This window comes from Mustela lutreola, chromosome 7 (assembly GCF_030435805.1).
Source record: "Mustela lutreola isolate mMusLut2 chromosome 7, mMusLut2.pri, whole genome shotgun sequence".
In the NCBI taxonomy this organism is placed as follows: domain Eukaryota; kingdom Metazoa; phylum Chordata; class Mammalia; order Carnivora; family Mustelidae; genus Mustela; species Mustela lutreola.
The window spans coordinates 64,471,412-64,543,500 of record NC_081296.1 but is presented as its reverse complement, the minus strand read 5'-3'; the positions used below and the strand labels follow the sequence as shown (position 1 = coordinate 64,543,500).

Sequence of the window (72,089 nt, the reverse complement as noted above, 5' to 3'; positions counted from 1 at the left end):
AAATCTCTAGAAAAACTGATTAAGAAATAAAGAGAGAAGAAACTAATTACCAGTAACAAGGATGAAACAGGATATCACTATAGACGCTGCACATATTGAAAGGATAATAAAGGGAAACTATGAACAACTGTACATATAGATTTGGCAGCTTATATGAGATTAACAAATTCCTCAAAAAACACAAACTGTCATCCAATATTAAAGAGTTATAATGGCCTATAACTATTCAAGAAATGGAATTTGTAATGGGAAATTAAAATGAAAATCAAAAACTCTTCAAACAGAAATTTTCAGACCAAAATGGTTTCAGTGGAGAGTATTACCAAACGTTTAAATATGAATTAACATCATTTCTGTATCATCTTTTCCAGAAAGTAGGAGAGGAGAAAGTATTTCCTAATTCATTTTATGAAGCTAGAATTACTCTGGTTCTAAAACTGGACAAAGGTAGTACCAAGAAAGAAAACTACAGACCAATGTCCCTTATGAATATTGATGCAAAAATCCTCAACAATATATTGGCAGATAGAATTCAGCAGTATACACAAATAATTATACACCATTTCCTATTTCAGGAATGCAAAGCTGGTTCAATATTAAAACATCAATCAATGTAATCTGCCATATTAACAAGATAAAGAAGAAAAATCATACAGTCCTATCAATTGATGTAGAAGAAACATCTGACAAAATTCAACATTAATTCAGGATAAAAATTCTCTGAAAAATAGTAGTAGAGGGTAACTTTCTCCACTTCTTAAAGAACATCTACAAAAAACCTGTAGCTAACATTATACTTAGTGGCGAAAGACTGGATATTTTCTGTCAAAGATCAGAAAGGGGGGTGCCTGGGTGGCTCAGTGAGTTAAGCCTCTGCTTTCAGCTCAGGTCATGATCCTAGGGTCCTGGGATCGAGCCCCACAACGGGCTTTCTGTTAAGCAGGGAGCCTGCTTCCTCCTCTCTCTCTGCCTGCCTCTCTGCCTATTTGTGATCTCTGTCTGTCAAATAAATAAATAAATAAATCTTAAAAAAAAAAAAAAGAAAAATAAGACAAGGATAACTGCTTTCAATACTCTTACTCGACGTAGTGATAGAAGTTCTAACCAGTGCAATAAGGCAAGAAAAAATGGCATGCAGATCAGAAAAGAAGAAATGAAGCTGTCCTTACTTACAGGTGACATGATTTTCTATGAAGAAAAGGAATGTATAAAAAAAAACCCCACAAAAAATGGCAGAATTTATGGGTTCAGCAGGGTAGCAGATATAAGATCAACATACAAAAACCCATTGTATTTCCATATACTAGCAATAAACATATCAACACTAAAACTAAAAATATTGTACTATTTTAAATCATCTAAAAAATAAAATGCTTAAGGTGCAAATGTAACAAAACGTAAAAGGACTTGTGTGCTAAATAAAACTACAAAATGCTGATGAGTCAAAGATTAATGGCATGAATCAACATACTTTCTTTATGGATCAGAAGTTTTGACAAAGTAAAGATGTCAGTTCTTCCTAAATTGATGTGCAGGTTTAAAGTACTCGCTATAAAAATCCCACCAAGATGTTTTTGTAGATATAGACAAAACTATTTCAAAATTTATATAGAAAGGCAAAAGAACTGGGGAGATAAGACAGTTTTGATGATGACAAAAAGCTGGAGGATTTAGTCTATGTGATTTCAAGACTTATTAATAGTAATCAATATTGTGTAGTATTAATGGAGGACTAGACACATAAATCAATGGAACAGAATAGAGAAGCCAGAAATAGATGCACATAAATATGTTGAACTTACTTTTGGCAAAGGGGGGAAATCAATTCAGTGGAGGGAAGATAGCCTGTTTAACAAATAGTGCTGGAGTGATTGGTCATTTGTCGGCAAAAAATAAAACTTAATCTAAGCCTCCTATATGAAAATGAACTCAAAATGGATCATAGAATTAAATATAACATATAAAAACCATAAACCTTTCAGAAAAAAAAAAAAGAAAATCTTTAGGGTGTAGGGCTAGGTAAACAGTTCTTAGACTTGGCATTAAAAGCATTACCCATAAAAGGAAAATTTGATAAATTAAAATTAATGAAAATGAGAACATTTTTTTTCTCCTTAAAAGAGCTGATAGAATGAATCAGTAAACTACAGACTGAGAGAAAATATTTGGAAACCATGTATCTGACAAAAGACTAGTATCTAGAATATATAAAGAACTTCCAAAAATCAGTGGTTAAAAAAAAAATCCAATGAGGAAAAAAAGCCCATGACGATCCATTTCACGAAAAAGGACATATAAGTGGAAAATAAACCCATGAAGAAATGTTTAACATCAGTAGCCATTAGGGAAATGCAAATTATAACCACAATGAGGTATCACTTACACCCATCAAGAGTGGCTAAAATAAAATGAAATCACCAAATGCTGGTGAGGATGTGGGGAAATTGGTTCGTTTATTTACTGCTAGTGGAAATGTGAAATGTCACACTCAGTCTGAAAAATATTTTGGTGGTTTCTTAAAAACAAAGAAACAAACAATCAAAACCCCAAAACTAAGCATGCAACAATGATATGATCCAGTAATTGTACTCTTGAATATTTACCTCAAAGAAATGGAAACTTAAGTTCACATAAAAAACATACATGAATGTTTATAGCAGCTATATTCATAATAGGAAAAAGAAGTTAAATAACCCATATGATTTTAATGGCTCATGGCTGAAAAATGGGTCAATAGATGAACAGGTACATCCACTCCATGTAATACTATTTAGCATAGCATGTAAATACTATTTAGTCCAGCCATTCATACTATCAATGAACTATTGATATCTGCAACAACATGAATGATTCTCCAGAGAATTATGTTTTGTGAAAAAAAAAAAAAAAAAAAAAAACGAGTTTTTTAAAAGGTTACAAACTATATAATATCTTTTATAGAATTCTTAAAAGGACAAAATTATAAATAAGGAGAACAGATCAGTGGTTTCCAAGGATTAAGTAGGGGCCAGGGGTGGGAGAGAAGTGAGCATGACTATCGTGGGGCAATATGAGAGATCCTTGCGGTGACGGAACTCTTCTGTTTCTTGATAGTATCAGTTTTAGTGTCTTGGTTCTGATGCTATACTATAGTTTTGCATGATGTTACCATTAGTCAACACTGGGTAGAGAGGTTATCTTTACTTGGTTTTCTCTGCATTGGGTTATTTTTGGTAATCTCTGTATTATGTCTTAAACTGTATGTAAATCTACAATTACCTTAAAGTTAAAAGTTTAATTTAAGAAATTCAACTGTTTTGAGTTAGCCAAGAGAAGAGAGTAGAGAAGGGCATTCTAGAGGATGGATAAATGGAACTGCAAGTAAGTCACCAAAACTGGATGGAGTGTAGGACATGTGCTGGGGTGGAGGGTGAAATAAGGCTGGAGTGGTCAGGCCAGGCCAAATTATAAAGTTAGAAAGAATTCTTTGTCTAAAGAATTTGAAATTTTTAAAATATATGAAGAGCCTTTGAAGAATTTTAAGTAGGAAAGTGACACAATCATATTTCTGTTTTCAATGATAATTGGAAAATGATAGGAAGTCAGACAGACTAGGGGAGATGTGGGACTAAAGGCTCGGAGGTATAGATGAAGTATAAGAATAGAGACAGAGAATAAAGAGTAAGAAAAGGTGGAAAGATATAGTTTGGAAGTGGATATGAGGCTTTTGGTTTAAAAGGTGGAATAGTTTTGGAAGTAGAAAAGAATTGGATTTGGAATAGCAGTAGATGGCTGAAAGAGAGTGGAGGTAAGGAACTGTGATGTCAGGTTGTGTAGGAGGACATCAGATTCACCTAGATCTTTGAATGACAACAGCACCAGAGAAGAAAGGAAGGTATTGAGATGATCCAGGTACTTAAATCAGCAAGAAATACAAGTAGTAACTAGAAAGTCAATAATAACAATGGCAAGGGAAGGAGTGGGAGCTACAGACAGATGATATAACCCTCAATGTAGGTGTGTTTATACAAAGGTGGAGGGGTAATAGTCTGAAGGCAGCAGTGTAGAGCAAGAAAAATGTGATGGTTATCCCCATCTGAACAACCCAGGATTGGAAGTGGAAACAAACAGCTAGAGGGAGTGTTTGGGGGAAAGGTGGAAACTCAGGTGGTTGATGAAGAATGAGGATCCTGCAGAGTATCATGGGAAGGGCTGATGGATTTGCCAATAATGGGAGGATGAAAGGTGGATTTGGGGTGAATAGAGAACTGAACTGGGGAAGGAGATCAAATGAAAGGCAAATGACCAGAGGAGTTTACACTTTGGGTCCTGGCAAAGGAGACAGTTAGTGACAGGCATGACTGAATTAACTGGCCTCCAGATGCTGCCTGGATTTCTGCCATCAAGTGGCTTTTTAGACTGGCAGAGGCATTAGGCCCTGGTGGTGTCTCAGACAGGATGACATTTGGTGTTTGTGTCCCAGTCAGTGGTGTGTAGCCTTCAGAAAGCAGTTTCTGCTGTAGTAAAGCCTAGTCCAATGGTGGGAAGTGCAATTAGGCCAACATGAGACTGAAAAGAATTACCAGCCTTGGTAAAACTCTGGCTTTAGTAGGAAAGGTTGCTGTGGTTAGGCTTATCCCTAACATTTGAGGGACCTGGAACAAAAGGACAAATGGAGATCCCTGGCCTGTGGTTTATCCTGTTGTCTTCTTAGCCCTGGTTTTGCTCTGCCCCATCATCCTGGGGAATCCCCAGCCCATGCATCCAAGTTTTGTCCACTAAATCCTGACAGCTGTTTTGTGGCTGCCATTCAGGCCCAGAGGCGAGGACACCGTTGGCCTGGTTTTTGCTCAGGAGGTTTGTGCTGGGAAATCATCCAGGCTGTCTGAGTACCCAGAACTTCAGAATTCTGTAGTGAATGGATGGTATAGTCTTCCAAATGTTTGCATATGTTGTACGATAATTGCTTTTTTAAAAAACATAAATATATCATGGCTCTGTTTATCAGTTGGTAAGCATAGACATACAATGTATTTTAAATAGTAGCACAATTTTTGCTAAGTGATGGGGTTACCATTATTTATTTAACTAGTGTTAAGATTATTTCTATTTTTTTCACTATTACAGTGTTGGAATTTACTCATTCATTTCATATATGTTTATTGAACACCTACTGCTTTAAACTATAATGAACTTTGTATCCTTTTAGCAACTGAAATTTTGGCTCTTATCTGTTACAGCAGCTCATATTTCCCTAATTAATGTTTTTGGTTTTTTAGGCAGATAATCATATCATCTGGTAGAGTATTTTAGTTTTATAAGAAACTGCCAAACTGGGGTGCCTGGGTGGCTCAGCGGGTTAAAGCCTCTGCCTTCGGCTCAGGCCATGATCCCAGGGTCCTGGGATCGATCCCCGCATGAGGCTCTCTGCTCGGCAGGGAGCCTGCTTCCTCCTCTTTCTCTGCCTGCCTCTCTGCCTACTTGTGATCTCTATCTGTCAAATAAATAAATAAAATCTTAAAAAAAAAAAAAGAAACTGCCAAACTGTCTTCTAAAGTGACTGTGCCATTTTGAATTTCCACCGATTACAAATGAGAGTACCTGTTGCTCCATACCTTTACCAGCATTTGGAGTTGTCAACGTTTTTAGGATTTTGACCAGTCTAATAGGTATGTGGTGGTATCTCATTGTTTTTCAGTCCCATTTTGTCCCTCTGTATTCTAATTGAAAACTGTCTTTGTCTTGAGACTCTTTAAATACTCTAGAATTATGTATTCCACTTTCCTCCTGTCATATACTGAGATGCAGAATGAGAATAAGGAAACCTTGTAACAGAGGGAAATACAATAAGCAAGTTTAGGCTTATGGGGCATGTGTGTGTGTGTGTGTGTGTGTGTGCGCGCGCGCGCGCGCATGCTGAATGGGCATTGCATCTCTGTTCATTAATTCAGAAATCCTTCTAACTCTTGGAAGACAATTCGAATAAATAGAGGTTGAGTGAGGGTTGAGTGAATAAATGGTAGAGTGAGGGTCTGTGAGAAAACTTGTCATTAGAGTTGGTGAATTCATAAATTAATGTATCATCTCTTTTATTATTTAATGAATAGGAATTATAAGGAGGGTGAAAGTTAGTTAAATGAGTTTCTTAGGAAGAGTAAGAATAGGGGGACTGAAGAGAAACCAAGGGTGTTTGGTAACTCATTATAACATCTTGAAAACTGGGTAGGTAGATTTTGAGACCCTTTTATATGAGAAAATACACATGAAGCAAAAATCAAGTAATAGTCAACAAGAGACTTTAATTTTGTTTTTTTGTGTGTGTGTGATAGCATGATGACCTCCCAAAGATATCCATGCTTTCATCTCTAGAACCTGTGAATATATTATGTTCTACTGCAAGAGACTTCAAAGATGTGATTAAATCAAGGATCTTCAAGTGGGGAGATTATCCTGGATTGTCTTGTGGGTCTACTGTAATCACAAGAGTCCTTGTAGAAGAGAGGAAAGAGGGATGAGTCAGACAGAAAATCGGGGGCCAAGAGCAGAGGTCAAAGAGGAGAGATGATATCCTGCTAGCTTTGAAGCTAGAGGAAATCACCATGAGCCAAGGAATGCAGCTCACTTCCACAAGGTGGAAAAGGATATGGATTCTCCCATAAAGCCTCCAGAAGAAATGCAGCCAGGAAAAGCCATTGTAGACTTCTGACCTCCAGAGCTATAAGTGAATAATGCTGTTATTTTAAACCACTAAGTTTGTGGTAATTTGTTACAGCAGTAATGGGTTGTTTTACCCACAATACTTCTATCACCAAATGTGTGGGTTTTCTATACCCAAGCAATTCTCTAATTATCTGTAGACACCAATTGGGTGTCTTACAATTTAGTTCATTTCTGACACTAAATACACAGAGTACAGGCTGTACAAGTTTAGGGCTCGGACTCAAATACTGCTCCCCCTTCAGATCCCCTTCTCAAGTCCTAGGTGCATGTACTGCAGACCAACTAGTTATAAATTGGGGTTTCCATGACCTCCTCCTCAGGTTCAGTCGTTTGATAGAATGGCTCACAGAACTCCGCAGAGTTCTTTACTTACTATTATTATTTTTATAGAGGATATGATAAATGATACAAATGAACAGCCAGGTGAAGAGGTGCATTGGGCAAAGTCTAGAAGGGTCCGCAGCACAGAGGCTTCTGTCCCATGGAATAAGGGTGTACCACCCTTCCTGCATGTATTTACCAAATCAGAAACTGTCTGAACCCTATCGTTTAGGGGTTTTAAGGAGGTTCCATTACACAGGTATGATTGTTAATATCGGTGCTTCTTGGTGATTAACTCAGTCTTTAGCTGCTCACCCCTGCCTTGAGATGGAGGAATGGGGCTGGAAGCTCCAACGCTCTAATCACCTGGTTGGTTTCTCTGGCAGCCAACCTTCATCCTGAAGCTATCTAGTAGCCCACCAGCAGTCACCTCATTAGCATTCATTCAGGTATGGTTACTGGAGGGCTGATTGTGAATAACAAAAGATATTCCTTTTACCTCTATCACTCAGGAAATTCCAAGTGTTTCAGAAACTCCTGTGCCAGGAAGGGGGATGAAGATATCTATTTCTTATAATCATAGCATTATAAGCAGCATAAGGAATCAAGTAAACATCATCTTAAAGTTTGGTATCTGGCAAAATAAAATTGAAAAATCTATTAGTGTGAGCTCTTGGAATCTTGATAAGTATATTTTGTTTATTTGCTATTTTCAGTTATTGTATGTTGAAGTAGTAGAATAGCTCATTGTGACTATCAAACTCAAAATAGGGGAGGAGAGGAAAAAATGAAGCAAGATGAAACCAGAGAGAGATAGAGAGAGAGAGAGAGAGAGAAACCATAAGATTATGACTCTTAATCATAGGAAACAAACTGAGGGTTGCTGGAGGGGAGGTAGGTGGGGTGATGGGATAACTGGGTGATAGACATTAAGGGAGGCATGTGATATGATGAGCAGTGGTTATTAAGACTAAAGAATCACTGACCTCTACCTCTGAAACCAATAATATATTATATGTTAATTGATTTTAAATTTAAAAAATGGAGAAAAAAATAGATTGAATTAATGAACATAGAGAGATACCAAGGCATCATGAAGGGGATCAGGTGTCTGAAAGGTCCCTAGGTGTTAGCAAGTTAGTATTGCTGAGACTAGAGCTCAAGCTTCTAGACTCATTGATGACCCTGTGCCTGTTATTGATGTATTGCATCTCAGCTCCAAATCTGTCCTGTGTTGTTGTGCTTGATAGCCGAGATGGATCTTAGAAGCATTTCTTTCTCTACTTCCTGGCACCATGTTAAATTTTGTCAGTAATGGGCAAAAGAGGAACTGCAGGTAGGGGCTTCTCTTCCAAGGGCAGATGTATTTTTGCTCCTCCTTGTTCCTGTGGTGTTTGGCTATCCTGCAGGACTCTCCATGGAGGTGACCTCCAACAGGTGTCACTGGTATCAGCTGCAGGCAGCTGCTTTCCCCATGAGTTTTGTACCACCCTAGTGGGTGCCCTCCAGGTAAGTTCTTTGGGTGCCTCCAACAGCTTCCCAGGGAATGCCACAGCAGCCTCTGATAGTTTCAGTGGCACCCAGTCATGGTTCCCTGCCCATCAGCCTTAGCCTAGAGCAGCCCAGCAACTTCTTTGCCACCCAGTAAGCTGCAACCACCGCCCTCTAACCAGGTCTGATTTCAAACCTGGGGGAGGGGACCTCTTCCAAGTATGTTTCTTCCTTGGGTTCTCTTCACTGAGACCTCAGGTAATCTTTAAAGTTCTCTTTTGGTAGAGAAAATTAGCTACCATAGTTAATAATTACTTATAATAATTATTTATATTAAGCCATCCCTATTCAAATTTCTGTAGAGTTTCTATCTCCTTTGATATGAGGACATATTTATCATCTCTTCTCTTCAGAATCCTTATCACGATATTATGTTTCCTTTGGATATTTTTGTTGTCATTCTAACATGGATTTTGATCTGTTTACAGACATTTCCCCAGTACATACTATATACTTCCAAACTAGTCAGCGTGTCTAAAAGCAGTGCATAGTGAGCCAGAACAGACACACACACACACACACACACACACACACACACACACACACAGACGCAATCACTGCATTAGGCATTAGGCATCTAAGTGGTATGAACATTCGAATAGTATACTGTTAATGAAACAAAAGGATAGTTTTGAAAGCTAGTCACAGATTCAAGGACTGGAGAGAGACACATGTGTCAGTGAGATATAGGGAATAAATATTAAGCATGAAAGATGTTCTGGACTGGAAGCTGTTCTTGTGCCAAATTCATGGAAATCTAGAAAAATCCTCTTATTACCACCATGGCAGGTAGAAGCCATTCCTAGGCAACTACATTGCAGACAGTTTTTTCAGAGTTGGAAGAGTTACATAGAAACACATGGGAATGATGTAAAACTAAAGAAATATGGTTGATGCTTCCCTTTTATTTTAAAGTCTGTGCTGAGCATTTGTAGACTGAAAGACTGAGAATTTTAAAAATCACCAGTCCTACATTATACAACAAGCAGACCAATATGAATTAGATGAGTTTAGTGTTCAAAAGGTCAGCTGATGATGGAGAGCCAGGAGAGCTATGAAATAAAAAGATTTCAATAATTATTCTGGGCAATTAAGGGTCTTAGACATAGTGAATCACTTCTAGAACAAAGACAATCCAGCAAATGTAATGGGATGTTACTTCTGAGATTAGGTTTAAAAAGATGTTGACTTGGATCTCTCCCTCTTATCTCTCTTCTACTCACTCTGATGAAGTCAGCAGCCATGTTGTATGCCGCTCTGTGGAGAGAGACATGTGATAAGGAACAGAGGGCAGCCTCTGACCAACATGCAGTGAGAATCTGAGGTCCTCAGTCTGGGAACTTGTGAAGAATTATATCCTTACCCATGCGTGCAGATGAAACCAGAGTCCGCACCTTGATGAGAGCCTTGTGAGAGACTTTGAGGTAGTGACACAGCAAAACTGTGCCTAGATTCCCGATCCACAAAAACTGTGAGATAACAAATATTTTTTGCTTCAAGCCACCAAATTTTGTTATGTGGCAATGGAGAATAGATACAAATACGTAATAACAGTGTAGTTTCCTATGTTTCCATAATCTCCTATGGCTGCTGTAACAAATTACCAGAAATTTGGTGACTTAAAACAACAGAAATTTATTCTCTCACAATTCTGGAGGCCAGAAGTCCAAAATCTTTATCACTAGGCAGAAATCAGGGTGTTGGCAGGGCTGTACTTCCTCTGGAGTCTCTAGGGAAAAATCCTATCCTTGCCTCTTCCAGTTTCTGGTGGCTGCTCACATTCCTTGGCATGTGATCCTATTACTCCAGTCTTAAGGCCAGCACCTTCAAATCTCTCTCAGCTCCATTTCCACATTGGCTTTACTTGAGTGTGTGTGTGTGTGTGTGTGTGTGTGTGTGTGAAGGGTCTCTCTGACTCCCTCTCATAGGGATACTTGTGTTTGCATTTGGGGCCCCCTCAAATAACCCAGGTAATCTCCCCATCTCAAGCTCCTTAACACATCTTCAAAGATGCTTGTTCCATATAAGGTAACATCTCTAGGTTCCAAGTTTTCAGATGTGAATATCTTTTCGGTGAGCCATTTTTCAGTCTACTACAAATAGCTGATGTTTAAAAACCCTTATTATGTACCAGATACCATGGTAAACACTTACCTGTATTTTTATTAAATGCACTTCATTACTGTGTACTATTACTCCTCAGTTATACACAACGAAACTGAGTCTCAGAGAGTTTGAGTGACTTGACTCAGGTCACACAGCTAGTATGTGGTGAAGCCAGGGTGAACCCAAGAAGTCTGACCTCAGAGCTTCTACATGTGACTGCTCAGCTGGATTGTCTCCCCACTGATTCATACGCTTAACCTAATTAGAAGATGGTATATCTGTTTCACTGCATATAATATATGCAATAAGCTCCTAGTAACAGTGTGTCTTTTGATATCTTTATAATTTCCAAGTTAAGATAAAAACCTTTTAGTTATTTTTAAGAAGAGACATTTGAACTGGGAAGAGTTTCTGTAACATTTAGACTCAATATCCTATTGCCTAGAGCAGACAGACCACGTAAATAGCCTTTCTTACAGAATGGATCCTGGATAGGTTCTGTTCCTCTTTGGGTGTGCCACATTTACATAAGCCTGGTCCCTGGTGTGGGAGTCTGGAAGAGCCAAGCTGGGCTCTTACCTGCAAGGCTCTCCAGGAGAACTGATTACTTTGAGCACTTAGAGGCACTTCTCCATAATTTGTTTTGGATGGATTTATTTTATCTTTCCTGGGAGAGTGGGTCTAGAGATGAAATTTGAATGGAGGTAGAAAAGAAGTGAGTTTTATATCAATCAAAGTTCAAAATGAGAATGTGTTTAATGGATTCCAGATTAAGTTCTATTTGGCATTTGCTATGCTATTTCTCTAACAGTTTGCTGATTTTCTATGTATGACCTAGTAGTCTAAAAATTCAGCTCACACAGAAACTTCAGCCCTGTGTAGGTTTAAACTTTAAGTTTATGAATCTCTTCCATATGTTTCTTTATGGAAACAGATTCCAAGTTTAAGGAAGTAACAGTGTCAGAGGCCTTAGAGCTATTTCCTGAGCTTTTGTTTTTATTGCCACTGCATTAATGATGGCAGGGCCATCCCTGCCCCAATGTGACATGCCTGAGCAGGTGTGCAGATGGCTAAAGGGCTGGGGAGATGGGACTCAGATGGCAGATGGTGATGCCTTGTCAGACTTCCAACTACACTTTGAACATTCTGTCCCTCCTCCGACATGCATCACTTCAGATGGCAACCTCATTTGGAGGTGAATTGTTCTTTGCGGGGTTTTTTTTTTCATGTTGGAATTGACCTCATGCCTGGCACTGTGTGAAATGCATTGGCCTAGTTTCTGCCCCAGAGAGGACAGAGGCTTATTGATATTTAGTGTATGCTTTGTCGTATTGATTTTAGAAAATAAAGCCTGAAGAGATCTTTTGATTTTATCAAGATTACCCAGTTACTGGCACTGTTGTATGTACCTTAAAGCAGTATCTCTCCAAGGACAGATGCTTCATGTATAAAGGAATTTCTCAGTCAGATTAGTTAGGATAATTTGTGGAAGAAAGCATTTTGAGGGGAGATGAGGTGAGAAAATACTGATTTTCATCCCTCCCCCACTTTTATAGTCAGCACTCACACCTTATCTCTTCAACCCCTCTCTGAATTTAGACCTGGTAGATGTTTCTGGAATGTAAACAGCTTCCTACCTTGAGCTGCCCTCTTCTTTGCCCAGGGGCTTTCTTTAGCACTCTGGGAAGTTCTGCACTCCCAGCAGATACAACCTGGAAATATGGGACTGTTCATACCTTCAGGACAACTCTTAACCATTGAGAGGCTGGAGTTAATAGGTAAATGCCTACGTCTCCCCACTCTCTGTGGAATGTTCTGAAGTCACATCATAGTTTCCTAGAGAGTTTCCAGAAGAACTGAGCTCCAGTTGCTCACTGCAGTAACTTGTTCACTAACATAAATGATAAGGATTTTCTCATTTCCCTATCTCAGTTTTCCCTGTCTCATTTGTGTTTTCTCTTTTTGCCTCTTATGTAAACTGCCTGTACCTGAGTTCTTGTCTGAGAGTCTGTTTTTGGAAGAACGCTTCCTTTGAGTAGTCCTAATGCATAGGTTTGAGAAGTCCTAGAGTAGAGGAATTAACTTAATCCTGTTCCCTAAACTTATAATTTCATGGGTTTTTTGTTGTTGTTTTTTTTAACTATGAAATTTTAAGTATCTCATGTTCTTTACAGTAGAATTCCTGAATTACTCTGGTTCTTGGAGTATCTGAGAGAGGTATTTCATAAGAGTATCCCATGAAGGAGCTCACAGATTTGTCTTTTACAGCACATTTTTGTCTTTAAGTGGATACCCTTATCAAAAACCTCAAGGTCACAGCTCTGGAAGGGACCTTAGAGTCTAATTGCCTCATTCTCTCACTGGAGAAACTAAGATCTACAGTGATTCACTGTCAGCTAGTTCAGCCATCTGAGATTTTGTAAGGAGGGTGTAGAGAAAGAGGTTTAGGAAACTGTGGCTCACAGGTAAAACTCAGCCTGCTACCTTTTTTTGTGTGTGTGTATCAGGCAAGCTAAGAATAGTTACTACATTTTTAAATGGTTGAAAAAAAATTTTTAGAGAACACTTCATGACATGTGAAAACTAATATGAAATTCTTATTTCAGTGCCCACAAATAAAGTTTTATTGGGACACAGTCACACCCATTTATGTATTGTCCGCAGCTGCTTTTATGCTACAGTGACAGAGTTGAGTAGTTGTGACAGAGGCTGTATGATCTGCAAGCCTGAGATATTTACTTTCGGGTCTTTTACAGGAAAAGTTTTCCTGTCCTTGCTCTAGATTCACAAGACAAGATGAAGGGAAGTGCATAGCCAATATATATATTAGCATCAGTTCGTAGAGTGTAGCAGATAAGTCATTGAGTTGGGAGTAGTGCATGACAGTCCTATTCCTTGCAGCACTGCTAACAAGCTTCACTGGATTTTGGATAAATGACATTATGTCTTTAAATATCAATTTCCGGGACTCCTGGGTGGCTTAGTTGGTTGGACGACTGCCTTTGGCTCAGGTCATGATCCTGGAGTCCCAGGATCGAGTCCCGCATCGGGCTCCCAGCTCCATGGGGAGTCTGCTTCTCTCTCTGACCTTCTCCTCGTTCATGCTCTCTCTCACTGTCTCTCTCTCAAGTAAATAAATAAAATCTTTTAAAAATAAATAAATAAATAAATAAATATCAATTTCCTCATTTATGAAATGGAGGGACTGGACTGAAGCCCTTTGAAACTCCCTTAAGATTGAACTGTGTTTTCTTAGGTTCTGTATTTGTCTGTGTGGCATCCATTAATCACAGGTATGCAAAAATCATGTTACAAACTCCCCAACCGATCCCAAGTCCACACCTCCAACCACCTCCTTTATTATCTAATTCTCATATCCCAGGCCAATATTTTCCTGCTCTAGTCAGTCAGGGCCAGGTACCAGACAACTAGAGGACCACTCCTTATAGTCCAGAAGTTGCCAGCATTGCTCAAAGTAGCCAGTCCTAAGCTACTTTCCCTTTCCCGCCTTGCCTTTTCCGTGGAAAACACAACCAAGGCTCTAGGTCATGTTTCCCCCACTTCCTGCTTCTGTCTTCTGATCCACTCTGGTGCTTTCCCATGTGTCCCTGTGTAGTCTGCCTTTCTCTCATTTCCAGGGGAACCATGAGTATCAATAAACTCCTTCAGTGGCCTTGACTTCATTCTCTTTTCACTTAGTTACCTTTATAAATTAAGACTTGGGTGCACATCGCTTAAGCACAAATAATTTATGAATCTGTGCAGTTATCTCAGAGTTTAGTGAATATAATTCAAGAATGTGATTTGTTCCTGATGTTCAATCCAAGCCAAATCCCCTTGATTGCAGCTCATTTCTATCACTCCTCATCTGTGAGAAAGCAAACACAGGCTGCATCCTTGCCACACAGGGAGCCTTTGACTATTTCTAAAGTTCATATGACTTGTTAGTAAGTCTTGTGGTTTGCCTCCTCATAAAATCGAGAGCTGAGAGTCAGGAAAACTTTCTCATCCCATCATTACGGTTTTTCAGTTGTCTCTTTCTCTCACACTGCTCTGAGTCCCTGGAACCTCTGTGTGTTCTACTTAGCCCAGTATGAGTTGTGCTGTGTTAATTTTTCTCTAGATATTACCTTTAATTCTGTCTCTTATGACCATATTCTTTTCAGAAAACTGTCTTTTGGACTTCCCCACACTGTTGGCATCATCTTCCTTTTAAGAATTTTCTCTCCATGTGCCCCTTATCAAGTTCAGTTATGATTTACAGGGCATGGGCATAGCACTGATGAGACCAGGTTTGATACAGTAGGAGTGATGGGGACTGTGGTAAACAAATGGCCATATAAGTCTACTGACTTAACTGTTATTTCTCAGTTTTGAGCAGTTATTGTCACATGAGAATCCTGTCTAGTGATGACAAACTTGTGTTGACAAAACTTTTAATTCTTTTTAAAAGATTTTACTTATTTATTTGATAGAGAAAGAGAGGGAGAGCACAGAGGGAGAGTGAGAAGTAGAAGCAGACTTTAGGCTCGATCCTAGGACCCTGAGATCACGACCTGAGCTGAAGGCAGATGCTCAACTGACTGAGCCACCCAGGTGTCCCAAAACTTTTAATTTTTAAAAAGAATCCTACAATCTAGACTTTAGATGGCATGTCCAGGATTTTAGATATTTACAACGAAGGTAAATTTTTAAACACTATACGAGGAACGAAAATGCAACTGTAAATTAAGCCTATGAACCATTGCTTTGTTATGTCTGATCTATGATAAGTGGAAAAATTCCTCCAGACTCATTCTTGCTTGTACCCCAAGTCATTCCTTGGCTCTAGAGCTTATGGCTGTCGAACTCTGACTTTTGTTAACATGTAGTTGTTCCATACGCTCTCTTCTCAGGATCTAGCTTCTTGCTATTCCAAGGGTAAATTAGCCAATCTAATGAACTTATTCATTCTACTGGGAATTTTTCCTGGGGTTTTTTCTTCCTTCTCTGCTTAGATATTTATTTTATGAACAAAGTTATAGGGATAAGATGCTTAGCGGTTCTTGTTTGAAGTTGGGGATTTAAACATGAGAAAGGATCACAAGTCCCCGCAGGTCAGAGGGGGATATTTACATACAATGGCAAGTGGCACCTTGTGCTGTCTCCCGAATCATAAGTGGTAGCAAGCTGCCAGCCTGTAGGACCATGTCTGAAAACCTTCTGGACGTGTGTCATTGTACTCATTGGTTGTCATTGTTACCAGTGTCAGGTAAGGACTGCCTTACAGAGGACCATTAACAAACTTAGTCAGTTCTCCCTTTCTAAAGTTGAGAGTGTTTTTTGGTGTTGACAGGTAGCTGTGTTTTTAAAATTGTTTTTCTATACACCTGGTAATTGGTTCCATTTGGCATCTTCCATGTTGCCTAAGCAGAGTTTAGCATACTTAATGAGATTCCCCTGAGCTTTTGAAACATTTAAATGAAACATTTAGATTCCACAAGAAGAGGCAGCTGGTGAGACTTGGTCATATGATCAAGCGGAGAGCATATTTTTGGGTTTAGAAGTCAAAAACAGATTTTGGTCTTCTCTGCCCATTGGCCTGGAAGGCACCCACACTGTACCTGTCTTTCATTCAGTGACACAAATGAAATGTCTTCTGTTCCCATCTTCTTTGACTTTAGCAGCACTTACAAGAACCCAGTGAAGAGACTTAGATGGCTAGTTGACCAGCTCTCCCCAGGCCACCCCAGCTCCCTCTCAGGAATAATAAGCTTCTGCGCCAGGATTGCACACATATCCAACAGCCCAGCGTGAGTCATTCTTCCCCGCCCCATCAGTAAAGATTGAATCAGAGAGTTGAAAAGAATGGTGGTTTGGTTCCATTCGTTTCCTCTGGGAAGCAGGGTGGAGATGAAGATTAGGACAAACTATTGGAGATGCTTATTTGCAGAATTAATGTGTAGTCGCTTAGACAAGTGATGTCTTGATCACAGTGAATATAGCTTTGTCACTAATGAGAGGAAAATGGACTGTTTTTATTTTGTTTTTGGGCAATGTTTTTGAGGCTAGCACCACCATGTGGATAAAGTAGATAAAGCTTGCATAACAGGCCAGTCTTCTGCCTCTGAAAATTTGATTTTGGTATCTTGCCTGTTTTTTGCTTTTCTTCATTTCTTTCTTTCTTTCTTTCTTTCTTTCTTTCTTTCTTTCTTTCTTTCTTGAAGTGTGGTACATTCAATGTTGTATTAGTTTCAGGTGCACAAGAATGATTCAACATTTATATTACGAAGTGATCACTATGCTAAATCTACCCACCAGCTCTTGCCCATTTCTTACATCTTTTCTGAGTCTTCATAGAGTAGAATAGTTATAAAAATATTTTTTGTAGCTGTGTCCTACTCTGCTGGGTTTTTAAGGACCTTGTGGTTCTACAAAATGACTGAACTACAGCCAGGAAGATGACAGTGGGAGATCCATAGAGTAGCTCTGTATTGGGCAGAGGTAAATTAGAGATCTCGTTTTTGATTAGCTACTGGGCTTTCAAGTGGAAGTTTCTGATTTGGACCCTGAGAAACACCAGAGCCATTCCTGAAGCAATTTTCTGATCTGTATTGCTTAAGAGATACAGGCTGAATCAGAGGAAAGGAAGAAAAATAAAATCTGGTTGTAGGATGTAAAAGAATTTTACCAAACCACAAGGTTTGCTTTCTGTGGGGTGGGAAAGTGAGGTGGAGTTTTTTCTGACTTTTGGAAAGAAGAGAGTCATGTAGAGATTCTCCATTGACTATGGCTTTGAGTCTTAACAACATGGTGGAGGAGTGGTTGGCAAAGATAGGAGATAGAAGTTTACTTCCATAGTGTTTACTTCCATAGTGTTTACTTCCATGCTTCCTTTCCTGTATAGCATCAAGATCTCTGGTGAGGGGCAGGTCTTGTTTCTCCTTGAGGTACTGGTTGGTTCTTCATTTCTAAATTGACTAGGATGTTAGGAGTAGGCTGTCACAGGTGGAGGTTGGGAGAGCTGTTGCTTTTAAAGATTTAGCACCGTTTAGCACATAATAGATCACTTTTCTAGCCTTATTCTTTCTTTTGCATTGTCTCCTGACCTTGAAAGGAGAAAATATTACCAGCACTTAGAAGATGAAGCTGTGGTTGTAGAAATTGGAGGAGTAAAAAACAAATCAGGGTGTGCTAACATTTCCTCTCTTTGATGAGCTACTAAAGTGATTGGAAAATGTATAGAACAGTCCTTGCCACCTACCACTTACTGTTGCCTCTATACATCCCTTTTTACCCCCTTCCCATAATCAGCCTGGCTCCTACAGCTCTGGATATTTATATATCTGGGATTTCAGATTAGAAGAGCTTCTTGTGGTTGAATAAGGGCTGCTGATGTCAATCTGGAAGGAGTTTCTAGGGTTGAGTTGTGGAAATCTCCTTTGTAGAAGGCCTTTTATCAAACTTAAGTGCCACAGGAAAATAGGTGGGCTAGCTGATCTGTGAAATGCAGATTTTGGATTAGATTAGAATTAGAGCAGAGATAAAAGAAAAAAGTAGAGAAAACCAATAAAACCAAAAGTTAGTTCTTCAAAAAGGTCAACAAAATTGACAAAACTTTAGCTTAAAAAAAAAAAAAAAAAAGACCTAAATAACTAAAATCAGAAATGAAAGTGCGGGCATTACCACTGATGCTATAGAAATAAAAATTATAAGAGAGTACTATGAAGAGTTGTATGGCAACAAATTGGTAGCCTAGAAGAAATGGACAAATCCTAGAAACACAAAAATTTGCCAAATCCAGATCGTGAAGAAGAAACCTGTGTAAGCAGACTGAATCAGTAATTAAAAATCTCCAAACAAAGAAAAGCCCTGGACTTGATGGCTTCAAAAGTTAGTTTAACACACATGTAAGGAAGCACTAATGTTACTCTTTATCAGATTTTTCCAAAAAATTGAAGAGTAGGGAATGCTGTCTAACTCATGTTATGAGGCCAATATTTCCCAGATGATAAAGCCAGACAAAGATAATACAAGAAAAGAAAGCTATAGATCAAGTTCCTTTGTGAACATTGATGTAAAAATTCTCAAGAAAATACTAGCAAATCTGGGGTGCCTGGGCATCTCAGTCCTTCTGCACCTACCTTCGGCTTAGATCATAGTCCCGGGGTCCTGGGGTCGAGTCCCACATCGAGCTCCCTATGCACTGGGAAGCTTTCTTCTCTCCTACTCCCCCTGCTTGTGTTCCCTCCCTTACCGTCTCTCTCTCTGTCAAATAAATAAATAAAATCTTAAAAAAAAAATGCTGGCAAATCAAATTTAGCAGCATAGTAAAAGAATTATGCCCCATGACCAAATGGAACTTCCTGGAATGCAAACGTGATTCAACATATGAAAGCTGATCAACATAATACAATACATCAAGAGAATGAAGGAAGAGCCACATAGTCATCTCGACTGATACAGAAAAAAACATTTGACAAAATTCAGCATCCTGTCATAGGGCAACATTCAAAAAACTAGGAATAGAAGGAAACTACAAAATTGAAAGCCATGTATGAAAAACTGACAACAAACATCATACTGTGAGGTAAAAGAATGAAGGTTTTTCTCTGAAAATCAGAAATGAGACAGGAATGTGGCTTTTACCATTTCCGTTCAATATAGTACTGAAAATTTTAGCCAGAGCAATTTGACATGAAAAGAAATAAAATATATCAAATGGGAAAGGAAGAAGTAAAATTATCTCTGTTCACAGATTATATGATCTTATATATAGAAAACTAAAGATAACACACACACACACCCCTTTTAGAACTAATAAATTTAGCAAAATAACAGGATACAAAATCAACACAGAATAATCAGTTGCATTTCTAGACATTAAAAGGAACAGTTTGGAAGGAAAGTTAGGAAGCCATTTACAATAGCTTCAAAATGTTTCAAATCAGCTTAACAAAGGAGGTGAAAGACTTACACAATGAAAACTACAGAACATTGCTGAAAGAAATTAAAGGAGATGTAAATCAGTGGGAAGATAGCTCCTGTTCATGAATCGAAAGACTTAATTTTATTAAGATTCCAGTGTTACCCAAAGGGAGCTACAACTTCAATGCAATCCCTACCAAAATCCCAATGATTTTTTTTCCCCAGAAATACAAAAACCCATCCTAAAATTCATATGGAATCTCAAGAGACAATGGCTTGCTGAAACAATCTTGAAAAAGAACAAAGTTAAAGTTCTCAGACTTCTTGATGTAAACCTTACTGCAAAGCTATGGTAATTAAAACGGTGTGGTACTGGCATATAGACAGGCATATAGACCAATGGATCTAATGGAGAGCCCAGAAATAAATACTTGCACATACACTCAAATAATTTTCAACAAAGGTATTGAGACCATTCAATGGGCAAAGTTCAGTCTTTTCAACAAATGGTGCTGAGAAAGCTGGATACCCACATGCAAAAGAATGAAGTTAGACCTTTGCTTAACATGATGTACAAAAATTAACTCAAAATGGATGAAAGACCTAAACGTAAGAGTTAAAACTATAAAACTTTTAGAAGAAAATATAGTAGAAAAGCTTCACAACATTGGATTTGCAATGATTTCTTAGATATGCAAATATACCATATGCATAGGAAACAAAAAAACCAAATTGGACTTTGTGAAAATTAAAAAAATTTGTACATCAAAGACACTACTAACAGTATTAACAGACAATAGAATAGAAAAAATATTTGTTATGTTTGTCCGTCTAATATCTATTAAAGAACTAATATCCAGAATATAGAGAATTTGTAAAACTCAACAGAAAATCGAAGTCTGATTCAAAAATAGGCAAAAGACTTGAATAGATGTTTTCCCAAAGAAGATATACAAATGGCCAATAAGCACATGCAAAGATGCTCAACATAGCTAATTTTTAGGGAAATGCATATTAAAATAAAAAAAACATTGCAATGATTAGGATGGCTAGTGTATAAAAATACTAACAGAAAATAAGAGTTGGGAAGGATGTGAAGAAACTGGAACCCTTGTACACTCTTGGTGGGAATCTAAAATGGTACAGTGGCTGTGAAAAACATTATGGCATTTCTTTAGAATTAAAAATAGAATTACTATATGATCCAGCAATTTCACTTCTGGGTGTATATCCGAAAGAATTGAAAGCAGGGTCTTGAAAAGATTTGTACACCCATGTTCATAGCAGCATTATTCACTGTAGCTAAAATGTGGAAGTGAACCAAGTATCCATTGACAGATGGATTAGCAAAATGTGGTGTATGCATACAATAGAATATTTTTAGCCTTACAAGGTAGGTATTTTGACAAATGCTACAATACAGATGAACTTTGAGAGCATTATGCTAAATGAAATAAGCCAGTCAAAAAAGACATGATTCCAGTTACATGAAGTAACTAAATGTTTTATTTTTGATAACTGAGTTTCTGTGATTCTCTGAGTTCTGCCATCTAATACTAATTATCTGTATAAATTGAGGCAAATCACTTAACTTCTCTGGGACTCAATTGTCTTGGTTGCTTTTTCTAGCCCTCAAACTCTACAAATTTTGGAAGCTGAAGAATTATAAAGGCACATTACTTTTTACTGATTCGTTCTTTGGTTAGAAAAGGCTCCAACCAACACATGTTCTTGCTACAAAGAATATAGTAAAATTTTGTTTAAGTTTGGGAAGATTAATATGAACTAGTGAGAAATTGAGTTTCAGGATGCATTTTATTTTATTTATTTTCTTAAGAAATGAAAAAAATGAAAATAAATAAATAAATAAATAAATAAAAATGGATTAAAAAAAATAAATAAAAGGAATAAAAAAAAATCTCTACACCCAGTATGGGGCTCAAACTTAGCAACCCCAAGATCAATAGTCAAATGCTTTACCAGCTGAGCAAGCCAGATGCCTCTCAGGACATATTTTAAATAAATGCAGTCTCAAAAACAATTTGATTTTGAAGGGGGGATCATAGGGTAGCTGGATTGAGACCATGTTTTAATTAATAGATAAAGAATGAGCAAGTCAGGAGCGCATTCTGCTCAGGTCATGATCCCAGGGTCCTGGGATCAAGCCCTGTATCAGTCTCTCTGCTCAGTGGGGAGCCTGCTTCCTCCTCTCTCTCTGCCTGCCTCTTTGCCTACTTGTGATCTTTATCTGTCAAATAAATAAATAAAATCTTTAAAAATAAAAAAGAATGAGCAAGTCAAAACTTCAGCTAGTACACATCTGAATGAACATAGATTCTAATTTAAGGATACCCAAGGTAATATGGGTTATTATTCTCCCTTGAAATTCATGATTTCATGAGTCTTTGTGATGTCTGTAAAGGTGACATTTACTTGATTATTAAAAATAGAATGAAAAGGAATTTTTTAAATTTCTAAAAAATATTTCTTTATTCTGGTAGAGTACAGCATTTTCTATATGTATCCACAGAACTCTAAAAAAATTTTAGTATATTGCTAGAACTCCTATAGAAGCTTACAAATATTATGTACTTTGGATGAAAGAAGATAGGAAAAAAATATACAACTTTGGTTCATTTGTATTTTCTATATATACATACATACCATATTTTCTTGATCCATTCACTTGTCAATGAATATTTAGGTTGTTTCCATATCTTGGCTATTGTAAATAATGCTGCAGTGATCATTGGGAGTTCAGATATCTATTTCAAATGGTGATTTTATTTCCTTGGCTATATACCCAGAAGTAGGATTGCTGGGTATAGTAGCATATGGTAGTTCTAGTTTTTGTTTATTTGTGTGTTTTTGGAGAATCTCCATACTGTTTTCCATGGTGGCTGTATCAGTTTATATTCCCATCAATAGTGTAGAAATGTTCCACTTTGTCTACATTCTGACCAATATTAATCTTTTAATTTTTTGATAAAGCCATCTAGTAAGTATGACGTGATAACTTCCTGTGGTTTTGATTTTCATTTCCCTGATTATAATTGATGCTGAGCATCTTTTTATATACCTGTTGGTCATTTGTATGTCTTCTTTGGAGGAGAGTCTATTTAGGTCCTTTACCATTTTTAAATTGGGTTATTTGTACTTTTTGTTATTGAGTTGTAAGTATTCCTTATATATTTTGGATATTAACCTCTTATTAGATATACTGTTTATAAAAATTTTCCTATTCTGAATGTTGTCTTTTCAATTTTTAAAAATACATTTTATTTTTTGAAGATTATTTATTTATTTGAGAGAGACAATAAATAAATAAATAAATAATAAATAATAAATAATAAATTTATTTATTTGAGAGCGATAGTGAGAGAGCATGAGCAAGGAGGAGAGGGAGAGACAGGCTCCCCGCTGAGGACCCTGGGATCATGACCTGAGCTGAAGGTAGATGCTTAACCAGCTGAGCCACCCAGCCATCTCTAACAGTTGCCTCTCGAAAAGATAAAGTTGACAAACCTTTAGCTAGACTAAGAAAAGAAAAGACTCAAATATTAACAGAAAAGAAAGGACATTACAACTGATACCATAGAAACACAAAAGATGTTAAGAAACTACTATAAATAATTACATGCCAATAAATTGGATAATAGAAAAAATGGATAAATTCCTAGAAATACACAATATACTAAGTCATGAAGAAATAGAAAAAATTTGTACAGACTAATAAGGAAGGAAGTTGAATCGATAATCAAAACTCTCCCAACAAAGAAATGAGCAGGACCTGATGGCTTCACTGGTGAATTCTACCACACATTTAAAGAAGAATTTACACCAGTCCATCTTCCAAAAAATTGAAGAGGGGTGGACACTACAACTCATTTTATAAGACCAGCATTACTGTGATACAAAAGCCAGACAAGGACACTATAAAAAACAAAACAAAACAAAATTAGAGGCCAAATCCCTGGTGAACATAGATGCAAAAATCTTTGACAAAATACTAGCAGACCAAATTCAGCAAGACTTTAAAAGGATCATACACTATGATCAACTGGGGTTTACCCAGGGTTCCAGGTTTGTTTCAATGTATGAAAAATCAGTAAATGTGACACACCACATTAGCAAAATGAAAGATAAAAACCATATTATCATCTCAATAAATTCAAAAAAAGCATTGACAAAATTCAACACCCATTCATGATAAAAAAAAACTCTCAGCAAAGTGGGTACAGAGGGAATATATGTCAATATAATAAAGGCCATGTATGACAAACCCACAACTAACATTATACACAGTGGTGATGAGCCGAAAGCTTTTCTAAGATTATGAACAAGACAAACATGCCCACTTTTACTACTTTTATTCACCATAGTACTGAAAGTCTTTGTCAGAATAATTAGGCAGGAAAAAGAAATGAAGGAATTCAAATTAGAAAGTTTTAAGTAACATTGTCTCTGTTTGCAGAGGATATGATCTTAAAGATAGAAAACTCTAAAGACTCCACTGAAAAACATGTCAAAACTATTAAATTCAGTAAAATAGCAGTATACAAAATCAACATACAAAAATCAGTTGTGTTTTTATGCACTAACAATGAATTATTGAAAAAAAGAGATTAAGATAATGATCCAATTTGTAATAGCATCAAAAAAATAAAATACTTTGGAATAAATTTAACCAAGGAGGTGAAAGATCTTTATACTGACAACTATAAAACACCAGTGAAAGAAATTGAAGAAGACACAAATAAATGGAAATATATCCTGTGTTTATGGTTTGGAATAATTAATATTCAAAACAATCTACAGACCCAGTGCATTTGTTATCAAAATTCCAGTGGCATTTTTCATAGAAATAGAAAAATCAATCCTCAAATTTGCTTGGAACCTCATAGGATACCAAATAGTTCAAACAAACTTGATTAGGAACAGCAAAGCTGAAGGCATCACACTTCCTGGTTTCAAGCTATATTATAATAAGCTGTATTATTGCAGCTTTGGCTACAGTAGTCAGAACAGCATGGTATTGACATAAAAGCAGATGTACAGATCAGTGGAGTAGAATAGAGAACCCAGAATTGATCCCGTACATATATGGGCAACTGATTTTCAGCAAAGATCCTAAGACTGCACAATGAAGAAAGGATAATCTCTTCAAAACGTGGTGTTGGAAAACTGGATATCCATGGGAAAAACAATGAAATTGGATCCCTATTTTATACTATATATTAAAAACCCCCCAACAACTCAAAATGGATAAACTAAAAAGACTCAACTCTAAGACCTGAAACCATAAAACTTCTAGAAGAAAACATAGGGAAAGAACTCCTTCACATTGGGCCCTTTGGAGAGAACTAAGAGGAAAGAAGAGATGCAGAAGTTTCTTCTATAATCCAGACACCACCAGGAACCATCCCCTGGCACTAGCTAAGATTGCCTTTCCTGCCATCTTCCATAGTCCATGTACTACTGTTTTTTGTTCTTTTCCTGAGGATTTCTGCAAATCTTTTCTACTTACTTTTCCATTCTGTAACTTATGGCTATTTCTTTTTTTAAATAAAGATTTTATTTGTTTATTAGAGACAGCGTGCAGAGAGGGAGAAGCAGACTCCCTGCTGAATAGAGAGCCTGATGCAGGGCTCGATCCCTTATGACCTGAGCCGAAAGCAGGCACTTAACCGACTGAGCCACCCAGGTGATCCTTTATGGCTGTTTCTAAAGCTCTGATTCAGCATTGACTCAAACTTGAGTCAAACATAATTGCTTTTCTATCCAAATCACTTGTAAGAGTCCGCAAAAGGCAACTTGTGGAGGCAAGTATCTACAATGATGTGTGTGGTAGATTTTAACGGTGACTGAAGTAAGCATGTGGGAGCATACATTGCAGGGCCAGTTAGGAAATCATCCAAAATTGGATATTAGCTTTTCTGGTTTTCTGAAAGTTTCATGCCCATTTCCACGAACTTGGAGTTTTGGGTATCTTCATGTTATTCAGCTTTCTCTCCTTCTTCCAGATGTGACAAAATTCCTTGTATTTTATTATTATAAAGAGCATTTCAGCTCTAGCACTTATCACTCCCCCACAAGTCACACTTTGCATAACTGAAGATCTATTAAGTTGCTCTGCTAAAAAAAGGTTTGTGTATTTCAAGTGTTACCCTTTCTTTTCTGCACTTCTCTATTGATTTTTATAGGAGCAGGGGGAGAAGTATGGAGGCTTATTTCCCCAGAGTTAAGAATTATGACTTTACCTTAGAAGACAGGAGTGTGCAGTTGGTTTTGTTTTTAAATAACAATTGCAACAGAATCTCCATTATGTTAGTCCCCCCCCCCCCCAAGAGTTGGGAAATGCTAGTTTATTAGAAGGGTCACTGAAGGAAGACATGAGAGACTAGGTTCTTATCCTGGTTCTGTCATTAACTAGTTGTGTGATTTAAGGGAGAGTACCCCACTGGGCCTGAAAGAGCAGTCTCTAAATTCCCTGCCAATTCTATGAATCTCTGAGTTGTCTGAGAGTCTCCTTGGTGTCTAATTCTTCTATAATTGCAACCATGGTTGGAATTTCCCCCCTGACAGGTGGGTGAACATCCCACCACTCTGGACCCTGCCCCACTCCTGGCTAGCTGTCTGGGTCAATGTTTGAGGTCAGAAACAATTGAATTTTTAATAGGTTAACCTTGAACCAGATGCAGGCAAAGATTCTGATTTTTTCAACTCAGAACTTTAGTTGTTATATTTGCTCTCAGAACCAGCTTCCTTATTTGTGTACCTGGCATAATGTCTACCTTGGAAAATTGTGTTTAATAATGCAAGTGAAACATGTAGTAAAGTGCCTGACATATAATATGCCCTCAGTAAATGGAATTATTTATTTATTTATTTATTTATTTTAAAGATTTTATTACTTATTTAGAGAGAGAAAGAGAGCATACTAAGGAGTGGGAGGAGCAGATGGAGAGAGAGAGAGAATCTCAAGCAGACGCCACACTGAGCATGGAGCCCATCTGGGGGCTCAATCTCATGACCCTGAGGTTATGATCTAAACCAAAATCAAGAGTCAGTTGCTCAACTGATTGAGCCACCCAGGTGCCCCAGTAAATGGAACTGATGATCATTAACATCATATCTGTTACAAAGGGGCTGGGCGAGTGTCTTGGCACTTTCTGGGTTTGCTGATACATCTTAGTGTGTACTGTGGTACTATACAGATTGACTCCCAAACTTTGGTTTTGCTAAGTGGTAAATATAATCTGAGTGGGAGAGCTGAATGGCTCTCAGCAGCATTTTTTTTTTTTTTTAAAAGGTCGTATGAAGGAAGAGGAAGGCAGATTGAAGAGTTGGGAAGGGGAAGATTTTGAAACTGGAAAATAAGCATGACCAAAGGGGAATTTGATTCAGTTTCTGAAGAGTGATGAATGAGCAACAGGCATCCCTTACCTCTGTCTCCATGAATATTTTTTTTAATTGAAGTATAATTAACATACAGTGTTATAGTTGTTTCAGATGTCCAGTTTATTGATTCAACATTTTTTTTTTTAAGATTTTATTTATTTATTTATTTGACAGAAAGAGATCACAAGTAGACAGAGAGGCAGGCAGAGATAGAGGAGAAAGCAGGCTCCTCACCGAGCAGAGAGTCTGATGTGGGGCTAGATCTTAGGACCCTGGGATCATGACCTGAACCAAAGGCAGCTGCTTTAACCCACTGAGCCACCCAGGTGCCCCCTGATTCAACATTTCTGTACATTACTCAGTGCTCATCACAAGTGTGCCCTTTAATGTCCTTTATTTATTTCACCCATCCATGAATCTTAAATTTATGTGTTTTTATAGCACTCCTAGAAGTGGCACTGTGGAGTGAGATCTATTTTGGGGATTTATCAAAGTGTGGAATCCTGCTTCATGGATCTTCATGAATCTGCCACTTCATAGGCAAAGATTATGTAAGGAAATCCCTTCACTCAAGACAAACATTCTGAAGATTTTCGGCAGATAACAATTGTAGGTAGTGCTTCAGCTCTTGGGATCGGGTACTATATCTATGCTGCTGATGTTCAAACATGGCTGGTTATGGCCTATGAACCTGTGAAAAATGGGACAGATTTGCCATTTATCCTGGATCTTCCTCTGTCTGGTCTCATCCATACTTTTCCTTTGCAAAGAGAGGACTTTTGAGATCCTCCATACCGGGGAACAGTGCCCTCTGCTGTTCCTGGGGGAACTGTGCAGGCATGGTGAAATCGTGAGGGAAGAGGTCTGTTGCAGAGCCAAAGCAAGCTGCTCTGTTTTTCCACACGGATTTGGACAGCTGCTGCATCTAGGGCCAGTCTCCGTGGTAAAAACTCAGCAGGAGAAGCAACAGCAGCTTTCCTCCGCTGTATTTGTTTCTAGGCAGCCGCCGACCCCACATTACATATGAATGCCCCCTTCCCATTTTCACTTCAAACACGGAAGAGTTTTCTATTAGTTTTGCTCTTTAATAGAAAGAACTTTTATTTTTATTTTTTAAGAAGATTTTATTTATTTACTTGACAGATCACAAGTAGGCAGAGAGGCAGGCAGAGAGAGAGAGAGGAGGAAGCAGGCTCCCTGCTGAGCAGAGAGCGCGATGCGGGGCTCGATCCCATGACCCTGGGATCATGACCTGTCCCATGACCCTGGGATCATGACCTGAGCTGAAGGCAGAGGATTTAACCCACTGAGCCACCCAGGCACCCCTAGAAAGAACTTTTAAAACAGTGATTTTAACGATTGAAACTGCCTTCGAAAGAACTCTACTTTCCAGTATTATAAAATAAATAAGTCGATACCACTTTAAGAAAGCATAGTTGATTGCTGTGATGAAATAAAGGCATATACCATATAAACTAGCAGTTCATGGTAAAAAGTTTATAACAGTAGGGGATCAACATATTTTTCTTTCTTCCTTTCCTTTTTCTTCCTCTTCCCTTTTCTCCTGCTCCCTTCCTCCCCCTTCCCTCCTCCCTCCTTTCTAATAAAGTTGTCGAAGATACCACAGAATCTCCTACAGTAAAGATATTACATGATGAAAACTGTTTTTGCTGAATTTCTCTACCTTCTGAGAACAGTTTTTTTTTTTTTTTTGGATGACCTCCGAGCAGACATTTGTTCTGTGAATCCTCTCAGCAACTATCTTCTGGGTATAACGGCAAACAACAGTCAACATTTACTTTTACTTAAACAACAAACAGGGAAATTCTGTGGACTTCAAGCTGGCGTTAGGGGTTTATGCCCTGTATAGTAACTTTTGAGCTGTTTTTTCAGCATTATTCCACTTGGCTACAGCAAAGAAAATTCAGTGAACAATGAAATCTATATGAAAAAACAGTTTAAAAAATTTTTCTTAAGATAAATGACTCTGAAGCCACAATGTGGATAGTACTGTTGTTGTTGTTGTTGTTTTTTCCATGATTCTGAGTTTCAAATTCACGAGTTTAGAAGGTATGGATTTCTTGCTTTATCATGTGGTGGGACACTGTAAATGGGAGCTGGCCCAACCTTATCTTTCCCTTCTGCCAAGAATGAAATCCAGGTTAATGTGGTATAGGCCGTCCAGCAGGAAGAAACTGCTAGCCGCCACTGGATCCCAAAATTCCATTACCATTCACTGGAGGGATAAGTGATGCATGCAATGTAGATCTTTATTGACATGGTGGAAGGCAACTCCATTTATGGTGGTAGGTAAATAACTCAGAGATGTTTGTACTGTCACATTACAAGTGTTTTATATTTTACTGTAATAATTGCCAGGAGAAAGGTTTTTTTGTTTTGTTTTTGTTTTGTTTTCTGAAGTCTGGGATTAAGAAGTAATTTATGATTCTAGGTGACTTGTCAAGAAAGAGAGTTGCTCCATTTTATGGTATTTCTATTGGTTCTATTTAGAACTCCATCTAGGGTAGAAGATGCTTTAGGTCTTTCGATAGAGAATGGCTTTGCTGACACATGGTTTATTTAGTGCTTGTCCTGTCATTCTTCCTCTCAGGCTAGCATAATCCTTGGATCTGATGGTACCTTCTACTGGGCATAGGCATGGGGAATTAATTCCTTTTTTTTTTTTTTTTTTCTTCCTATTGTGGGACTCATCATGTATGCACCTGACTTATCTTTTTCTTCTTTTTACCTTCTTTATCTTTATATCCCCAACACTACACAGCAGTAGGGATTTAATTTCTTTTTCTTCATTTTCTCTTTTACTTTCCCTCTGTTCTTAAATCTTGAGCAGTATGAACTCATCATTTTGAGGAACAATTATTTTGGAATGTAGATGTATAGAGATGTTGCCCAAACAAACCAGTTAAGACCAAATTAGAAAACCTCTTTGTCTCTTTTCTTTTTATCTACCTCCCTAGGAGATTGGATATATGATTCATGGATTCATGCTTGACCAATCAGAGTACTCCCATTTCTTTGGCTGCATGGAGTGTTGGGCAGGGGTAGGCACTTGACCCCAGCTAAGGCAGTTTCTCTGAAGTTTCCTCCTGGAACTGTTGAAAAGACTGGTTTTGCGAAATCTGCTAATCTTGTACTATGGGACTTAGACTTTTGGCAATGTCTTGCCACTAAAAGGAGAATGCCAATTCAAAGATAGAGTTGTGAAACCCCTTTAATCTTGCTTTGAGACTTCTGGATCCAGCCATGCTGGGAACCTCAGATTTTTAGTTGCACAAGGCAATATACAACCCCCTGCTTTTTTTTTTTTTTTTTCCTATGAATTTATAAATTAGTTTAAGTTCAGGTCATTTGTAACCAAATAATTCTAATGTAAGTAGTGAGCAATCTTTTGCATTGCAGGCAGGGATCCAGTCTTTCAGATTTTAAAGATTTTTCCAGAAAAATTGGTCAACTCTAACTTTGCTTAACATCTATGACATTATTCTAAAAATGGTCTAGTTTGTTTACTATCTGGTACATTTAGCTTATCTGTAGTTCTAGAAATCTATTGACAGAGCTTTTTCCCGGGCAAGGTCAGTCTTGGAAAGTCAACATGGAAAGAGAAGGTGATCAAGTAGACAGACCTCAAGGGAAAACTGAAGAAAACCAGAAAACCTTTTCCCTCCACGAATCCCGCCGTCTCTTAGTCTACAGACTCAGACACCACTTGTCTTTTTTTGCTCAAGGATATTTCTTGGAGATCAGTGAGGTAACATGTCCTCTGTCTCAAGTGTGAGAGATGGAAAGAGGAAGCATCTTAGCTTCCACAGGATGTCCCTGTTCAGTATCTTGGGCAGTATGTTGATAAGGAGATCTGGATTTATAAAACTTATATGGAAAAACAAGTAGCCCAGCAGTCTGATGAAAAATAGGGTGGTGAAAAAGACATGTTGAAAAATCCTGAAAAGAGAAAGTTAGAAACTGTTAACCAGAGGTTAGAAAACCAGGAACAAAACAAAACATTCCTAAATGCATGCATTGCTCCTTCTTGCTATTCAAATTGTTGTCTTTATTACCAACAATGCCTTGTAAAGGCAGCTCCTTCCCATATGCTGGCTTGCCTGTTACTCTTTCTTCTATTACCATGTTTTATTTTCTTTGAACATTTATCACTATCTGAAATTATCTTGTTCTTTTATCTTTTGTTTTATTTTCGTTTCTGTTTTGCCATCCTGTTTTCCAAAGCATTGGCAACAATTTGTAACCATCAGCAGGGTATGTGTTTCTGTGAGTCCATATTTTTTCCAACACTTGATAACATCAGATTTTAAAAATTTTGCCAAATGGGTGTAAAGTAATGGTCTTAATTTGAATTTCCTTGATGAACAATGATGCTGAACATCTGTTCACAGGTCTTATGTGTTTCCTCTTGCCCATTTATCTATTAGGTTGTTTTGTTTAGTCTTACTGAGTTGTAGAAGTTCTTTATATGTTCTTGATATCAATCCTTTTCCACTATGTGTACTGTGAATATCTTCTCTCTACTTTAAACTGTTTACTTGCTCTAAGGTGTTGAAGAACAAAAGTTAGTAATTTTAATAAGGTCTAGTTTATCAATTTTTTAAAAAATTTATTTATTTATTTGACAGAGAGAGATCACAAGTAGGCAGAGAGGCAAGCAGAGAGAGAGAGGAGGAAGCAGGCTCCCCGCTGAGCAGAGAGCCCGATGCGGGACTCGATCCCAGGACCCTGAGATCATGACCCGAGCCAAAGGCAGCGGCTCAACCCACTGAGCCACCCAGGCACCCTAGTTTATCAATTTTTAATTAGAATCAATGCTTTTTGGTCTTATTTAAGAACAATTCCCTACACCAAGGCCTAAAAGATGCTCCTATTTTCTACTAACACTTTATGATAGTTTAGAATATGTCCACACATTCTTTGGTATCATGCCCTTCAAGAGACTCTTCTTCCTCAGCATGTGGCCGGGACTTAATGAGTTGGTTTCTAAAGAAGAGTATCATGGAAGTTTATGGCTTCCTAGATTACATACTAAAGACATTGCAGTTTGCTCCTTACTCTTAGGAGGAAGCCAGCTGTCATGAGCCCTGTGGAGAGCTCCATGTGAGGAAGAGACCTCCTGCCAACAAGCTGCAAAAGTTGCCAGATGTGAGTAAGCTATGGAGGAACTAGATCCCCCAGCCTAGCCAAGCCTTCCACTGACATTAACTTTGGCCAACATCTTAATTGCAACCTGGTAATAGACCATGGACTAGAACTACCCAGCTAAGTAGCTCAGATTCCTAATCTATAGAAACTGTCATATAAATGTTTGTTGCTTGAAGCCACTAAGTTTTGGGACCATTTGTTGTGTGGCAGTAGATAACTGATGCCAAATTTTAATTTTTTTTTTTGACATTTAGTCCTTAATACATCTGGCCTCACTTTCTAAATATTCTGTATAGTAGTGATCCAATCTCATTTTTTCCTCATCTGGATAACTACTTTTTTCCCCCTACCATGTTTATTGGATGATTTTTCCTTTCCTCTCTGGCATATAATCACTGTCATACATCACATATTGAAGTTCTATATATGCACTGCTCCTATTTCATTGATTGATTTTCCTATTCCTGTGGCAGTATCACTCTGTTGTAATTACTGCAGCTTCATGGTAAGTCCTGATATCTGGGAATGCATATTCCCCACTCCTTGCTCTTTTTAAAAATTATCCAGGGTGTTTTTGACTCTATTCTTTTATATAGAGTATATTTTAGAATAACTGTATTTAATGTAATGAAAACCTTTAGGGCAGTTTGGTTGGAACTGAACTAAGTCCTATTTGAAGAGAATTGATCTATTTATGATATTATGGCTTTCTATCCATGATCATGGTATTTCTCTTCTTTCATTCATGTTACTTTTAATGTTTCCTAATTTCTATAGATTCCTCTGTGGTGGTCCTGATTTCTTTTTTAACTGATGAATTATTTTGGCCTTGTGGTTTTACTCTGATTTGCACAAGTGAATCTCTACTTTTTCCTTTCCTGTATTACCCTAATCGAGCTGTGCTGGTCTGCCACCTGCTGCAGAACAAATTCACTACCTACCTCCTCCTACCAGTGAAAAACAGCCCCTTCCCCACCAGTTTCCTGAAGTTTTTCTCTAGAATTGATCTTGGTGACAGGAGTCAGGGTTCATTATAGTGCAGCATCTTGGTCAGAATTAAAATGAGAAACAGTTTACAAACCTCTTCCTAGTATTCTCCTTGAAGCTAAATACACTATTCATGAAAAAGTTCTGGGATGACATTCCCACAGAAATCTTAGGAATAATCCAGCTTTCTTATTTCTTGAGTCAGTACCCAATATACCAGTGCCCCATAGGATACTGGAACAGAGGAAGAGGAGAGACCTTTTTAGTTTGTTGTGATGAGCTAGACTTTTAGGATGTTGTCAGATTCTCTTTGGGATACCAACTCTTTCAAGGCAAACAGTTCCTATCCTGGGAGCCCACATGGGGAGTTCCATGCGAGGCACTGCTGTCAAATTTTAGGCTAAGGCAGCCTGGGAGTTTTAAGGAAATTCTGCTAGCTGTTCTGGGAACATTGTATTTCAGGATAGCCAAATATGTAACACTTCACTTATCTGGTATGAGGGGGGTATCCCCCATAAGCAAATTTTCCAGACAACTGGAGGTGATAGTTAAGCACCAGTAATTTTGTTAGCCATTTTGATGGAACTCTTTCTAAATAATATTTCATGCCACTTTGAATATATGTCTCTCTGTGCCTTCTTAAACGCATTATATTGAACATAATCTTACCTTTTTTGGAAATGCAAGGGTTTCATCGAATGCCAGTTTATTTTGCTATCATACTGATTCCCTTAGGACTAATATCCACTTCGTTGTTTTGAATCTTGAGCTCTTACTCAGTTTAAAAGTATTTTTGAACAATTATTATGGGCTGGGTACTGTTGGGTTTGATTCTCTTTCACAATCATTATTTTCTCTTATTTACTATTAGGCTGGGGGTATATGTGCATTTACAAGTTCTCTACTATTTCTAATGTAACATGTTGACATTTTACAATATCGGGGGGGGGAGGCACATCTGACATAATAGTGTGAAAACCCCATTCATCATCCTATAAACCACAAAAGGATCTTTCCATTCATAATCTACTGATGTTTTTGGAGAACCAGATCCATCAAGCTAATTCAGATTGTTAAAGGGAAGAGGGAGTATCAGTTTGCCATATTTCTCTTAGGCGACAAAATTCCTGTTTCTGATTACTACTAGGCTATTCACTTCTGAAACTGGGAAGTTGAGATTAGGAATTGCCTTTGGACAAGGAAGTCATACATTAGAACTGAGAAACATAGTCATCAATGACACTAGTTTTTTGACTTCACTCTGGAAGTACATGTGTATACAAAGGTCTCCTTGTCTAGAGTTTATTATTTTCATTTTTATTTTTATTTTTTCCAGGATGGCTAAGTGGAACTCCCAGTTTTCCAGGAGGTTTACGCAAACATATTTACCTACCTTTTGCAGAACCGTGTTCCCTTCTTTTGTAGAGAATGATCCTGGGAGAATAAAGGACATGAATAAATAAGCAATTTCTGGGAGTTATCATCCCTATCAAATAATATTCAGTGAGCTATTAGTTAATGTTATATTTAGATAGTGTCTTAACAATTTTTTATATACAGAACATGGAATTTTTAAGACAACCACGTGTATGTGTGTGTGTGTGTGTGTGTAATTTTGTATCACTTTTTTATTTATTGGTAGGAATAAATGGAGGCATAAAAAGGTAAGATGTGTCATACAGCTAATAAGTGACAGGACCAGGCTTGGAACCTGGGTCCTACAAATCTACATTCAGGGCTCTTTGAACTCTTCTTTTACCTCCTGCTTAATCCGTAACCCTTAAAAAAGTTTATAAGCTATGAAAACCATATAAATATATTCTAAGAGAAGTTTTCAGAGCTATAAAAATGTAAAGATGAGGATATATCCTGGATTTCTGTGGTATCTCACTTCCAAAATATTTTCTCAGTTATTTCATTTTCCTTTTAGCTTCCTTGTGAGATAAAAAAATGAAGAGGAATTACAGTCACATTTTAAAATTGTGAAAATGATGTTCACAGAATTAGAATTAGAAAGAAACTTTTTGGGTTACAAATTTGGTTCTGTAACTTGAGCAGCATGTCAACTGGTCGGTTGCTCAGGCGGACTCTGTAAAGATTGCTCAAACATCATAGGTCATCAAACCATCATGGAACTTTGGTAATCTTGATGAAGACAACAACTCTGCTTTTTCTCCAGTAGTTGGTGAGAAGGGATGCTTTGATGAGTCATTGGTGGACAGAAGGTAGGATATATCAGGGAGCATGGGAAGCTTGGTTCTAGAGAGGTGGGGTCCAGTTAATTTCAGGAGTTTTGTTTTTGTTGTTTTTGTTTGTTGTATAGTATGTAAGGTTGGGACTTGTATATTATATCTTGTATATTATACAAGAATGACTTGTATAATATACAAGGTTGGAACCAGAGTGACCTGTGACTTCCCAGTGGGAACCATGGTCACTGTGAATGTGGTCTAATATATATCCTAACATCTGGATGACCCCAGGGGCAATGGTTGTGGATATTTGCTTTTTAGGGAGAGATGACTTTTTGTTTTCTGACATTATGAAGACCATATATCCAATGATAAAATTTCTGGTGAATGTCAATTCTGGCTCTAAAGCCAATATAAATTACAAAATTAAAGTCTAACAAATGTTTTATCTTTTTGCCTATGTACTTGCTGCCACAAGCAGGCCAAGAGGCGTGGTGCTCTACATCCAACTCTGTGTCCTTTAGATCTCTGCATGTATGCTAATGGCACCATGGTGTTAAATATGAACAGACACTGAAGCTGTATCATAAAGTAATGACTTCTCATTTTTTTAAAAAAAAGATTTTATTTATTTATTTGACAGACAGAGATCACAAGTAGGCAGAGAGGCAGGCAGAGAGAGAGGGGGGAAGCAGGCTCCCTGCTGAGCAGAGAGCCTGATGCGGGGCTTGATCCTAGGACCCTAGATCATGACCTGAGCCGAAGGCAGAGGCTTAACCCACTGAGCCATCCAGGTGCCCCTGCTTCTCATGTTTTATCTCATGGGTTAGATTAGCTGGTGATGGATGCCCTGGTGCTCTGTGTAGTGAGTGATTTGGGACCATGTTGGGATCACCAGGAAAGAGCACTGTGATTCTGGGAGATGGGAGAAGTGGTATCTGTGTCCTGTGTTGGCTTCCTCTCCATACAGCATACCCTCAGTTAATGTTCCTTCTTGCTTCCACCCAGAACTCTGTGAGGTCTTAGGCTAGTTTCTTTGAGAACACATTATTTGGATGGCGCTAAGAAAGGGAAGATCATTGTTCCATAGCATCTTCTTTGTTTGTGTATTTAGGGTTGGAATGCTTTAGAATTATGTCTGATACTATTCTTGGAATCTTAGAAAATGCACATGGGAAAATTGGTGTGTGTTTGGTGGCTGATAGTGTTTTGGAAACTCCCTTGAAGGCATTGACACTGAGAGAAGCTGAAGGTGGAGTGTAATGCTTACCTTATGATTTTGGCTGTTAGACTCTTTTCTTACAAAATTCATGCTCAAGACTTTTGATCTGGGGGAAAAAGAACCAAGATAGGGACTGAATAAAGTACATACAAATATTCATACTATATCATTGTTATTTAAAAACAGTTTTATATTCTAAAGCTATACTGTCCACTATTATAGCCAGTGACTATATGTAACTGTTTACATTTAATGACAATAAAAAAAATCAGTTCCTCAGTCACAATAGTCATCTTTCAAGTACTCAGTAGGTGACTAGTGGCTACATACTGGATAGCACAGAAAGTTCCACTGGGCAGCCCCATTCTAAAATCTTGGCTTAGCAATGAAGCCACACTTAATGTTCAGGAAGGATCTCAGGAGACTTGAAGGGGTTCTTTAAGGGCAGGGACCTCCAAGTCCTGGTATTCTAGCCTCCAGGTCACAGTGTGGACTGAGTTTACTTAGAGGCTATGTGCAGTTTAGGTCTTTTTTTCTTGATCCCAAGATTCTAAAATATTTAATAAATGGAAATGCTTCCCAACTGATTTAAGATTTAAATTCTAAAGAAGGTCAGGAAATGAAAGTGAGGTTTTTGGCTTTAGTTTCTCACTATTTAAACTCTTTTGACAAAATCAAAGATTAGTTTTTTTGGAGGGGGCTTTTCTCTATTATTTCTAATTTTTAATGTTCATAGTTTCATATAGTATATAATTTGGTTTCTTACTATGATAGCCCTAGTTTGTATCTACAGATTAGTTTCATGTCTATTCCATATGGTTGAGTTTCTATATATTTTGGGGAAGTAAAGGTGATATTAATTTTAAGACCTTTTTGATAAAATTTAAGGAATGCCTTTCTTTATCAAGGTGCCAGACCCGTAACCCTTTTTACAGCATGTGTTAATGCCTTTAATATAAACCCAAATAACTGGTAATGTGATAAAATTATGAAGGAAGGTGTGTTTTTGCAGTCTTTTAAGACAGATGGGAGGACCTGCATTTTGATATGGGTGTGGCTTGTGGGGATCAACCAGCTTGCTAAGAGAGGGGACGGTTATATGGTATTGAGGCTCACTCAATTCTGAATAGGAATTGGTCAGAGAAAAGTTTGCTCTGACCCAGGCTGAGATGGAGTTACCACTAAAACCAGGATGTTCCTTTGTTTGCCAAAGCTCACACTTCTCTTTCAAGGAACCGAGTCTCTAGTTCTTCTTCTATTTTCCTCAGTGTTTCCTGGTACTTCTTCAAAGGGAAATAAAAGAAACCACAGTTATTAGCCAGAAGCTTTATGCTCTTTCTAATCATATTAAGCACGTTTTCACTACATTGTCATGTGAATGGTTGGTATTTTCACTGCCATTGTGTCTCCTTTCCCAGTCCGGAGAGGACTACTTCCACTACTCCAGATCTCTCATTGCACTTCACCACTGGGCAGGTGTCTGCGGTTATCAGGATTATAAATAGGAAAAAGGTGCTCATTTTAAATTTAAGAGCACATAACTTGTGAGACTAGGGCACTAATAGAATGATTCTGGTGGTAGAGTGTCATCCTCCCTAAAAGTCTTTGTAATGCCACCTTGAAGAATTAATGTTGTTGCAGTGTTCTTTAAAAAGCCTGGTTTCATTTCATCCTGTACCCTAACAAACCCACTGCTATCCCTTTATTGAGAAACTGTACCTTTATGCAGAGGGCCTGGTCCTCACAGAGCTGAGCCACAAATGCATAGTCTTCCATTACCTGGGAAGCCAAAATTCAGTCTTAAATTTTGTTCAATAAATTGCTATAAGAACAGTAGTGTACTTGGTGCCTCGTAGGTTCTAGGCCCTAAATGTGCTTTTCTAGTTGTTCTAAATATGTATTTCTGTACATATAAACTCATATTTTTTTAAAGGATAAACAGGCTATTCTTTATGGTCCCAAAGAGAATTATTTGGGGACAGTTGGGAGAAAAATAGATACTAATTTATTGATACAGATTATGGAAGGTATCCTATAAAAATAGGGGGACTGTATTCACACAGTCTAGTACATTCCTTCAAACTGTGTGACCAAGGATCAAGATTTCCTTCCTTTGGGAGAAGTAGCATTGAAGTTATTGTCATTACCTTGGCTAGCTCTTTCTCTTGGTCTGCACAGGAAGCTTCCAGCTGTTGTAACTTGGCCTATAGAAAGCGAAGGAGACTGGTAACTCAGCCAGGCAAAAGCGGGTTCCATTCTGAAATGGGATCTTCAAGGTTATCCTACAGGTCGATCAAGTGCCTCAGGACCAATTTCAGATGTCTTTTTATTGGAGGGGATTCAAACGAGGTGAGATGACTCTTGACTTTGAATTTAAATGGTAAATATTAGCCAAATGGAGTACTGGAAGATATATTTCCCATGCAGAGATTATAGCAAGGACCAAGACTGTGAAATAGCACAAATTTGGCATAATCGAAGAAGTTATGTGGTGGGAACCTAGGGGAGATTTGTTTAGAATGAAGTGAGATGGGGAAAGGTAGCCATGTATGAGATTACGTAGGGGTTTATAGCTTCTAATTGCAGGGAGAAGCCAGGGGAGAGTTTGAAGTTGTAAAGACACAATTTGGTTCATTTTCTTTCTAAAGAAGAGTTCTTTCTGTGTGTGAAACGTATTGTTTAGGGGTAAGTGTAAAAGCAAGAGGATCAGTGAAGAGGCTGCTTTAGCATCCAGGTGAGGGTTTAGAGTGTTTTTCAAAAGGGTGGTAGTTATAGCACTAGTAGATAGAAAGGAATAGATGCATTTGGGATATATCGTATCAGCAGAGGGGACATACTGCAGTCTTTCCTCCTTTCCCTTTTCAGTTCTGTTGTTCCCACTCTCATCTAGCTACCATTATTTCATGTTTGGACTCTTCTCACAGTTCCTTTCCTCTTCAGGCAATTACATCTAGGACCAAATAACCAAATGTGCCAAGGACTGTATTTTACTTATTTTATTGTATTTCAAACAGAAAATTTTTATTTATTTTTTTCCAAAATTTTATTTAAATTTTAGTTAGTTAAGATGCAGTGCAATACTATTGGTTTCAGGAGAAGAATTTAGTGGTACATCACTTATATACAAGACCCAGTGATCATCATAAAAAGTGTCCTTCTTAATGCCCATCAACCATCTAGCCCAGTCCCTACCTACTTCCCTTTCATTAGCCCTCAGTTTGTTCTCTGTTGTTAAGAGTCTCTTATGGTTTGTTTCCCTCTCTTTTTTCCCCCCTCCTGTATATCTCTTTGCTTTGTTTCTTAAATTCAACATATGAATGTAATCGTATGGTATTTGTTTTTCTCTGACTTTCACTTGGTAAGGGCTATATTTTAAAGGTTTATTTATTTATTTCAGAAAGAGAGACAGAGAGTGAGTGAGCATAGAGAGAGGGACAGAGAGAGAGAGAGAGAGAGAGAGAGAGAATCCTCAAGCAGATTACATGTTCAGCCTGGAGTCTGACACGTGGGCTTGATCCCAGGACCCTGAGATCATGACCTGAGCTGAAACCAAGGGTCAGATGCTGAGCCACCCAGGCAACCCTAAGGGCTGTATTTTAATCTTTTTTTTTTTTTTTTTTTTAAATATTTTGTTTATTTATTTGAGAGAGAGGCAGTGAGAAAGAGCATGAGCGAGGAGAAGGTCAGTGGGAGAAGCAGACTCCCCATGGAGCCGGGAGCCTGATGCGGGACTCCGGGATCATGACCTGAGCCGAAGGCAGTCGTCCAACCAACTGAGCCACCCAGGCGTCCCTAAGGGCTGTATTTTAAAGACAGTGGTCTGAGTCACAGGTTGTTGAGGTAGGCATCCTATTAACTACTGAGCTGATCACCAGCATGCAGGAGGAACAGAAGCAACAGAGATGATGTATATTTCATAGAATTAGAGATGCCACCTGAGAATTCTACAAAATAGGTGGGCAGAAGGGAGTAATTCAAAGGGTTGATAATACTCTGGAATGTTTTAGGGTTGGGCCAAGCACTGCCAGGAAAAAAATGGTCATTGTTGTGCTGGGAACTTTCTATCTAGAGTCTATTGGAATCAGCTCACCTGACGTGGCCAGTATAGCCAGACTTAAAAGTGTTACCACTAGATTCTCGCAGGCTTACATTAGCAAAACACATTTTGGGCAGAAGAAGGAAGAAAATTAATCTCCTGATTATTGCAGAGTTATGGCAAGGGTAGTCAAGGAACTTCATATTCCTTTGTAGTCTTAGTTCCAATTTATTCCTGAGATACATACAGAGTCCTGATTTCTTTCTTCCCAAATAAGTTTCCTGGATGGGCATGCCCAAGCAAGATTACTTAGTGGCTTTGGACTTCCTTTTTTTTTTTTTTTTTTTTTATTGCTATCAACACTGATTTGTCCAACAGAACATAGGGCAGTAATGCTCTCTTCTTTTATTTTCTATTTTCAGTGTGTCCATATCTTTGGAGGCTTCATGCACAGAGTATAGGCTTAAGTATGGACTTAAATGTGGATTTAAGAAGCAAGAAAGATTGAGAAATAGGGACAGTCTGTTTAAAAGCCCATTGTATATTATACTGTTAGGTAGTAAAACATAATTTTTATCTTTATACTGAAGAATTCTCTATTTGTTCTTAAATATATAAAAATAACTCTCAATTTAAGAAAAAAGAAACCAGGGGCACCTGGCTGGCTCAGTCAAAAGAACATGCAACTCTCGATCGCAGGGTCATGAGTTTGAGTCCCATGTTGGATATAGAGATTATTAAATAATAATATTAATGATAATAGTAATAATAATATTTAAAAAAGAAGAAAAAGAGAGATTAGGGAGGCAAGGACAAAGAGATAATCCTACAGAAATGATCAAGTAAGAATTTTATCTGCTCTCTGAATAAAAAAGTCTAAATCTTGTATCTTTGATCAGATGGGTTGTGGTTGTGCTCATGTTCTTAGCTCTGGAACACAACTAAGGAAATGCTAAGCACTCTATGATGCACTTAGCAGAGGTCACTCTGTACTTGAGGGACCAACTGACTGAATCCCTTTCTGGATGGGAGTCAATGACAGGATGTGTAAATTACCTAGCACACAGTAGATTTACAAATCCAAACTCTGCCTGTGAATTCATACATGTGTTTCAGCCAGACTTTTAAATAATCACCTTAAAATTGTGAGCCTTTAATGTTTTAGAACTCCAAAAAAGAGAATATTTTGTATATACAATTTCATTCAATTTTCAAACCGAGCCTGGGAGGGACTGATTAAATTGCCCACCTTCTCATATCCTCTGTAAGTACCTCTGGGGCCAGGATTTAAATGAAGGACTTCAGCTGCCTCTAATATTATTATGTATTTGTGCATTTGTATTCTGCTTTTTTTGATGGAAAGAGAATTAAAAAATATATGGCTTCAGACTGAAATTCCTTACTAAGGGCAGAGGAGAATTCAGCACTTAGCAGCCAAGGCTTAAGACTGGCATGGCTGAAACTACAAAGAATTTGTCCTAACTTTGACAGTTGTTTCCACTTGAAGGCTTGTTTTCTGGTCATGCAGCCCAAACCCATTTGAGATGGCTTTTTTGTTTACCTTTGACTCTTCTGGGGATCCCTCTGTTTTGTCTTGTTCACACTTGGTTGCCTTATGTGATTTTCTTGTAAGCTGTGGGTTCAATTAGAAAAAATAGATTTCAAGTAAAAAATATATCAAATTAAAAAATATGGAGGACAAAGATATTCTCTGCTGTGTGGGGCCAATTCCTTGGCCTTGATTGAAGCTGCCAGGAAATGGTCTCTTGGTGGATACTTGGTATATTTGGGAACATCTTTGTTCTACCTCCATCTTCTCATTAGTTTTTTATTTTATTTTTATTTTTTTTAATTTTTTTATTATTATTTTTTAAATTTTTTATTTCTTTTCAGTGTAACAGTATTTTCTCATTAGTTTTGACCACCAAGTAGAGTCTGCTCAAAGAAGGAGTACTTCCCTGAACCCCCTCGTCCAGGCTGGATTACTCAGGGCTCCAGCATGGGTCAGAAAGTATGGTAATCATAAAGAAGCCCACTGTATTTTGACCAGGAGTTGAGGTAGAGGGAATACCTGGACAAAGGAGAGGTAACTTTTTGGCATTAAGTATTTTAAAAGTCTCTAGTGAAAGTAAAATTAACCTCTCACCATAAGGGTCCCAGTCCATCCCTTCAAAAGATTGTCAATTGGGATCTATTTCTTGTGATAGAATGAGGAAGCCATGGGATCATAGACTACCTGGAATACCCTATGCACTCCTTTCACCGGGCACTTGCAGGCCAAAGCCATGGCACTTAGCTCATGCGGTTCAGCCTCAGGAGAGCGGAGCAGGAATAGCAACCATCCCCAGCACAGGTCTCTCTGACATGTGGGATTCTGCATGATCTTTTCCCCTCCCTTGCCTCTTTGATAACTAGGGGATACTCAGGAACATGAGAGCTCCTCCCCACCTTTCTTTGAAGTTCTGCTATACTGTGGACCAGAGTCTCATTCTTCCTATCCTGTTGAGAAAAAGAAGCAGAGTATAAGTAGAGTATAAGTGTGCATCTGCACACCATCATCTGTCTTTATTCAGTTGATTTTTCTCCATTTCACCCCAGAGATGTTTTCCTGCAGTAACTGTACCTTCCTGCATAATGGCAGGTGAAGGACCTGTGGTTTGATCTCAGTATGGACACATCAACTTACCAGGGATTGAGATGTCCACATGCAGGCCTTCCTAATAATAATTTTACCAGAGAAACCCTACCCTCTACACATCTCCTTCCCATGGAAGAACACAATCTGCCATGACTTTGGAGTTGACTATTCTTTGTATGTAAAAAGGGGAGACTATTTTACCTGACAGTGCTGAGGAATCAAACCTATCAAATTGCGCTTCCTGCTTTTTGCTTACGAGTCTGGCTGTTTCTTCTTCCAGCTCCTGCAAGGCTTTTTCCCTCTCTACTGCGGTGCAGTTCTCCTTCTCCCACTCCTCATCTTCAGTCAAGTCTCTGGTCTGGGTGATCTCACTTTCCAGCCTGTATAACATAAGTACACACTATGAGGAATGACAGCCTTCGAACTGGTAAAGCATGTGTCAGTTTTAAGGGTACTCAATGATAATAAATACAAAAATCAAGTTGGAAATCCTTTCTTTCCTGGAACCTTAGGATCAGAATCACTTTAAAGATAAGACAAGCAAGATTCCTATGACTTCCACATCAAACACCCCAGTGTTCTTTCAGCTCAGGTAAGCATCACTCATTCTTTTAGGATTCTTTTTGAAAATTGCTATATTTCAGGGTTTGAGACATAGACAAACACCAAGGAATGAAGAAGAAACTCTTTTCATATATAAGATACAGGTCCCCAGAGTAAGCTGGAAAATTCAACTGTGTTTCATTTCCTCCACCCAGTTCTTTGGGTTAGGAACGTCCCTCATGAAGCCCCAACACTTACCTCTGAATCTCGTTTTCTTTCTCGTGGATTTTGAGAAGAAGTTCTTGATTTGCTTCATCTATTCTCTGCATATCCCTTTCAAGGTCCATGTTCAAACTGTTAATGTTCCTCTTTGACTGGACCAATCTTAAGATTTCCACTTTCTCTGACCTATAAACTCAGCCCCCCAAATGGACAAGGGCCAGTTATCTTAAGATCAATAACCTTTGGACCAAAGAGGGTATCGAGAAGACATGTAACTCATTAGCCTGGCTATTTCTGGTAGTGTACTTTTCCTTTTTTATATTTAGGAAATTGCATTTCTTAATTTCTTAATTATTAATTAAAATATAATTAATATTCTTAATTCTTAATTTCTTAATTCTTAATTTCTTAATTATGCTCTACAATTTGTTTCAATAATTCTTAACTCAGCGAGGGCGGTTTTACCCAGCATTTCTCAGCCAAAGTGCTCAGGATTATAGTGCATCTCCACTTTGGTTCCAAGAGAAGTTTTGCTTCCTTAAATAGCCTTTTGCATTGGAGGGAGTGGTTTTTCAAATTGTTCACAATGCTATGCACTTTTGTCAAGTACTTCTATTTGGGTAGCAGGTACATAATTTATGCTTGGACCCTGCTTTATGCAGAGCCACAAGAAGTTTCCACCACCAGTTAGGACTTGGTCTTTTCCCACCTCCCCCATCTGAAAACTTCTCCACTGCCTGCTGTAATGCTTGAGAATCTACTATGGGAGTCACTTCATTGAGCACACAGAAGTAATCCAGGCATTCACATTCATGAATGCAGACATCTTTTTTGAAGTAAATTTGAATGAAATAATAGTAACTTAATGCTAGTATAGTCTAGAAAGTTATCTGGCACATGGGAACCTCTCAATAAATTTTTCATTTTCTTTTGTGGCACTTAAGTAATTGGTTTCTCTCTAAAATAATTAACTAGAAATAAGATAGTGAGGCAGAGAGACTTTTGTTTTGAGTAGGGATGAGGGATGATTTTGGAAAAGAAAAGTCGTACCTTGGAAGGGCTGGTTTGGAGGGTAATGGCTTTGCAATGGCTATCACTTCAGGAGGGCAATGGGGTGCTTGGGGCGGAGAGCGGTGAGGTATGGATGGATAGGAGCTGAAGGAAAGAGGGAGACTAGAAGATGAAGAAAGGAATCAACAGCAGTCATGCTTCATACCTTGGTTCTTGGATGTGGCTTTGCATAATCATGACTACTTACTCATAATCTAGCTGAGTGTTCTTGTGTCCTTCCATTGTAGATTCCCTAAAATACCAGCAGAGATGTATCTAATAAATCAGGGGAAACAGGTCCATTTATAAAACACAGTAACTGGCTGAGAGTCCCAAAAGACAGGAATAAAATCAAGTTAACTGGTTTCCTCCCTCCCACTCCTACATTTTGGACATAACAAAACTTAGCCTTCTGAGTCTTCTGTGCATGATAGGATTATGCTTCAGTAAGGATATGGTGAAGATAGAGGGATAATGCTGGAAAATTCAATATATATCCTGCTAGTACTGAGATGATTCACCAACATAAAATCCTTTGGAAGTGTATACATGGCAATAAGAATCAACAGAGGTCATCAATTGTTCTTAAATCTCTTTTTTTCCCTCTATGCCCAGCTGCTTCTCTTAACACCCCATGGGCATGGATACATGTGCATAACTGCCCTGAAAAATAATCTCTTTTTGTTTTCTCGCCTGGCTTCTGCAAGGATCTCCAGATATTAAGATCTCTAGTATTAAATAGGACTCAGAAAAAATAAGCAGTAGTAAATAATGTGGCTTATTCTGGTACTTAGTTGCCTCCTTTTCTCCAATAAACTCTACCTCCCTTCTAATGTATGATCTTCTTGATTCTGCCCTAGTCTGTTAGCTTCTGAAGGGTTTAATCTTTCCCCACTGGAACCATCCAATAGAATCTCAGAACCTTCCATTGGGTCATGAGTCTGCTATTGACATAGGATGGGTGGGGCAGTATGTCACAGTAGGGTGGGTAGCAATGGTTTCTCATCATTTGTGCCAAGTTCAGAGCCTAGATGGGTACATGTTTCATGACTGAGTCTTCCCTTTGGTGGTGGTAGTTTCAGTGGATCTGATTTCTAGGCAGTTTGAAGGGATAGCCTCTGTCTGTATTCCTCTGGCAGACTGAGCACTTTCCTTGTCCAAATGTGACTCATGTGGGAGCTCTGGGTCCTAACACCAGCATCCCAGTCCCATAAAGTGGCCAATTCACTACTCATTCATTCAACAAACACTGAAACTTTGAAGGAGCACCTATTTTTGCCAGGCACTCTTCTAAGTACTAGGGAGATAGAGTGAACAAAATAGCCTGAAGCACCTGCCTTTATGGAGTTTACATTCTAGGTTATGTGTGTCGGAGAGATGGGATAAGCAACAAAATAAATGAGTAAATTTATCTTATCTGGTAGGTACCTTTTGGCCAGATTCTATACAATTTGTAACTTTTTGTGTGTGTGCTAGTCACGGAAACCTGGAAGTTTCAGATCTTGACTTAATAAGGACTGCATTGAGTTGATTTGTGGGCCAGAGTGACTTCTTAACATACTGTAGTTTCTAACAAACTATTTGTAAAATTAATGGCCTCTGATGACCCCCATTACCATCTCCCTTCTTCCTGAAAGAAGGCATTTCATTGCTTTATGAAGCTGTACACAGAAGAGTAATTAAGTAACAATTCAGGCCAATGGCCTCTCCTAGGAATTAATGGTAGGGAGAGTTCATTAACCCCAGCTGGTTATAGCTTCTCCAGGAAATGCCCTGGACCAAGGTTATTGTAGCGATTAATGTATTGGATAGAGACTTTAACTGGGATAAAAATAAAGCTCTATCTCCTTCCTGGGGAGGTTTTCTCCTTGAGGGGCTACCAAAGGCAAGCCCGTAGGAGCAGCAGAACCTCAAGCCTGGGGCCTTCTGTGGGATGAAGACAACAGATTGCCATTAGTGAGACCTGTCCTGCTAAATCAAAGTAAAAACAGGGCCTTGGGGGCAAATTAATGTCCTTGATATAAGCTTTCCTGTTATTTGGGAGGTGGCTTTTGATTAACACCCAGTACAGCTGTTTCCACCTTGTTAACTTTTCCATGCCACACCTGCCCTACGCAGAAGAGTGGGGGAGAGATGCAGGTTTTGCTGCAGTCTTGCCAGGGATGGAGTAGCCTTTATGTGGAAGTCTGCTGTGTAGACACCCTCTTTCCACAGGCTAGACATTTAGACTCTTTTTCCTGGGGCTTCACCCTTCTGCTGCGAGGGCCCTGGTCAGATACAAGAGTCCCTGATAACCTGCCCGGGCTCTGGTCCTTTCTTCTGCCTCACAGGAATGGGGAGACATATTTCTTCTGCTCACTTCAGTTGTCCTTACTTTACTTTGGCAAAGTCTTCTCTGGTATTTTTATAAATGAGCCTGATTTTGAGGCTCATAGCCAGGCAAGGCTCTAGAACCTCATTTTAGATCAGTTTTCAAATACAGAATCAAGTATACTATTTTCCTTATGTCCTTACTTATTTTTAGTGACTATTTCTGTACAGTCTTTAGGCTCATAAAATCTTTGAATTTCTTTTCAGAAGACTTCTCAGAATAGCTTTCTCTAAAGCAGAAACTTGAACTAAATTGAAATGTGAAGCGAAAAGAGAGAGAGAGAAAATGTACCAGTAGTTAATGTTGTCATTATTTAATATCTAGTAAACTGTGGTAGTTTAAATTGATAAAAAGTAATGTATTTTCTTTTGAAACTAAATCTTTCTAAATTTATTGCATAATTGCTATTACAACAGCAATAACGAACTAAAAATGAAAGTTCATCCAGGATCTCACTTCAGCAAAAGCCTGTATTTTTTCCAAGTTTTCTTCTATTTTTTTTTTTTTTTTTTTTTTTTTGCCTGTTAACAAATCGTCTTTTATAGTTATCGTAGAATAGATATATTTTGCCTTTTCATGAACTTCTCCCAGGTTGCTACATAATTTCTATAATTATATTTTTAATTGCTGCATAAAATTCTGTTGAGTTGATAATATTCATAATCTACTTCATCATACCTTTCTTACCATACTATTTATCTTTTTGCATACCTATCTCCTCTTGAACGCCAGGAGGGTACCTATATTAACTTTTTAGAGCTGTCATGAGAGGTACTACCACAGACTGGGTGGCTTAAACAACAGAAATTTATTTTCTCACAATTCTGGAGGCTATGAATCCTGAACAAAGTGCTGGCAAGGGTGTTTCTCCTGAGGCCTCTTTTCTTGGCTTAGATGGCTCTTTTCTCTCTCTGTCCTCACTTGGTCATCCCTCTGTGTGTGTCTGTGTCCTAATCTCCTCTTATAAGGACACCAGTCGTATAGGATTAGGGTCCAACCTAATGACCTCATTTAAAGTTAATTACTTCTTTAAAGACCCTGTCTCCAAATAAAGTCACATTCCGAGGTATTAGGTATTTAGATTTCAACATATGAATATTGGAGGGGGGCACAAATCAATCTATGTGAAGTCTTAACTGGGACCAAATTTATGAATGTTCAGGTTGTTCTCCCTCTCCCTAAATAACAACACTTGAAAGAACACATATGTATAGTCATTGTCTTTTTTCAGGTATAAAAGAATATCAAACTGTATTTTTACCAGTTTTGAATGTCTTTTCATTAGTGTATCAGTCAACGACTTTTTATTTTACAGATGAGGAAAATAAAGACAGGAGAGATTAAATGTCTTATTGGAATTAAAAAAAGATTTTAAGAAATCTGCCAAACCTGAGGCCACACCTCTCAACATTTTCTGGTTCATTCCTCTGTAAACCTAGGAAAATATAATAGGAAGAGGACATTTCCTCAATTATACACCTGGTATTAGGGACTAGCAGGTGTTCAGGGTGTCTCACCTGCTAGTGACATGATTTTTGTTTTCACTGAGGTCATTTCAGAGGTAACCACACTTGATCTCTGCTTTAATAACTTTTTGCTTTACTTTAAATTTGCTTCTGTAGTTCGCAGTTAGGAAGCAATTACTAAATGGAGGATTCCTAAAAGGGATAACTAGAGCCTCTGCAACCTGACTTGTAGAAATGTTACACTGAAATCTAGTGTAATTTTATACTCCCTTCTCGTTTCTTCTATGTTCTGTCTGCCATGTACTGGGAACAACTTTAAACTTGCTGATTGCTCCCCTTTGATCATTATAGAGAAGTCTTTCGTACATTGAGATGTTAGGATATCTTTAACTTAACAGAAGTAATATGCTGGAATATTTATACTATGAATGCCTTATATTTAGCTTAACTTTGGCTATATAGTTCTTCATTCTTCATTTATTTAGCAGATATTTTTCTGAGTACCTAGGTAGATAACAGGGTATCCCAAAGAGGACTCAAATACTCAGTTGCATGAGGCACTACAGTGTGATAAATGTTATAGTGGAGACAGCTAAAAATTGCTTTGGGATTCTGATGGGGAGCATCTCACTTTATGAGTTAGGGAATCTTCAAAGGAAAGGTGCATTTTGGATTGAGTCCTGTAGGAAGGGAGTAACTTTATAGAGAATTGGAAAAGATCCTCTAAGAGGAGGCAATAACAGGTTAAAAGGCACAGTATGCTCAGTGAGTGGTGAAAATTCACTGTAGTTTCTGTCTGAAGTAGCACATTCCAGTGTGTGGTACATGAATTATTAGTTGTGTAACTGATAGTTTTATGTGGGTGGAACATGGAGATAACATTTTTGATTTTAAAAATAAATTTTAAGTAGTAATAGTTAAATATTTAGTAAAGCTACAAAGTAGTACACTAAAACTTGATTTAGAAACATTGCTTTAAATGAGAATAGATTTATTGGGTAAAAACTACTTGGTTTAAAGAAAAATATTAAGTAGACAGTTGTTCTGCAGAAAGAGGAATGTAGCAAACATTGTGAAGGTAGAATGTGAGTGACTAAAGTTTGGGAATGAATGCTCTAAGAATGTATGTGGCATTGCAGGAAAGGGATAGTGAGGTCAGCTGAGGAGCCCTGCATAGTTGCTCAGGATGTTGGGCTTCATCTGGAGGCACCTCCAGAGACATTAGAGACTCTTACGTAAAAGAGTGACATGGTCATTGTATTTGAGAAAGATAATTCTGGAGCGGTGAAGGATGGATGGGAGGAAGAAGGCCCCAGTGCTTTCCATACTGTACATCAGGATCAGACATCTCAGGGGAGATATTTTACTTTGTTTCTATTTGGGATGGAAACTCAGGTTTTTATCATGCATTTTTTTTCCCCTGCTGGAAATTGTATATTGGAGTTTTTTCCCCTTTATATTATTTTCTGTTTGGCTTATAAAGGTGATATTAAATCTTCTTGGTGAATAGAGTTTTATCACACCTGTAATGAGAGGGTTTTTGTCCATAACTCCTCACTGTAACTCATAGCCATTGCTTTGAATATCTGCAGTCTGTAGATGGTTTGGCCTCTCCTTGTTTATTCACATTGTTTTCACTGGGGCTAATTCTTCTTCCCATAAATGGAAATGTGATGATCCTGAGAATTTTCTGGTTGCTTTCAGTCACAAAATGATGTTTCAGTTCAGTAATCAAAGGATCCAGTAACAAATCATAATAACAACTCTGCCTTTGGTGTGGAGTGGAGGTTTCTGCCCTCTTGCCGCTGAAGCCTACTGTGGGTAGAAAGACTGTACTGGGAATGGGCTTGTTGACTTAATCTCTTTCCACAGGGAGCATATCTACCTCTCCTTTCCACCAATTTGGCTACAATTCAGGCCAAGTAAAAGAGGAAAGGAGACTTTAAAGTCCATACTTGACTAATTCTGTTAGGCACCGGCACCCTGTCTCATGGGGCCTACTCAAAGTTTAGACCTGATGCTCTCTCTTGTGGATGTTCTTAAGAAGTTGTTGGAGGTTGCCTAACCACTCTTATGACATAATTGGAAACTCTAGCTCTTACCTGGACAATTGCATGCATGTCTAATTGAGTCATTCATTAGCATCTTCTTCAGCCACTCAGACTTTTGTCATCCTGCCAGCTTCTCTTTGTTGATCACTTGCTCTCCTGGGTGACTGGGACTGGCTATATAATTTGTAGAACATAGTGAACCGAGTTCACTTTGTGTAGAACTCTGAGAATATAGGGCCATATCTCAAAATTTAAGAATTTTAAGACAGTGACAGAACATGTCCATGGAGCTGGCCTTGCAGGTGGCTCTCATGAATGAGACCTAAGACAATTTGGTGCAGGCAGACATACTCACATATTCTTTGTCTAAATAGGATCTGGAACACAGGGCAGCTCCCACTTGTTTAGTCTGCTGTCAAAGCAGTTAGCTAACCTGTATCATGCCCTTAGATTTTCTAGATGACTCTCTGAGAGTGCTCTCCAGTATTCTCTGTGTATTCGAGGACACCTAGGAAGATTTCCTAATAGGCTCCTGAAAACCCTTTTCTTGCATTCATTTCCTATCATTGGTAAAGTAAATCCCCACAAACTTTGTGGCTTACCACAATACAAATTTAATATTGTGTAGTCCTAGAGGCAGAAGTCTGACATGGCTCTCAATGGTTAAAATCAAGGTGTTGGCAAGGCTACTTTCCTCTGGAGGCTCTGGGGAAGAATTTCTTTTCTTGCCTTTTCCAGCTTCTGAAGGCCATCTACATTCCTAGGCTCATGGCCCCTTCTTTCTTCTGGAAAGCCAGAGGTGTAGAATCGTGAAATCTCTCTGATTTTCTGACCTTTGCTTCTGTGATCACATTGTCTGCTCTCACTCTGACCTTCTTGCCTCCCTCTTACAAGGTCCTTGATTAATAATTTCTGGTCCAGGATAATATCGCCATTTCAAGATCCTTAAACACGGGCGCCTGGGTGGCTCAGTGGGTTAAGCCGCTGCCTTCAGCTCAGGTCATGATCTCAGGGTCCTGGGATCAAGTCCCACATCCGGCTCTCTGCTCAGCAGGGGGCCTGCTTTCTTTCCTCACTCTCTGTGATCTCTTCCCTTCCTCTCTCCTACTGTGATCTCTCTCTGTCAAATAAATAAATAAAATCTTAAAAAAAAAAAAAAGATCCTTAAACACATCTGCAAAGACCAGTTGTTATGTGAGGTAACATACCCACAGAGGATGGGGACATGGGTGTGTTTGGGGGAGGGGGTCATCATTCAGCCTACCTCACTTATCTTGAGGCAAAGAGAGAAGCAGCCCTCCCATCCTTCCCTTTGAATTCACATCTCACTAGGCTAGGGGAGTTCTATACCCCACTGTGGTTATAGACACAGCACAGCGCAGCGCTCTGAAGGAATCTTTCCTCCAATCTTGGCTCTAAATTAGTTCTAAAAGTAGGTGAAGAGATTAAGAATCATCTAAGAAGTTCTCCAGGTAAACTATTTATACTCCAGTCCTTACTTCAGGGTCTGTTTCAAGTTCATTTTTTTGTCTTATGCTTTCCTGATTTTACTGTTAAAATATTCCAGTTCCAATTAGTATATCAACACTGGCCCTTACAGAAAGTGTTAGAATAGCATCTAAGTAGGAAAACAATAATGTAACATTACATTTTTTGAGTTAAATGAGTCATTTCCCCTTGATGAAAAGTTAATTTAGAAAGTTCTGGAAAGTGATTCTTTTCTTCTGTGCCCTGCTTTGAGTCCTGATACCTTGCAGTTTCCACACTTACATGATTTAGAATAAAATCTCAAATGTTATTTCAAGAACAAGTTTTTTTTTTTTCTTCTTCCTTTTCAAAATGGGATAGTCGAGTGGATAGCTCTGTGTGACCTGTTTGACTTTTTCCTCCATAGCCTGACAGCTCCAAGATTCAGTTCTTTGCCAGTCTGCAGAATCACTCCCCTCACTGATCTTAGGAATCTAACTCATGTAGAATCTAGCCAGTCCCCATTCCTGTTTTCTCTGACTTTGTACTGCAGCTTGGTATCTGAGCTAGTACCTCATTCCCAAGACCAGTGTCCTATTTTATTCCTTAGTTTTAGGGTTTGGAATTCTGTCACAAGCCTACCTGGGAACACAGTACTGATTTATCCTGCAATTAGACTATTTTTGTTGGAACCTGATGCACGGATCTCTGACCCTAAATTCTTCCTCAAAGCTGGGCCAATCCAAAGTTTCCAACAGTTCTCCAAGGTTCTGCCTGCCCTAGTGCTCAGGTCTCTATAGTCTGCCTGCTTACTGGATTTACCGCTATTACCATTGGTTGGGTTTCCTTGGTTCACCTGCCTTGTCCCCCTCCTTTGTCTCTATACCGGCTCTCTAGATCTTAATGCTTTTTGTACAACCATCCTCTGCTTTGCTGCCAAATCAGAATCTTAATAGCTGTCCTTTCCAGAATTTTTGTTTTACTCCTGTTTCAGCAGCTTCTCTTCCTGTGGAATATGCTACTGTGGATGGAATGCTTGTTATAATAATATTAATGTATAAATTGGGTTTTATTATGAAAGTGAAAAATGAGATTTTATAATGAGGATGTAGTTTGAAAATTCTATGCATGGGATATAGTTTGGTGCCAAACACATAAAGCATTTTTGGGAGCTGTTTCACAGATAACATAGTGTTCTCGAAGAGTGAGTTGTGCTATAGTTCAGGAGAGAGGGTGATCATCTTTAAATTCGATCTTTTTCTTCTGGTACTCATTGATTTTTGTTTGGGTCCTTGTCATTTCGTAGACCTTTTTCCTATAAAAATGTAAATAAACAAAAATAAAGTGAATGTTTTCTTAAGCTGATTTTAGTTTTTAACAAAACATCTCTGAGGTCAAATTCAAGATAATTTCAGAATTCTAAACAGGTTTTATAACCTCTATTGGCAAGGGCTCTGTATTTGCAGAATCCATAAAGCTTTTAAGGTATAGTTGATATTGAAACAATAATGACCCTGGAACAGGATATTTCCTGGAGATTAATGACCAGCTGGGAGGGGTTGATGGCCTGAGGTGTAGTTGAGGGCCATTAACCTCAGACAGTCATTAAAGCCCAGGAAATGTCCTATGTCTAGGTCGTTATTGTTATTATAAATTGAAAATGGAAAAAAGAAACAGGCATACAGATGATCTGAAGGGCGCCTCCATTTCCAATGGTTTGAACAGGGAGCGTTCTAGGAGAATTTATTCCCCTGTCCATTAGCCAACCAATCTCTCTGAATCCTCTGTCACATTGCCCTTCAAGTGATGGGTCTTTGTGCTGGAAACCCCTGAATTCTCTAGACACCTGAGTAGAGAAAACAGTTCCCTTGTTGTAGCTACCTTTGCTCAGAGTGACTGGATTAAACAGATAGTAATGGTGATTAGCTTTGCTCCTGGTCTTAATTGTACCCTACATTGCCTTCCACTTGCTTACCATGGGATCAGCTGTTTTCTTCTCTATTTAGCTGCAATAAACTTTCCACAGTTAAATTTTTAAGCCCTTGAATATGTTGTCTGTGCTTATTTCCCAGGTTGCTGAGGGCTGAAAGTGCACGTTATTTGCTTTGCAGTTGTGCTGTCTTTAGTCAAGCTACATAGGCATCCTAGTCCAAGTCCTTATTAAATTTCTGAAGAGTACTATAATTCAAAGATATCTTCAATTCCCAACCAAGAAGCGATGCTTAGTTTTGAATGCAGTAAGTTTCAGCTTTTATACTAATCCTATGGTGGCAAATTCACCCTCCTTTTTTTTTTTTTTTCCCAAACAAAATATTCAAAATGGAGAAGTTACCGCTTTAGGGTTTCCACTTATGTTCCATAACAAATAGTTGGATATGAAATACTCAGCTGGAATATTCTGAAACAACTTGCCAAATTTATTTTATTTGTTGGCTGTAAGAAATTTCATGTAAGATTTACCACCCCATCACCCCCCAAAATCAGAGCAGTATGACCTGAAGATCATTAGGCTACCATTTCATTTAGTCGGTAGTCACAATGTTTGATTCATGTGTTGGATCAGCTCAAATTCACTGATGACTGTAAAAAAATGAAGAAAATAAATAAAGAAAAACTCAAAGTATTTCCCTTGATAACACTGGTCAGGAATATCAGCTTTATAGAAGAATAGCATTTCACTGGATGGTGCTAGGCTGCCAATATTGTTATGAATTTTATAAATATACAGCCCATTCTCAAAAGGCTCTTTTTCTCCCTGTAGTGGTACCTGAAATTCCTGTTGCTTATGACTTTGGCCTAAGATATTGAAAGTCCCAGTTAAAATACAAATGCTAACTTTTCAACCATTGATATTTACTTTAAGTTGTTAAATCTTCCAAACCACAAGTAGCCTGGGGATTCAACAGAATCAAAATGGTAAGCCATTTTGATTCTGTTGAATCCCCAGGCTATATCTATATATCTATATCTATATATAATTTATTATTATAAATAATAAAGGGAAGTATCATAAAAGTATTCTTTTTTCAAATCCCTGTCCATGTAATCTATGAAATTCCTTTTCTTGGCAGGATCTTCAGAGTAATTCACATTCTCTTTGATGTTCCTGAAAGTCTTCCTGTTCCACCATTCCTTCTCATTTTAACAGGTTTTTATCAAACGTGTTTTTTTGTGCTAGTCTGTGCTCTGTTGCTTTCTAAAATCTCTTTATGCTGACATTTCTGGTGAGGTGGGCTGATTTTCATGCAGGCTGCAGGATTTGTTGTTGCCTTATGGTGGCACAACCCAGGAAATGAATGTCATCGTGTAGCGTTGTTAGTGTTACTCTGGTGAAATGTGGAAGGATGCTCTTCCCACCAGCTACAACTGTTTTTGTTTATTTGTTTTTGTTTTAACAATCTGATTTGAGTTTTTATTTATTTCATAATCTGCCTGTTGATTTCCTAATTTATTTTAATTTAATAGTTCTCTTTCCCACCCCTTTGACTTCCTATATTGCCCCTTCTAGTGGGATTTGGTGCAAGTTATTATGGAGATAGTACAAATGATGTCGTCCATGGTGACCTATAAAATCACCCCCTGGCCCTCTACTGTTGTCTAATTCTAGGTATCTTGAATCTGCCTTTGGGATGAATCTCCTCCATATTTCACACTGCCGAAAAGTTCCAGGGATCTCTCTCTGAGTGGTTATGTAACCACATTTCTACTCCACCAGTCAATTCTTATTTATGAAGGCCCTACAGTCATCCTGGGTAGTATACACAGAAGCACCCTGCTGTATCTGAACCCTTGCATTGCAGAGGAGAGACTAGAGACGCTTTGAGGATTCTGACTTCAGATTGTTTTTTCAAGTATTTTTATTTATTTTATTGTGCTTCTCTAAGGGATACCAAAAGGTGTAAGTTTCCTGAGTGCGCAACCACAGTATAATCAAGACAAGGGAGAGAAAATGAGACATCAAATGATGACAATCTGGCTGCCCTTATTCTATAAGAAGATGAGGGCATGGGAATAGAGAACTCTATTTGTTAGCGAGTTTCAATTTATTTGGGTATACATTTCTAATTTACTGCTCTTCTTCACTATATTATGGTGTAATTATGTTTTGTAGTACTTCATTGTAAGTAATTAATAACAGGTACCTTAGTAATATGTTGGCTGGGTTGCAGAAGGTTTCAGTCACTTTTAATTATTAGAGTAGTCTTGTATTGTTTCAAAATCTTAATTTTAAACTAAATTCAAAGCTTTTAACCCCCTTCATTCTACACAGAATTGACTTCTCCTTATTCTAGCTTCTGGCCAGGAGTTTTTTAATCATGTTTAGCAAGGTAGAAGGAAGGAAACAAGGGTAAATTCTTCCTATTTAACTGCCTGTGATGAGGTTGAGTTCTCTGACTGGTTAGTAGTCCTCATTTATTTGGTTCAAGGTAATCATTACTGTGTTTTGGGGGCAGGCATGTTGTTGGTCCTCTCATATGTAGGTTCTTCGGAGGGTTTCCAAAGTCCTTCCCTTCCTAATGTATAGTTCTTGATGTGTTTCTACTTCCTTTTTTAGTATATGTGCTGCCAAAGCGAGCACGTGTTCCTACTTCCTTAATCCCTCCAAAAGTTGTCAAAAACTGAGGTCCCTTTCCTGTCGGTCAGTCTGCTTGATGAAGTCTGGAAAGACAGCTAGAATTCAGCAACTTTTCTCTTGTCTGTTGACCCTTTGGAAGGTCATCCATCTGTGACATGTCACACAATGGGGCAGATAGCTTCACAGCTCCCCTTTCTTCCACCATGCTCTCCAGTTCTCTATGGTTCAGGTAGCCCTGGTATGCTGGCCAAACAGACTGCCAACTGAAAAATAAATCGCCCAGCTTCCCTTTCTGTAGACATCTTCTGTTCCTAACACAGATTGCTTTTGAACCCATTTTCCGTGGTTTTAGGTAACAAGATAATCTACTTCCATTCTCCCTCTTGGAATAGTGTCTCTTTAATAGGCTACTCTCCTCATTACCCTCAAGCTTCTCTTTTTACACTGCCCAGGGAGAGGTGGTAATGCTTGGTAGTAATGCTTGTTCAAAACTGAGGTCTGTTAGTAAGCCCTGTAAGGATATTCTACGTATCAGAATACGGGGGTCTTAGCATGTTTTAGTGTTTAGCTTGGTATTAGATGCAGTTCTGTGGAACCTAGAAAATTCCCGGTTGATGACCTGTTTCAATCCAGAAAAGCATTTTATGAAATAAGATCACTTTTGCTGTTCCTCCCCTCAAGGAATGAAATCAGAGTCAGATAACCAAAGGTGAGGTGAATAATATGAACGATTTGGGGGAGATTTGCTGGCTCAGAAAGGGTGCAACTTGCCAGATATCCTACAAAGAGTCCAGAGGGATGAGACTCGTTTTAAGGACAGCTGGTACAATATATCAACAGTTAACAGAGAAAACAAAAGTCACATTCTGCTCCTGTTGGCTCTGAGAACCTGATCTCTCTCCTGGAATGAGCAGAACTGAAAATATGAAAATAGAATTAAGTTTCAGAGGAGTGGAGCAGAGAACACTGATGTGCTTTGAGTTCAGGTCTTCAGGCTCTGATACATTATACTCCAGGATGCCAGCCAGAACCAACAAATGGGATTTCTGATTACATTTGGTCATCACTAAGAGTACTTGATTTTTTTCTGTTATTGTTGTCTCACTTTTTTCTTCTCAAAGTACAATGAGAATTCACAGAGAAAATGACCCCTCCCCCGAAAAAAATCAAATGGAGGAAAAAAAGAAAAAGAAGGAAGGGAAAAGGATTTTGAAAACTGTAGCCTAGTAATTTTGATGTTACTATTAGCACAATTTTTGACTGGACTAGTAAGTAGATGGTTTATGAACAGTTATCAAGAGAAAGTGATCACTGAAAGCAGCATGAGTTTGAGAAGAACATTAGCTGGACTGATCAGATCTATTTTCCCTTTTTTTAGACGAGTAATTCAGAGTAAAGTTGAAATATAATGTATTCTAAATTCCATAAGGTGTCTTAACCATTCTCTCATTGCATTTTTCAAAGGTATGATGGGGAAGTGTGGGCAGATTGTTGTTTGTATAGGTGGATTCAGAGTTCTTTGAGAAAAAGCTCATTCACTTAACAAATAATTTTGAATCCTTGTTGTATTCTAGGCAATGTGTGTAGCCCTCAAGATAAGAGACTAGAGAATTGACACTTATTAAGTGTCTGCTGTGTGCACTTATCCTAGGTGCCTGTCCATGGGATCTTTTTTACTTGTCCGAGAGGTGGGCTTCATTATCTCTATTTTCTATATCAGACAAGAACACAGCTAAGTAATCCAAGTCTCCTGCAGCATTATAAAAATCATCCCTTCACCACAGTGTAAGATTTAAATGCATCTGCACAAGGGTGCACACTATATAAAAGGAATAAGGTTGCTGCTGCCCTGCCAAGCACTTCTGGTCCCTACCCAGGTCCGACTGCAATGCTGGTGGTCCCAATGGTTCTATCAAAATAAATCGTGTTTGAAAAATAAAGCATTTAAGAAGACAAGTCACAATGCCTCAGAACCATATCTCCAACTCAAACTTTATCTATTTAAATGTATTATTTGCCTTTCACTAATAAACCTTTATTTTACTTGTTATAACTGAGCAATAAATCTTCTGCACTGAAGTATCTTCCTTGCCCAATTAATCCAAAGGGGGAAAAAAAACTGAAATGATTAGTAAAGAAAAATGTAGGGGCTAACACACCCTTTTAATATGTTTTTAAATATTTTTAAGGTTTAAAAGTGTTTCAAGTTTGTAGTTCCTAGTAGGAAAAACATTATCTGAATGAATACCTTAATGGCAAACCATTGTAGAATGTTTCAGTTGCATAGGGAGCAAAGGGGTAGGCATTCTCTTCTCAGCACCCCAGCTTTCTTCATGAGAAGGTCAGAGGTACACTGGTTTGTATTTTTGTAACATCCATTAGGTGATTGAAGTTGCTTTTCCTTCAGCCGGGGCTTTATTTGTCAGAAGGGCATTATGCTTGACTTCCAAATTTGGCTGACAGTTTTCTGATGAGATTCATAACCTTTGGGTTGTTTTAGTATTTTGACATATTCGCTGGGTTCTGGGCCACCTCCTGGAAGGCCACCATAACTTCTGGACCCTGCATGGCTGCAAGAACTTCTGGATCACTAAAAATTTCATTGAGCCCAGGCATTCCTGCCATTCCAGGCATCCCTCCAGGAAAATTACCAGGCATTCCCCCAGGAAAGCCACCTGGGGAAGAGCTATACTGAGCTCCTGATTGTTGTCTGGCTTCTTCCTCCCTCTTGGGCTCTCTCTTGTTCTTCCCGAGCCTTCTTAACGCTTTCTATTCTTTCTTTGATCTCTCACTCTTCACGTTTTTGGTCATACTTTCTCTCATGTTCAGCAATTTTCTGGGCCCTCGGTTGAACTTCTTTCAGCATTGCACTAGCGTCTTCATCATAATCCAGTTTACAAGCAAGGGCAAGATCATGTGCGGCTTCTTCCCAATGGCCAAGAAGTCTGTGTGCTTTCCCTCACCACTTATAAGGCTGAACTGAATCAGGATTTATTTCAATAGCTCTGTCATAGTCTCGAGTGGCAGCATTTGGCTTCTGTAATTTGATGAAGACACTGGCTCTCTTGGCATACAGAATGGCCAAGTGAGAACTTGGTTTGATGGCATCTGTGAACAAGTCAATGTCTTTCTGTAGTTCACCATCATTTAGGGCATCAATGACCACCACTTTTTTTATCACTTGCCTGATCCATCATTTCCTCATTTATCTCTACATTTTCATCTCCCATTTCTTGAGGGGCATCAATATCTGGTTCAATCACACCTTCATTTCCAATTTCTAGATCACTTTCCTCACTTCATGGTTCATCTGTCTTAATGTTTTCCTCTATCTGGTTTTTCTTCCTTGATACTGTCTTCTGATTTAGTTTTATGAGTGGCAGGTGGTACTTTACCCCCCATGTTTTCCACTCACTCCTGCAGGAAACGCGTTTCCTCAGTGCGCAGAATGCTTGGATCGTGCTTACACATTTTCATGAAGGCCCGAAGCTTGCTCACTATGTGGGGGTCCATGGTCCAGAGGCAGTGGGAGGCAGCAGGTGCGGCTGAGGTTGCGACCCAATTCCAGGTGCGGGTACTCTAAGTGTTGGAGTCTTAAAGTGTATGTTTGTCTCTGTGTATTTATATATGTCTTTCTTCAGTTTCTCCTTGCCCTCTCTGTGGGGGCTAATTTCAGATTTTGCCCAGGAAGCTCCTAAGGTTTTCAGCCAACAAAAGTATGTGTGCAGAATTATATTTCCACAAGAGTGCTTGAGGGTGCTCTTCTTATCTCATCTTTGCTTCTGTGCTGGATGATTATCACAATTTTGGGTAAATTTTTAGGTGAAAAATCATATCCAAAATATGCTTCAGTTTTACTTCTTTGATTACTAATGCAATATATTTAAATTTTTTCCTATTAGCCATTTTATCCTTTTATTAAATTTTTCACTTTTATGAGGTAGAACACCAATTTATATAAGTAATTTATATACTTTTTCATATACATATTTATATAATATACATATAATATCTACACGAGAAACCTCACCATAAAGGGGAATTGGGTAGGAAAAGAAATTTTAAAAGATCAGTACACTGGATGCCTGGGTGACTCAGTTGGTTAAGCATATGCCTTCAGCTCAGGTCATGATCCCAGGGTCCTGGGATTGAGTCCCACATTGGGCTCCCTGCTCCTTGGGGATCCTGCTTCTTCCTCTTCCTCTCTTTCTCTCTCTCTATCTCTATTTGTAATGAATAAATAAATAAAATCTTAAAAAAAAAGTTAAAAAAAGATGAGCACACTGTCAGCCCACAAACTATAGAGAGTTTTCAGGGTGACAATTGTGCCCCAACCCCCTTTTTTGTTTGCCCCCCAAAAAGCAAAGAGTATATATACTTCAAAAGAGTATAAAGTTCAAAGGCCATTCTTTTCATAAGCTATTGAAGATTTTCCAGCATTAACTGATACAAAGCATGATGAGACGGCATTTTTAGAGAGAGCAGCTTCAGACCCAGAAAAGGGTGATGAGGTGAGTTTATTTAATGTGGCAAAATCAGTGGCAAACACAATTTTCTTTTTTCTTTCAAGGAAGCAGGAATGCAAGTAAATGGTCACTTCAGCATAAGGGGAACATGATGATTCACTCAGTGAGTGGTTGGGAAAGAGCTAAAGATAGGATAGGGAGTTGGTCTCAGAGGTCTCACAATCTTAATTTGTTTGTTCACTTCTGAAAAAAAAAATAAAAAATAAAGTTTTTCAGAGATACCCTAAAGCTGAAAACCTGAAAGCTGAAAACCACACTCTCTTTTGGCTAACTCCTTCTGGAGTAACCTTTCTTTTTTTCCTTTTTTTTTTTTTTTTTTTTTTTAAGATTTTATTTATTTGAGAGAGAGAGAAAAAATAAGAAACATGAACAGGAGGAAGGGTAGAGAGAAGCAGGCTCCCTACTGAGCAGGGAGTTCGATGTGGGGCTCCATCCCAAGACCCTGAGATCATGATCTGAGCTGAAGGCAGACACTCAACAGACTGAACCACCCAGGCGCCCCTGGAATCCCCTTTCTAATTTGGCTGGTACACTGAACAGAGCAATGCAGTTTCCCTGAGTGGGTCTCTTTCTGGGCTCTGGTTCTCAATAGGGCAGGCCCCTACTACTTTCCCTCTTCTGTGGTGAGGGCAGTATGTGTTCAGCTGAAAAAGTTACTTTCTAAATGTGAGAAAGGGGTTAGACTGCTGCTTCAAAACTGTGGAATTATTTGGAATGTTTTACAAATGGTCGCTACATTGACAGCAACAAAAAAGGTAATTACAAAGTGTGTCCATCACAATATACTTTTTTAAAAAAGATTTTATTTATTTATTTATTTATTTGAGAGAGAAAGGGAGAGAGCGCATGGAGGGAGGGGCAGAGGGAGAGAGAGAATCTTAAGCAGACACCCTACTGAGCACGAGCCTGTCCTACGACTCCCAGGGCTAGATCTCACAACCTTAAGAACATGACTCTGAGATCATGACCTGAGCTGAAATTAAGAGTTGGACACGTAACTGACTGAGCCACCTAGGAGTCCCCATTACAACATACTTTTTTTTTTTTAAAGATTTTTATTTATTTATTTGACAGAGAGAGAGATCACAAGTAGGCAGAGAGGCAAGTAGAGAGAGAGGAAGGGAAGCAGGCTCCCTGCTGAGCAGAGAGCCCGATGTGGGGCTTGATCTCAGGACCCCGGGCTTGATCTCAGGACCCCATGACCTGAGCCGAAGGCAAAGGCTTAACCCACTGAGCCACTCAGGCGCCCCACTACACACTTTTAAAGACACTTCACATTGTGCTTACATTCTCTTAAATATTATTTCCAAAGATGCTCAGACTCCAGACCGACTGAAATCTTTAGGGAGAGGCAGAGATTGGTGAAGAAGACACAGGAGTTAGGGTGGGAAAAGCGCCAAAAGGAGAAAACAGCCTTTTTGTTAAAGATGAGCCATCAGTTTCAAGGCCAGTTTTGGGCAGGCTGGCCTCAGGCTGGAGCCAGTGTCCTTGGGGAGGAGCAGCTACAGGGTGGGGCTGGGGTGCTGTACATATCATTCAGTCAGGCAGAAGCTGATCTGGCATCCTTTGTGTACAAAGGTGCTTCTCTTTGGTGCATTTCTGCTTATCTTCCAAATCATCAGTTATCCTCTTTGGCTTGGGTACTGAGCTCTCCATAAACTCAGCATCAGCTCTGCCTGCTTGAATTTAACAGTGAGAATCTTTATTTCTTCTTCTTTGTCTCTCTTTTGAGAGTACTTTTCTTGTGCATCACTCAGCCACTTTAGGTTCCGGTCCGTCTATCTTATCTGCTTATCCACCTCCTGGCAATGGGAGTCTGCCAGCTCAGCTCATTCCTCTGTGCATTCCAGGTCCCCCTCAGTAATCACTAACTTCTGAGACACCCCTTCATACTTCTAGTCTGCTTCTTCTGCAGTGTGCTCAGCTTGTTTGAGTTGGATTTCCGGAGTTCCATCTTTTCTTCATCTTTTTAAGGCTCAGCTTTTGGTAAAAGCTTCATACCACTCTTAACTCTCATCAGCAACTTTCTCGGCTTCCTTCAGTTTTTGCAGGGCATGGTCCAGCTCCTCTTCGAGCTGGATGCTGTGTTTCAAGGAGACCACCTGAGCCTCAGCCTGCTCCTAGGCCCACCTTTCTCCTCCACCTCCTGCTACAGGTGCTCGGCCCTCTCCTCTGCCTCAATGGCTTGCACTGCAGAACCTGCAACTTGCACTTCACTGCTTCAGTGGTGGTGATCCCGGCCATGGTACCCCCTCCCAGTGCCAGCGCTCAGCTTCCTGCCTCCTCTGCTCAGAGCCACAGCCGCTTCTCTGTAATGCTTTTTGGTTATATGAGACAGAAAGCCACTTCAAACTAGCTTAACAAAAAATGGGTCTTTCCTGGCTCACTGATGGCTCCTGAGAACTGCCTTATGTATTGCTGAGTTCAGGGACTTAATAGCATCATCCAGACTCAGACTGTCTGTTTCTCAGCTTGGATGTCCCGGGGACTGATGTAATTCAGGAAGACTTTTTTTTCAGGAAGACATCGACAGAATGACGATGCAGAGATCCAGTCTTCTCAGTCACTCAGTGAAGGAAAGTTCTCTTTTCTAGTCACTGTAGTACAGTCTCTCAAATGATCTCACTGGGTGGACACAGCCAGGTGCCAATTCCTGAAACAGTCATCTGCCCAGGAATACTGGATGTGGGAATGGCCATATTTACCTTGTCCATCCACTTTTGGAGGGATAGAGTTAGTCTCAAATAAGTCAAGAGGGAGCACATTGTTAGCCCAAAGGAAACTGTTCTGCTAAAAAACAATCTAAAAAAATTAGATGTCTGTTCTAGTTTTAATTTTGCTCAAGCTGTTTTCTGATATAAAGACAGAGTATTATGTGGTCAAAGTTAAGTTTTCCTATAATTTCTTATCTAACTTTAAAGCTTAAAAAGTCACAGAATCAATAAAATTACTTTCTGTTTTCTTCAAATTTATATGGTTTATATTTTTGCACTTATCTTTTAAATAAACTAGAATTAAATAGACTTACAAGAAAAATAAATTACTAAATATTTAAATAGTATTTATTATTGAAGCTGATTTATCACATTTCCAATATATAAATTTTAATGAACACTACTTTCTGTTTTTAAGTAATTTGTTGACTTTTTTCTATTTTTTTAAGATTAATTTTTAAGTAATCTCTACAACACCCAGTGTGTGACTCAAATTTATACTTCCAAGATCAAGAGTTGCATGCTGTACCAACTGAGCCCAACCTGGGGCTCCTTTTCTTTCTATTCCTACGCCAGCACTATAGCATTTTAGTTATTGTCACTATGTAATATGCTTTGATATTTGGTGGGACAAATAAATGGCAGATAGCTTAAATGACAGGGAATAGAAAAACCTGGAGTCAAGAATTTTACCTACCACAACAGATTCTGTTTTTACCCAGAAGAGGCTGCCTGTGCAGTGGGCTCTCTTAGAGCTGAGGTTAAGGATAATTGAAAGGAAGGGAGTAAAAAAGTGGGGACATGGGGCCATGGAATCCAAACATCACTACGGCTTTAAAATATGGCAGTGCCTATGTATTACAAAAGATGTGGTCTTCTCTAATTGGAGCTCAAGGCAAATTACTATGTAGGCAGTTTCTTTTTAGCACATTCTTTTTTTTTTTTTACTTCTCACTAGCTTTTGACATCTCCAAGTTAGGCTGTTGATGCCACTCATGCTCCAGAGAGTGACACCAGTTAGACGTTAGGCTTTATGAGCTTGCTGCTTCCAGGTCTATGCCAGGGGGAGAAGGTGTTCCCTAGCACTGAGAAATGACCTCTCACAGTCACAGCGAACCCTGCCATGAGGGCTGCTGGAGACCTTCAGTGAACAAAGGGGCCCCTTGCCCTCCTAAGATCATTACCTAAGCGATGTCCTTTTTATTCCCCTTAAGGCTTTTCCGTCTCTAGTATGGATCAGAAGGGAATCTTAGAAAGGGTATTATGCCTCTGCTTAGCCATCAGATATTTATGAAACTTAGTATTTACTGGGCATTGTTTAGGAATTTTAATATAAATAAAATATTATCCCCCTTTTTAAGGAGTTCATTGTCAGGTCCAGTAGTTCTTAGTTCCTTGCATTTGCTTTCCCAAAGTTTAGGCTCCCACTTCAAGGCCCTAAGGCACTTGACATTGCCTTCCATATTTAAACAGATTCTCTAACCTTTAGGGTTCCCACTTATGCCCATTTTGTGGCAGGAATGACCCCCCCACACCACCATCTCCTCTTATCCCAGGCCCAAGTTTGTTTTAAAGCATGCAGTATTAGAGCCTCTTTTGATTTTTCCTCATGATAGAATGCTTCATTTTAAATTCAGTGTGCCCCTTTTGCTAATGTTGACATAACAAGATTTTCTTACCCTGGACATCTTAGATCTGGACTCTTCAAAGCCCGAGCTTTACCTTATATAGCTCTATTGTTGAGTTCTTAGAGTTTGGGGTACTTATGATTATGTTTTACTCTATTCCTATGAAATTCTGTTGTTAACAGGGACATTCTGGTGGGTCAGGTGAACCTTGTAGCTGTGTCAAAACTGTTTTACTCTCAGGAAGGCACAGTGGCTCTAGGTACTTCTCTGTGGCCAGGGATATGCTTCTTTCTTCATTGATCCTGTTAAGTGACAAGATCCTGTCTTTTGGGATGAAAAATACCCATGTGATTATATGCACTGATTTATCATTCAGTGATCATATTAGCTATGTCGCCTCTTGCATTCTGTCATCTGGGCCCCCCTGAGCTGTGAAGCTATTACCCTTCTCAGGAAGGCACTGACTTACTCATCAAGGGGGACTACTTCCTCTCTATACTGCTCTGTCTCCCTGGAAGCCTTCCAACAGGACATCAGCGTTTACAAATTGATTTGCACTACCTTGGCCAGAATGTAATTCTAATTCCAATTTCTTCTACAGGCCTCCTACAAAGTTCCAACATTCCTGAGTTTCCCTTTCTTCTTGTCCAGTAGTTGCTCTTTGGTTTTGTTTATTTGCTGTTTTTTTTTTTTTTTTTTTAAATCTACCTTTTATCAAGCTTATTTATCCTTCAAAGCTCTGTTCATTTGCTAGCTCTTCCAAGAAACCTATCTGAATACTCAAACTGACTTCAAAGTCACAATCAATTACATGATCCTAGTTTGGTGCCTAATCATTGAACACCTTGCATCACAGGGTAAGGTCATAGGCCTTAGAGACTGTTCTGCTCTGTTTTCAAGCTGCTCAAATTTGGGCAAATTATTTACCACTCCTAGGTTTTAATATCTTCATTGGTAAATAGGGCTAGGAGTGATCTTTCTTCGTGTCACTAGAGTCCCTGTACTGTACTATATGTTGTAGATGATCAAGAAATGAAGAGGAAGTTGCTTGCAGCTTCTTTTTGCCAATGATAGGTTTACTTTAGAAAGTATTTTCCTGTGGCTCTAGGACAAAATTTCTTTTTCTATTTTAAAGATTAATTAATTAATTAAATTTATTTATTTGTCAGAGAGAGGGCAAGGGAGAGCACGAGCAGGGGGAAGGGCAGGCAGAGCCAGAAGTAGGTTCCCTGTTGAGCAAAAAGCCTCATGTTGGACTTGAACCCAGGACCTTGGATTATGACCTAAACTGAAGGGAGATGCTTAACTAACTGAACCACCCAGTGTCCTAAGACAAAATTTCTTATCAATGTTGATTAAGAGTGGTTATAGACAAAAATTTTATTGAATTCTTAGATTAAGGATTAGGGACTTAATGGATCATGATCTCAAAATTTCTGAATTAACTATATAATGAGGTTAGCTCAAATAATCTCATTGGAGCTCAAAACAGGGTAATAACAGTTGTCATACACTTGCCTGACAGATATCAAAAGAATGGATAGCACATTGACCAAAGTGTGTGGTCACATATAAATTATATCACTTACTGAAACGTTCAGAGTGATTGGCTTTTCTCATGAATGATACTGAAATGAATTTAAACAGATTTTTAGGACGTTTTCTTTATGCATTGGTTTTTCTTAGGTTTACCTAGCAATCTTCTTGGTCCTGTTTAATCTTAGAAATTTAAGTGAAGATTGATTTAATAGCAGGGATTGTTTTCAGAGAACTTGTTTTAATGTTGTTTCAAGGAGAGTTACTGGCTAGCTCTAATTTGGGTTATTGCATAGGACAAGGCATTTCATTTCATGCCCTCATATTCTCCTTCTTATGAAGCCTTTCTGCCTAGCTCATAATTTCTAGTTCAAGTTCTGTCACAAGTGAATTGTGGGGCCTTAGGACCTTACTTTCTAAACAAAGGGATGAATTAGATGATTTTCAGCAATTCTGAGAGTTAGCATATTTCCTTAAACATCACCATCAATTGTGTGTGTGTGTTAGAATAAATAATATATTAACTGTATATAGGTTTTATGTATGATATTTTATAATAAATGGTACATGTGATTTTATGACATTTTCATAACTACCACAATCAAAATTTGTGGTTAAGCCTTTTATACTGCAGCATTCAAATTTTCTTAGCCACTGACCTTTATAAATGACTTGCTGGTATATTGGTTTTCTTGCTTTTAACCCTCTCCTTTTTAGGACTTAGAGTATAACCTTGTCGAGAGTTCTAGGGTTTTGTTTGCATTTTCATTTCCTTTTTGGTTAAATTCATGTACATGAAATATTACATATATAACATGATATATTCAATACATAATATATTACACACGTGCAGTATATAATCCAATTAGGAGAACAATTACATTTAACATAATATATGTAAATTATACTTTCTATATATAACTTTTCCTTAATTGAATTATATATTTACTTTAATTTGTATTGAATATATGTAATTTTATTCTTCATTGAATTGTATATTGAAAGCCAGCTGGAAGATTTTGTCAGATAAATGTCCCAGCTTGAAGGCCAGTCTCCATGATACATAGAATCATCATTCCAGCTTCTATTAATGTGAAGAATTTTGAATTATTTTGAGTGATTCAGCAGCTTCTGTTGCCTCTGATTGCATTGGTTGTGTGAAACAAATTTATGTAAACTGAACACAATTTTAAAAATTAATGCTTTATTGGGTGTGTGTGTGTAATCTTTTGAACCAATTCAAATCTCCTATTCCAAATGTCGAAATCCAAGTTTAAGGTAAGAATTCAACCTGCTTAGTTCCAACAATAAAAATAACACAACTGATGTGGTTGGATGGATGTTTACCTTCAGATGTTACCAGTTTGCACATGTGCAGGAAATAATGACTGTTGGCACTTCACAACTTTTTCTGCTGCCTGGAGGTTGTCAGATTTTTTTTAGGCATTTGTTCTGTGGATCTCAATTGTAGAAATGTTACAATGGGAAAACTATATCTTGGGAACAAGAAAGCATGGTGTATAACTGTTAATCAAGTGTAACTTACTTCCCCTAACTGTCCTGCTCCCAAAGGCATGCTTGTATTATTTATAGTGGTTTACCATAAATATGGTCCTTAAAAGATTTAAGGGTTTGAAAGTCACAAATACTGGTGATGCTGGGTGTGACCCAAGTAAAGACCACCAGATTGGTTGAAAAGCTTGGTGAGAGTTTCGGTTCCTCTCATTCCTCAGGGGAGCCTTTCTGTTAAGGTATCAGAAGCTTTCCTCTTGCTTCAGGAAGCCCATTGTCCTGTCCAGGGAGAGAAATTCAATTGGTAGGGCACTTCATAGATCTCTCTTGATCCTCCTGGACAGAGAAGAGAAAGCCCAACACCTGACACTTGGAAAGCTTAAGCCTCTGAATGAAAAATTGCCATGAATTTGAATGAAGATAAGAGGAAGGGGACAGTGAAAGATGTTCTAGTGGTGAGGGATAGTCAGTGTTGGCGGCTGCCCATCCCTCTTATCTCACCTAATGGCGGGTGCCTGCCAATGTTTATTTGTCCATTGCCATTCACCAGCTGCTCCTCTACCATGTTGTTTTCCTTCCCAGATGGCAACACGATGTTCCACGATAAAACTGACACAAAAAACAATGCAAAATTTGTCTAAGAGAGGTTCAGCAAGCATGAGAAAAACATCTGATAACTCTCAGAGCCCGCCAAGTTCGCAGCTTACAGTGCCAGAGTAATTATGGGATGATTTGAACAGAGGCAATGCATGGGGAAGCCACTTCCAAATGTATCAGGTAGGTTTCCAGAAGAGGCGAAACACTCAGCTTTCTCGTTCCTCTGGCACCCTGACAGAATCAATGAGTGCTGCCTGTGGCTCCCAGAAGCCTCGTACATTATGGAATCTGTGCTTTACCCCGTGCTGCCTAATTAATGGCCCACTATTTTAAAACTCTTTTATTCAATTAGACTCTGCTTTCAATAAGATAAACACTCTTGCTATCAAAATCCCGGGAAACCAACATTTATAGGCTGCCTTCTTGCCAAAGCATCTGCTTTTCTGTTGCCCTTAGTTTTTCATTCTGTCCAGTCTTCATTTGGCTGTTTGAATTCTGTAAAAATTGATTGCTAATTTTGGGGAGTAATATGAAAGGAGATAGTTTCTCTGCCATCTTGTAACTCTGAGGGCTACTTTCCCCTTAGTCTCTATATGAGAACACAAACTAAAGAGAATCATTTTATTATTGTAGATTACAAAGAGCCACAGATGTTACTTAAAATGGGGCATTGACTGGGTTTCATATTCATCACTATTACTCAAAGTACTGCCTTTTTTATGGGTTACCATTACTTCATTTTTTGTTAGATCAGGTTTTTAGGTGAAATACTAAAGACTACTTTCTTTTTTCATTTGATCATGTGCCTCTTCACTTGATGCAGAGTTGTCTGCTAGGGATAATTGCATTCATGTCTGTTTAGCTAGATTCTTTGATAGTTATTATAGTTTTTTTAACTTACTTTACAGATAATACTGAGAAAAAGAGTTTTTAAAAATTCTGTCCAGGGGCACCTGGGTGGCTCAGTGGGTTAAAGCCTCTGCCTTCGGCTCGAGTCATGATCCCAGGGTCTTGGGATCGAGCCCCACTTCAGGCTCTCTGCTCAGCAGGGAGTCTGCTTCCTCCTCTCTCTCTGCCTGCCTCTCTGCCTACTTGTGATCTCTGTCTGTCAAATAAATGAATGGAATCTTTAAAAAAAAAAATTCTGTCCAGCCTTCAGGGAGTCTTCCCCAAACTGGTTCAACTGTGAAACTGTTGGTTTTAAAATATTGTTATTGAAAATAAAGAATAGAAAATACCCAATAATCTTTGGTGAAAAGTATTATTGTGCTGAATTAATTCATTCTTTCTGACTTACAAGTGGTATAATATATTGATACAATTTAAAAACAGATTTTACATTTATTTGGTCTGGGAAGGAAGTTTTTATTGTAGATAGTATCTAACAGGAAAACCCGTTCAAGAAATGTTGACACATTCCCACATATAGGGAAAGGTTGTTGAAAAGGCTCAAAATTTCCCGAGTAAGACGTGAGTTTAGGTGTTATTGGTGCCGTTAACATTGGCTGAGTCACTTAACCTCTGATAATCTCTATTTCCTTTTATAGAAAATGGAAATATGAATCATAGTTACCAACTACAAATGTTGCAAGGGTTGTGTCAGTTGACAGATGCAAGAGTTTTGTAAATTGTAAAGCATGTTGCAGCTCTTCCGCAGTTTCAACGAGGCGTTTCTGTTTAGCTCTATCTTCAGAAAGTCTTCCTTCTTCTTAGACTCTAACTTGCCTTCAGTAGAGGATTTTTTTTTCTTTAATTTTATAATTTGTTCTTGCAGCCTCAAATCCTGGAGGACAGGGCAGTGTAGATTTTATGACTGTTATGAATATTTGACTTTCTAAGGGCAGAGGAAAGATCTGCATATATTAACTTTCAAGGCCATGCTCTAATTCAGTTTTGTAGGAAGCAATGTCATTTGACATTTCAACCTTTTCACAGGACAGATAGTTGGGTATTTTCCAAGACAACAAGAGCTGAACTTGAACTCTTTCTTCCACTTGACCATATATATACAGGTAGAATTAATATAATGTCCATATTCTAGTTCATATTCATGTTGGGTCAAAATGATTCCAAAGAACAGAGCAAGGTCAGTTTGAGAACTTTCAGAATCTTGAGAGGTTGATTTAACTAATTGATGTTCATGTTCATTTAGAATAGAGCAGGGGCTCTTAATCCTGGTTTAAAATGACCTGTATAACATTTTTGCCTGTTTGGTTTCAATTCTTTATGGCTACTCTTGCTTACTTAACTATCTCTGATGAAGTAAGGAAATTAGCAGCAGCAGAACCCATGTCTAAACATTCTGACTTAAATGATTTGGCATGGCTTTTCATTATCAAAAAACTTTTAAGCTCCCCAGGTGATTCTAAGGTACAGTTAAGCTGAGAATGACACATTTAGATATAAGCGTCAATAAATTATCTACCAGTAGGTACACACATACTGCTTTGGTATTTGGCTAGGTTAGATTCAGCTAGGCATGATTTTTGAGTGATCACTTGAACCAAGATTCTATAATAATGTAAAAAGCATGTTTTTGAGTTATAAATATTGACAGTAAAATTTTACATTTTCCTGCTCACTAATTTATCTAGTTTTTAA

General features: G+C 38.4%; 1 protein-coding gene, 1 non-coding gene and 2 pseudogenes across 12 annotated transcripts; all 4 read right to left on the bottom strand.

Annotated features, from left to right (window-relative positions):
- Positions 1-30,050: 30,050 nt before the first annotated feature.
- Positions 30,051-45,935, bottom strand: TMCO5A (transmembrane and coiled-coil domains 5A). 11 transcript variants are annotated; one of them, XM_059179661.1, is made up of 13 exons: positions 45,873-45,935; positions 45,253-45,299; positions 45,045-45,167; positions 44,031-44,180; positions 43,486-43,609; positions 43,040-43,090; positions 42,153-42,224; positions 38,703-38,759; positions 38,275-38,334; positions 37,774-37,838; positions 36,604-36,661; positions 34,535-34,575; positions 30,051-30,945 (listed from the first exon to the last, which is right to left on the bottom strand). In XM_059179661.1, exons 2-13 carry the CDS (start codon positions 45,285-45,287, stop codon positions 30,747-30,749), a joined length of 1,035 nt encoding a protein of 344 aa, XP_059035644.1. In that variant the 5' UTR covers positions 45,288-45,299; positions 45,873-45,935; the 3' UTR covers positions 30,051-30,746. The 11 variants fall into 11 exon arrangements, with proteins under 11 accessions (XP_059035644.1, XP_059035646.1, XP_059035642.1 ...); XM_059179663.1 differs by having other exon boundaries at positions 45,045-45,149; XM_059179659.1 differs by having other exon boundaries at positions 45,253-45,322; positions 45,873-45,934.
- On the bottom strand, positions 34,049-34,152 carry LOC131837306 (small nucleolar RNA U13). Its single transcript, XR_009355968.1, has one exon. It is a non-coding gene; the product is annotated as a small nucleolar RNA U13 (small nucleolar RNA).
- Positions 45,936-59,471: 13,536 nt separating the features above from the next.
- LOC131837166 (hsc70-interacting protein-like) lies at positions 59,472-60,488 on the bottom strand (annotated as a pseudogene).
- A 2,549-nt stretch (positions 60,489-63,037) lies between these two features.
- LOC131837164 (tropomyosin alpha-3 chain-like) lies at positions 63,038-63,745 on the bottom strand (annotated as a pseudogene).
- Positions 63,746-72,089: the final 8,344 nt, after the last annotated feature.

Coding starts and splice junctions, on each gene's coding strand:
- TMCO5A (XM_059179661.1), bottom strand. CDS start 45,287: ATGGAAGGACACAAGAACACTCAGCTAGATTATGA. Junction 42,225..43,039: donor TAGCAGAACTTCAAAGAAAG/GTGGGGAGGAGC, acceptor TTGAACCCACAG/CTTACAAGAAAATCACATAA. Junction 30,946..34,534: donor GGAACACGGTTCTGCAAAAG/GTAGGTAAATAT, acceptor TTCTCTTTTCAG/GATTTTTCAACATGTCTTTT.